This window comes from Brienomyrus brachyistius, chromosome 7 (assembly GCF_023856365.1).
Source record: "Brienomyrus brachyistius isolate T26 chromosome 7, BBRACH_0.4, whole genome shotgun sequence".
Taxonomy (NCBI): Eukaryota; Metazoa; Chordata; class Actinopteri; order Osteoglossiformes; family Mormyridae; genus Brienomyrus; species Brienomyrus brachyistius.
The window spans coordinates 10,576,142-10,648,230 of record NC_064539.1 but is presented as its reverse complement, the minus strand read 5'-3'; the positions used below and the strand labels follow the sequence as shown (position 1 = coordinate 10,648,230).

At 41.0% G+C, this 72,089-nt stretch overlaps 2 protein-coding genes across 5 annotated transcripts; one reads left to right on the top strand and one right to left on the bottom strand.

Moving 5' to 3' along the window:
* Positions 1-45,339: 45,339 nt before the first annotated feature.
* On the top strand, positions 45,340-53,816 carry ptger4b (prostaglandin E receptor 4 (subtype EP4) b). Its single transcript, XM_049019210.1, has 2 exons — positions 45,340-46,444; positions 50,806-53,816. Exons 1-2 carry the CDS (start codon positions 45,665-45,667, stop codon positions 51,157-51,159), a joined length of 1,134 nt encoding a protein of 377 aa, XP_048875167.1. The 5' UTR covers positions 45,340-45,664; the 3' UTR covers positions 51,160-53,816.
* A 2,067-nt stretch (positions 53,817-55,883) lies between these two features.
* ttc33 (tetratricopeptide repeat domain 33) lies at positions 55,884-71,506 on the bottom strand. Of its 4 annotated transcripts, XM_049019214.1 has the most exons (6): positions 71,252-71,505; positions 70,982-71,083; positions 69,930-70,151; positions 61,356-61,437; positions 58,827-58,958; positions 55,884-56,822 (listed from the first exon to the last, which is right to left on the bottom strand). In XM_049019214.1, exons 2-6 carry the CDS (start codon positions 70,984-70,986, stop codon positions 56,460-56,462), a joined length of 804 nt encoding a protein of 267 aa, XP_048875171.1. In that variant the 5' UTR covers positions 70,987-71,083; positions 71,252-71,505; the 3' UTR covers positions 55,884-56,459. The 4 variants fall into 4 exon arrangements, with proteins under 4 accessions (XP_048875171.1, XP_048875175.1, XP_048875172.1 ...); XM_049019218.1 differs by lacking the exon at positions 70,982-71,083 and having other exon boundaries at positions 71,252-71,506; XM_049019215.1 differs by lacking the exon at positions 71,252-71,505 and having other exon boundaries at positions 70,982-71,097.
* Positions 71,507-72,089: the final 583 nt, after the last annotated feature.

Below are 72,089 nucleotides of genomic sequence, written 5' to 3'. Positions count from 1 at the left end.
CCCTCATGGTCCTTTTATTTTGTGCATTTCCCAGTGTGTTCTGTTTTATGTTAATTGCTGCACCCTTTGTCACAGACCTGTCAATGGATTGTCACCTTTCTCCCCCCTGTGCCATGCTGCACCATAACAATTACAAATGGAAAATGGATGGAGGGAAAAAATTGTTTTCTCAGTTCTTCACCTGTGACCAATTATGAAGTCACTAAAAATGCAGTAGTTGTTTTCACGATTAAACTACGTCCCAATGTCTTGAAGTAATTTTACTTTATCTTTGGCTGCATTTTTTTCCCCTAATGCTAATTTTGTTTATTGCAGAGCTGCACGATAGTATTCCAGTGAAAACTGTAACTGCTGTTCTGTGTTTTCAGGTGTGATCAGGCATGCAGGCCTACTGTATATAGACAGCACACTGCAAGTTGCCATAGCTTTGCTGGGAGGTGATCGCAACGGATACAATATAAGAACCTAGAAAAAAATAACACAAACTGATGTTTATTAAACAATCCGGCAGAAATCCAGCTTTTCACCCTTTTCAACAAAATATAAATCGTCAATACTTAAATTTTTTTTTGCATGAAATAGAAAATTAATTTCAAGCCAGAAGATATCTTTGCTATATTTGACACCAGTACATTTATGTTGCTTTAGTAATGCTCTCTGACCTGAGATTGTTTCAGACAAGCTGCCAAGACGGACGTGGTAGCAAAGAAGCCAGAATGCAAATGCCTGTGTGCCCACTGAGACCACAACATAGTCTTTTTTATAATGGAATGCTGGTGATCATTCGTGGGATAACAATGCTTGGGAAAGTTTAAACATCGTCAGACAGATGCTGCATTAAGAGAAGTTTCTGCCATGTGGTTTTATACTTATTAGCAAGAAATAGACGTGGTTTCTTCTCTGTCCATTTGTCTAAATAGTACCCCAGTTTTGATTTAGAGATAATGACTAAGGTTCCCAAAGTTTATATACTAAAAAAAAATATTTAACACAATAATTACATTTATTTTGGTCTTTCTTGATAGTGTAACTGTGAAAGAATGCATCAGACATTTAAACAATAATGTTCAGGCTAACAGGTTAGCATTCTAATCTAAATGTTTTTCACTTTGACATTAGTCCTGTGTGCTTGAAGTAACCCATCCATCCATCCATCATCTCCCGCTTAATCCAGAGTCGGGTCGCGGGGGCAGCAGCCTCAGCAGGGAGACCCAGACTTCCCTCTCCCCGGCCACTTCGTCCAGCTCCTCTGGGGGGACCCGAGGCGTTCCCAGGCCAGCCGAGAGACATAGTCTCTCCAGCGTGTCCTGGGTCTTCCCCGGGGTCTCCTCCCAGTGGGACATGCCCGGAATACCTCCCCAGGGAGGCGTCCCGGAGGCATCCTGATCAGATGCCCGAGCCACCTCATCTGGCTCTTCTCGATGCGGAGGAGCAGCGGCTCTACTCTGAGTCCCTCCCGAATGACTGAGCTCCTCACCCTATCTCTAAGGGAGAGCCCAGCCACCCTGCGGAGGAAACTCATTTCGGCCGCTTGTACCCGCGATCTCGTTCTTTCGGTCACTACCCAAAGCTCATGACCATAGGTGAGGGTAGGAACGTAGATCGACTGGTAAATCGAGAGCTTCGCCTTTTGGCTCAGCTCTCTCTTCACCATGACAGACCGATGCAGCACCCGCATGACTGCTGACGCCGCACCGATCCGCCTGGCGATCTCCCGCTCCATCGTTCCCCCACTTGTGAACAAGATCCCGAGATACTTAAACTCCTCCACTTGGGGGAGGACCCCATCCCCAACCCGGAGAAAGCACTCTACCCTTTTCCGGCTGAGAACCATGGTCTCGGATTTGGAGGTGCTGATTCTCATCCCAGCCGCTTCGCACTCGGCTGCGAACTGCTCCAGTGAGAGCTGAAGGTCACGGCTCGATGAGGCCAACAGAACCACATCATCCGCAAAAAGCAGAGACCTAATCCTGAGGTCACCGAACCGGACGCCCTCAACGCCCTGGCTGCGCCTAGAAATTCTGTCCATAAAAACTATGAACAGAATTGGTGACAAAGGGCAGCCCTGATGGAGTCCAACCCTCACCGGAAACGAGTCCGACTTATTGCCGCCCATGCGGACCAAACTCTGGCACCGGTCATACAGGGACCGAACCGCCCTTAAAAGGGAGCCCGGTACCCCATACTCCCGGAGCACTCCCCACAGGACCCCCCGAGGGACACGGTCGAATGCCTTTTCCAAGTCCACAAAACACATGTAGACTGGTCGGGCAAACTCCCATGAACCCTCCAGAACCCTGCTGAGAGTATAGAGCTGGTCCACTGTTCCACGGCCAGGGCGAAAACCACACTGCTCCTCCTGAATCCGAGGTTCGACAATCCGGCGGACCCTCCTTTCCAGGACCCCCGAATAGACCTTACCAGGGAGGCTGAGGAGTGTGATCCCCCTGTAGTTGGAGCACACCCTCCGGTCCCCCTTCTTAAAGAGGGGGACCACCACCCCGGTCTGCCAATCCAGAGGCACTGCCCCCGATGTCCACGCGATGCTGCAGATGCGTGTCAGCCAGGACAGCCTCGCAGCATCCAGAGCCTTGAGGAACTCTGGGCGAATCTCGTCCACCCCCGGGGCCCGGCCACCGAGGAGCTTTTTGACCACCTCAGCGACCTCCACCCCCGAGATAGGCGAGTCCACCCCCAAGTCCCCACACTCTGCTTCCATATTGGAAGGCGTGTCGGTGGGATTGAGGAGGTCTTCGAAGTACTCCCTCCACCGACCCAAAACGTCCCGAGCTGAGGTCAGCAGCGCACCATCCCCACCATAAATAGTGTTGATGCTGCACCGCTTTCCCGCCCGGAGCCGCCGGATGGTGGACCAGAATCTCCTCGAAGCCGTCCGGAAGTCGTTCTCCATGGCCTCACCAAACTCCTCCCACACCCGAGTTTTTGCCTCAGCGACCGCCAAAGCCGCATTCCGCTTGGCCTGCCGGTAGCCGTCAGCTGCGTCTGGAGTCCCACAGGCCAGAAAGGCCCGATAAGACTCCTTCTTCAGCTTGACGGCATCCCTTACCACCAGTGTCCACCAGCGGGTTCGGGGATTACCGCCGCGACAGGCACCGACCACCTTGCGGCCGCAGCTCCGGTCAGCCGCCTCCACAATGGAGGCACGGAACATGGCCCATTCGGACTCAATGTCCCCTGCCTCCCCTGGGATATGGGAGAAGTTCTGCTGGAGGTAGGAGTTGAAACTCTCCCTGACCGGGGATTCCGCCAGACGTTCCCAGCAGACCCTCACTATACGCTTGGGCCTGCCAGGCCTGGCCGGCTTCCTCCCCCACCAGCGGAGCCAACCCACCACCAGGTACTGATCGGTTGACAGCTCCGCCCCTCTCTTCACCTGAGTGTCCAAAACATGCGGCCGCAAGTCCGACGACACGACTACAAAGTCGATCATCGAACTGCGGCCTAGGGTGTCCTGGTGCCAAGTGCACATATGGACACCCTTATGCTTGAACATGGTGTTCATTATGGACAGTCCGTGACGAGCACAGAAGTCCAATAACAAAACACCGCTCGGGTTCAGATCGGGGGGGCCGTTCCTCCCAATCACGCCCCTCCAGGTCTCACTGTCGCTGCCCACGTGAGCATTGAAGTCCCCCAGCAGAACAAGGGAGTCCCCAGGAGGAGCGCTCTCCAACACCCCCTCCAAGGACTCCAAAAAGGGTGGGTATTCCGAACTGCTGTTTGGCGCATAAGCGCAAACAACAGTCAGGACCCGTCCCCCCACCCGAAGGCGGAGGGAGGCTACCCTCTCGTCCACTGCGGTAAACCCCAATGTACAGGCGCCCAGCCTGGGGGCAATAAGTATGCCCACGCCCGCTCGGCGCCTCTCCCCGCGGGCAACTCCAGAGTGGAAAAGAGTCCAACCCCCCTCAAGGAGACTGGTTCCAGAGCCCAAGCCGTGCGTCGAGGTGAGTCCGACTATATCTAGCCGGAACTTCACAACCTCGCGCACCAGCTCAGGCTCTTTCCCCATCAGAGAGGTGACATTCCATGTCCCTAGAGCTAGCTTCTGCAGCCGAGGATCGGACCGCCAAGGTCCCCGCCTTTGGCCGCCGCCCAGATCACCTCGCACCCGACCCCTATGGCCCCTCCCATGGGTGGTGAGCCCATTGGAGGGGGGACCCACGTGCCTTGTTCGGGTTGCGCCCGACCAGGCCCCATGGGTGTAGGCCTGGCCGCCAGGCGCTCGCCATCGAGCCCCACCCCCAGGCCTGGCTCCAGGGGGGGGCCCCGGTGACCCGCGTCCGGGCAAGGGAAAACGTGGTTCCAAAATTTTTCTCATCATAAGGGGTTTTTGAGCCGTACTTCGTCTGGTTCCTCACCCAGGACCTGTTTGCCTTGGGTGACCCTACCAGGGGCATAAAGCCCCAGACAACATAGCTCCTGGGATCATTGTAACACGCAAACCCCTCCACCACGATAAGGTGTCGGCTCCAGGAGGGGGCTTGAAGTAACTTTCAGCATAAATTACTCCCGAGGAAAATTATTCGTGTGTTACTTATTGTTGAAGTGTCGAGGCATACATAGCTGCACTAGAATTAGGATGATGATTTCACAATGACACACGGTGTTTTTTTGAGGTTGCATCATGACCTTGATGCACAGGTGAAGGCAGACTTACTCGTCTGACTTGCCAATAAAAATAAGGTGTCATGTAAAGTCTTCTTTAAAACTTAAAAATGTCTTTTCCCACAAAATGCGGCACAGGGATAAAATACCAGCTTTGACAATTAAGTCCAAATTCTGGGAGCATAAAAATCAAGTTTGTTCACTAGTCTCATCCTAAAAGGAAAAAGTCGTTTCAAAACTGAAATGTGGTATGACACACAAAGAAATATTTCACTCTGCTGATTATAAAGCTGGTGAATATTAAAAGCCTCAAGGCAACTTGAACAATGTGAATATTTCCTTTGTGTTTTGATAAGGATGGACATTTCCTGAGCACGGGCCCTGCTCAGGGGGCTATCGGTGACATCACTCTGCCAGCCCTGGGATTTTACCGTCAACTGTCCAATCACAGTTGTGTCTTTATGCAGACATCCCACCCGTTTGAGTCAGATTTTTTAATGTTAATCTGTTATGGATCTACCTCCACTGATAAATAGCAAACACCAAATCATAACGATCATGATCAACACAATGGTTTAGTTAGAACTGCGATGCTTTTTTCATGCCTTTCGGGAAATTGTGTTTTGCACGTCCCTTCTTGCTATCCATGAGACATGAAACATACGGGTGAGAGTATGTGCTCAGGATGCAGGGTCAGCCAACGTCCACTGAACAAATGGGGATGAGGACCTTGCTCAATCACCCAAGAGTGACATCACTCTGCCGGCCACAGCATTTAAACCAGCGACATTCCAATGAGAAGCAGAGTCCCACACCACTACTAAAGATCAGATAAGATAAAACTTTATTCATCCAAAGGGAATATATTGTGCCAAGACATAGCTCTAACTGTTCAGGACACAGACAAAAGAACTTAAAAATACCCAAGACAGGAACACAGTGAGAGTCTAGTGCTCCCAGCGCTTGATGTGGACTGGAATTTAGAGGAGCTACTTGGTGATACAAGCTTCCTGCTGAAGGAGCTCCTGTAGGCCTCAGAAGATCTCCTGGGTGAAATAAACCTCCTACTGTAGGAGCTACTGTAGGCCTCAGAGGACCTTCTTGGTGATATAAGACTCCTGCTGAAGGAGCTCCTGTAGGCCTCAGTGGAGCTCCTTATTGATATAAACCTCCTACTGTAGGAGCTCCTGTAGGCCTCAGAGGAACTTCTTAGTGATATAAGCCTCCTGTTGAAGGAGTTCCTGTGGCTCTCATTGGAGCTCCTTGGCGGTATAAGCCTCCTGCTGTAGGAGCTCCTGTAAGCCTCAGAAGAGCTCCTTGGTGATATAAGCCTCCTGCTGTAGGAGTTCCTGTGGCTCTCATTGGAGCTCCTTGGCGGTATAAGCCTCCTGCTGTAGGAGCTGCTGTAGGCCTCAGACGAGCTCCTTGGTGATATAAACCTCCTGCTGAAGGAGTTCCTATGGCTCTCATTGGAGCTCCTTGGCGGTATAAGCCTCCTGCTGTAGGAGCTCCTGTAGGCCTCAGAAGAGCTCCTTGGTGATATAAGCCTCCTGCTGTAGGAGTTCCTATGGCTCTCATTGGAGCTCCTTGGCGGTATAAGCCTCCTGCTGAAGGAGTTCCTATGGCTCTCATTGGAGCTCCTTGGCAGTATAAGCCTCCTGCTGAAGGAGTTCCTATGGCTCTCATTGGAGCTCCTTGGCGGTATAAGCCTCCTGCTGTAGGAGCTCTTGTAGGCCTCAGTGGAGCTCCTTGATGATATTAGCTCTTGTGGCCTTCGGTGGAGTTCCTTAGCAATACAAGCCTCCTGCTATAGGATCTCCTGTAACCCTCAGTGGAGCTCCACTAGCTATTCAGGGTGCAGTGCAGTGGGTGAGAGACCTTGTCCAGGATGTCAAAAAGTTTGTATAACATCTCCTCAGACACAGGCACCAGAGAGTCCAGCCCAATTCCAAGCATTCAGCCAGCCCTGCTGATGAGCTTGTTAAGCCTGTTGGCATCTATCTTATCAATTAGAGAGTTTAGTCACATAACAAGGCCGTATTTCCTTAGGATACTCAAGAAAAACAGCTGATGGAGTCTTTCTACTGCTTCTTCATTGAGAGTGTGCTGTCATGCTGTATTACAGTGTGGTATGCCAGCTATTCAGCAGCAGACAGGAACACTCCTCAGAGAGTTATCAGGGCAGCACAGACCAATATCAGCTGTCCACTCCTCTCACTGGAGGGCATCTTTAGCTAGCACTGCATTAGAAGAGCCACCTGTATCATTAAAGATTTCTCACATCCTGGTTGACTTGTTGCCTCTGCCAGGCACTACAGGTCAATTAATACATGAACCACTGGATTGAAAAACAGTTCCATTCCTAGGGCTGTATGACAGTTGAACCCACTTTCATAGATTACTGTAGCCTGTGTCTGTGACAATACAGTGTAAATAATATCCTAAGATGCCATGTTTACTGTATGGTTCAGATCTCAAGCTGTTAGAGATAGATTCATATCTTACATACCTACATGTCCCTATTAAGCTGCTAGGTGCAGCTTCTGATGACTTCAGATACAAACTGATTTCGTTTTGCGCCATAACACTGGATGACAGTAAATGAAACTTGTTACGTTTAGTGAAGATGAATTTCTTCCCATTCATTGTGTTTAAAGGGGATTTTAGACACTACAGGTTTTATTCACTTTAGCTGTTGATTGTTTTCTTCTGTAATAGAGAGAATAAGACACTGAAAGTGAATTTTTCTGAATCCCATCGTCTGACTTCACTCTCCTAATTAAGAGTAGCTGCGCAATAGACTCGTTACAATTTCGCTTAGTATTTTTTGCATGTTTGACAAGTAACAAATGACACCCAACTACAGCTTATGTTCTGTGATCAGATATATTAACTGCATGTTAGTCCTCTGTCAACATGTCATCAATCAAGTCTTTATTTTGGCTCCGTAATTTTTTTTTCTTTGCCCTTGCCATTTTCTTGTTTGTGATTCTTTGCCAAAATATTCCAGTCTTTTCCTTGTGGTCCAGATGCATAAATCAATCAAGCTACGTGCAGTTTGCTGCTGCCATATTATTTTACTTCACTGTGATTGGACATTTTGAGCAGGGCTGGCCAATCTTATCGGTTTTTGGGATACCCTTTAGGTCAGCTGTTCAAACACAGGGGTGAGGACTCTTCAGCCAATCAGTCCTCTAATCAGTAATCTAATTAGGGAGTCACAGCAAAAACCTGCACACACACACCGGCCCTTTGCGGATTGGCCACCCCTGATTTAGAGTGTGATTCATTACATTTCTTCATAAAAAACACTTTTTTTTGCACTGATACATTAGATTTTATTAGTGCAATTGCCTACAGGGTCAATTTAACATGCAATTTGAATGCCTATTTCCCTTAATTTGAACTGTTTCCCATAATTTGATATTTTCCGCATTAAATATCTCTAGGTAGTTGAAAGAAAATCATCTAGTTTGTTCCTGGCTGCGATTCTTAAATGCAGACTAAACTACAATAGAGTTGATGAACTACATTTAAAATAGAAACAGATAGCAAAAGGCTAATAAAATAGAATAACTAACCCAAACTAACCTGAAAGGAAACAGTCACCAAAAAAACAAAAGGCATCCGAATGGTGAAAACCAAGGACCAATTATGCAGTTGCAAAGTGAATATAAATATTGAATTATAGGACACAATAACTTTAGGAACAAAAGTGAATCTTTTATGTGTGAGCACAATTCATTTATAAATAAAATGCTTTTGTTAATCGACATTTTTAATTTTGCTCTTGCATCATGCGAGATGGGGGCGGCATGGTGGTGCAGTAGTTAGCACTGTTGCCTCACACCTCTGGGACTCGGGTTCAAGTCTCCGCCTGGGTTACATGTGTGTGGAGTTTGCATGTTCTCCCCATGTCATCGTGGGGTTTTCTCCGGGTACTCCGGTTTCCCCCCACAGTCCAAAGACATGCTGAGGCTGATTGGACCTGCTAAATTGCCCGTAGGTGTGCATGTATGACTGAATGGTGTGTGATTAATATCTAAATTATTGTGAGAATCTGCTGGTTGAATTTTACAAATTGACATAATCATAGCATTTTCAGTATTTCATCAAAATTTCTGACATCATAACCGAGTAATTTGTCCAGCTGAAGAATCCAAAGTGAGCAGAAAGTGGTGTATAGGTGGCAGTGGTGCCCGTAACTCGTATGGCGTCCTGGGCGATAGTAACTCTAAACCACCCACCAGCAAAAAAGGCACATTTCTGAACTCACCATCATTTTTATTAAGACATTCATTCAGGTTTTATGTTATTAAGGAATTCACAGAACCCAGACCCAATTATGTCCGTGAATCTATGTATTCGCTTCATTATAAATTAATTGTGGCTGATTTGGTAACATTTCCTGTGTGACTGGTTTTACTAACTGCATCAGTACTGTACAAGGTTAGAGGTGTGCTATATGACAGATTCTCTTTCCCCTCCCCTTCCCCCCTCTCCAGTGGGGTGCTCCGAGGTCAGTCTACCCCCCTGCCCCCTCCCTATCTCTCCCACCTGTGAATGCGCTCAGCAAACAAACAAGCTCACAAACAAGAATGAGGACACTCACTCTGACCCACATGGTGACATGATATCATTGAATTGACGCACAAATGAGCGATACCAAATCTGATGTGCCACTGGGTTTTTTCCTTGTGAGCGCCCTCTGTGGCCCCTGGTGGGATGCCACCCTGGGCAGCTGCCCCTGTCGCCCATTCCCACTGGTGGGTGGTGTTTTATACCCCAGTATCTTCTCAGATGATTTAACATCATTCATTGTTCACTAAAGCCAATGATTTGATTATAATGTTGCAAATTATCCATGTCTGTCGCACTTCTCTGCAGCATAATAATTGCAACTTAGAAGAATCAGAATAACTAATGTTTATTCAATTCTGTTCTCAAATAATTTGGCAACAGTAAAATAAGTTCAGTATATATTTTCGTACCATGTTGTACTTAAAATGTCACACATCTGCAGAACAACGAAGACGTGTTACCACATGGGTGGATTCTTCCGCCGACTGCAGTGTTGGGCGATAAGATCTTCGCAAAAGTCCTGTTTTTTTTTCTGTTCCACTTACTATCATATTGCCTCCACTCACAGGCCCATGATGGCTGTCAGTGTAACCATTACATTTTTTTTCCATCTGGAAACATTACCGACACTGCAATGCCAAGAGCTCATTCACGCATGTTCATGCAGAAGTTTACCTTCAGATGCTGGAACGCCAGCTGGCGTCGGACCTGAATTCATATACAAATAACCTATACAGTTTATTTGTGTCCATGTAATAAGCTTGCAGTTACTGAGTGACCTGTGGGACTTATGGGATAAATATCTGGATCAATATGCTATATGGTATTGCTTCTGACAATTGCAGCATTGTATCAAGCCAAACGGTTTTGTTATGTTGTTATGTGCAGGTTCGGTATATGATTAAAAGCATGAGAAGCCCTAAATGAATTCCAAGAATTGGCTAATTAGGTCACAGCCATTGCTGACATGGGTTTATCATTGAAGACACAGTCATGCAATATCCTGCAACAATCATTAGCAGCAGAATGCGTGGTTGCAAAGGACAGGTTAGTCACTTTCCAAGTGACTGTGAAGTCTGGGTGCAAGTTCACTTGAGAAGGTATAGGCTGCACTAGTTTAATGAAAGAGAGAGTAAACAAATGCAACCCACAACAAAACCAGCCACGGTCCATCATATAATGGAAAGCCATCCCAGAAGAGCAGACCCAATTATGCAGTAGGGTTGCCAACAAATCTACTTCAGGAAGGACACTTTGGCTTTTACAAACTACTTTAAATTTGAAAGGCTCCGGCACTCGGCTAAACAGTTCAGTTCTTCTTGGCTCTGGCTGGTTTGCTTCCTTGATTGAAAGACTTATCCAGCTGTTTCACATTAACATACATGAATGATTGTAGGAGACCAGTCAGCACATAGCAGGAACTCAGCCTAAATGATGTAAAATCCAGGTCCATTTGATTGAAATGCTAGTTTACAAATCCTGGTCTAAGTGAAAGAGTCCTTCCTGATAACCAGGAGTCACACCCCTCAGCCTCCTTGAGAAGGTCTATTCTGGGGTACTGGAGAGGAGGGTCCGCCCATTGGTCGAACCTCATATCCCGGAGATACAATGCGGATTCCGTCCTGGTTGCGGGACACTGGACCAGCTCTTCACCCTCACAAGGATACTGGAGGGTTCATAGGAGTTTGCCCAACCAGTCTATATGTGTTTTATGGACTTGGAAAAAGGCATATGGCTGTGTCCCTCAGGGGGTCCTGTGGGGTACTTCAGAAGCATAGGGTACAGGGTCTGCTGCTGTGGACCATCAGGTCCCTGTACAAACTAAGCAAGAGTTTGGTTTTCTTTGCTAGCAGTAAGTGAGATTTGTTTCTGGTGGGTGTTGGTCACCGAGTCTGTACATAACTTTTATGGACAGAATTTGTAGGCATGGCGAAGGGGCAAAGGGGGTCCAATCTGGGGGCCTCAGGATTGTGTTGTTGCTTTTTTCAGATGTGGCTTTGTTGGATTGTGAGCTGCAGCATGCACTGGGGTGGTTTGCAGCTGGGTGTGAGGCGGCCGGGATGAGGATCAGCACCTCCAAGGCTATGGTTCTCGACCAGAAAAGGGTGGATTGTCCTCTCCTGGTGGGGGATGAGTTGCTGCCTCAAGCGGAAGAGTTTAAGTATCCCAGGCTCTTGTTCATGTGTGAGGAGAGAAGGGAGCGGGAGATCGACAGACGGATCGGTGAGCGTCGGCAGTAATGTGGAGGCTGTACGGTTCTGTCATGGCAAAGAGGAAGCTGAGCTGGAAGGCAAAGCTTTAGGTTTAGCAGTTGATCTACTTTACATTCCCACCCTCACCTATGGTCATGAGCTCTGAGTTGTGAAAGAAAGAATGATACTGCAGATGCAAGCAGTAGAAATGGGTTTCCTCTGCTGGGTGTCTGGGCTCAGCCTTTGAAACAAGGTGAGGAGCTCGGACATTTGGGAAGGACTCTGAGCCGCTGCTCCTCTGCATCAAAAGAAGCCAGTTCCGGTGATTTGGGCATCTGTGTAGGATGCCTCCTGGATGACTCCCTGTGTTTCGGGCATGTCCAACCAGGAGGAGGCCCTGGGGCAGACCTGGAAAAGTGGCAGATGATGATTTCTTGATATTTGATATAAAATTTCAAATTTATTTTATTAATTTAAAGTTATATTTATATTTCATACTTTAATATCCCTGCGATGGGTTGGTGCCCCATCTTTGGTTGTTCTCTGCCTTCTGCCCATAGCCTCTGGGATAGGCTCCGGACCCCCGCGACCCTGAATAGGATAAGCGGATACATAAAATGGATGGTTGGATGGATGGATGGATATTTTACTATCCTTTTAGGTATAATTCAAGATGAGGGGTAGTAAGAAAAATGATTATGTTGTGCTAGTTCTTCACTGGTCACTTTGAAAACCCTTTTATGGTACAAAAATTAAATTCTCCGGTGACTGCAATGTACATTAAAATAAGGGTGTGTATTACAGTAATGATAACTACTTTCCAAAATGTTTTTCATTTCTTTATTGACTCCAGTCTCATCATGACTGCATATTTAAAAATGCATCCATCCATAACCCAGGGTCACAGAGTATAGGGATCAGATCCCAGGAAGAATGGAACAGTGATATGCTATCAATACCCATGGGGAGATTCTCTTTACCACCCACACATACACATGCAGGTGAGAGCAAGCTTGGGGAAGGGGGGGGGGGCACACCAAAGGCTGGGGACTAAAGGCCTTGCTGAAGGGCCTATGGTTATGTGCAAAGCAGGGGCTCAACCTGCCACCCCCAAAAAAGGCTCTGTGGGGGACATGCTGGCACGGTTGATAGTCTTATGCATCCGGGGTTGGGGCTATATTTTCTGGCCCTGATTTTGACTATATGGAGTTTACCTGGTCTCAGGACTGGCACTCATAGACAGTATGTGACCTGTGCTGCACTGGCACCCTGTCCAGCTTATCCCCTCATTGGGATAGATTATCTCATCCTCACCCCATAAAAGATCATTTGTAGGGGTGGGTGTCCCTAGTGGATGCCAGCTGCTACTGCAGGGATGTTATTGAGATGTGCATGAATGAAGGAGGTGATGTGGTCCCTATTGATAACCTACTTCTGTGGCTCATGCAGTAATATCACAAGAATAAACATATTCTTATTATGTTTACTATTGATATTTTGGAGTCATCTTGTACTGCTCTACTTTGTATTTCTTGTGCTTTCAAATATATTTCAAATAATACAATAGGTTTATTGTATACCATAGGTTTACCATAGGTATTATTATTGTTTTATTGTAAGCTGCGTATATTTCTTTAATATCTTTTCTTTACTAAAGCTGCAACCGGAGTGTACTTTGTACTGGAACAGACTTAAGGAAAATATCTTGTCACCAAGTTGACCAAGTCGGGTTAAAGAGATTGATAATGATTGCCAAGGTTAGGGTAATATATAAGCTTTAGTACTGAGAAGAAAAAAAGTGTTAGAATTGCTTCTCATAAACAGCATGTAAATATCCCCACTCATTTAAAAAGCCAGGAGCAGCACAGTGCTGCCAGTGAAGACAGTCGCCCACTCATTTAAAAAGCCAGGAGCAGCACAAGGCTGCCAGTGAAGACAGTGGCTCACTCATTTAAAAAGCCAGGAGCAGCACAGTGCTGCCAGTGAAGACAGTCGCCCACTCATTTAAAAAGCCAGGAGCAGCACAAGGCTGCCAGTGAAGACAGTGGCTCACTCATTTAAAAAGCCAGGAGCAGCACAAGGCTGCCAGTGAAGACAGTCGCCCACTCATATAAAAAACCAGGAGCAGCATAAGGCTGCCAGTGAAGACAGTGGCCCACTCATTTAAAATGCCAGGAGCAGCACAAGGCTGCCAGTGAAGACAGTGGCTCACTCATATAAAAAGCCAGGAGCAGCACAAGGCTGCCAGTGAAGACAATGGCCCACTCATTTAAAAAGCCAGGAGCAGCACTAGGCTGCCAGTGAAGACAGTGGCCCACTCATTTAAAAAGCCAGGAGCAGCACAAGGCTGCCAGTGAAGACAGTGGCCCACTCATTTAAAAAGCCGGGAGCAGCACTAGGCTGCCAGTGAAGACAGTGGCCCACTAATTTAAAAAGCCAGGAGCAGCACAAGGCTGCCAGTGAAGACAGTGGCTCACTCATTTAAAAAGCCAGGAGCAGCACAAGGCTGCCAGTGAAGACAGTGGCCCACTCATATAAAAAGCCAGGAGCAGCACAAGGCTGCCAGTGAAGACAGTGGCCCACTCATTTAAAAAGCCAGGAGCAGCACTAGGCTGCCAGTGAAGACAGTGGCCCACTCATTTAAAAAGCCAGGAGCAGCACAAGGCTGCCAGTGAAGACAGTGGCCCACTCATTTAAAAAGCCGGGAGCAGCACTAGGCTGCCAGTGAAGACAGTGGCCCACTCATTTAAAAAGCCAGGAGCAGCACTAGGCTGCCAGTGAAGACAGTGGCCCACTCATTTAAAAAGCCTGGAGCAGCACTAGGCTGCCAGTGAAGACAGTGGCCCACTCATTTAAAAAGCCTGGAGCAGCACTAGGCTGCCAGTGAAGACAGTGGCCCACTCATTTAAAAAGCCAGGAGCAGCACAAGGCTGCCAGTGAAGACAGTGGCCCACTCATTTAAAAAGCCAGGAGCAGCACAAGGCTGCCAGTGAAGACAGTGGCCCACTCATTTAAAAAGCCAGGAGCAGCACTAGGCTGCCAGTGAAGACAGTGGCCCACTCATTTAAAAAGCCTGGAGCAGCACAAGGCTGCCAGTGAAGACAGTGGCCCACTCATTTAAAAAGCCTGGAGCAGCACAAGGCTGCCAGTGAAGACAGTGGCCCACTCATTTAAAAAGCCAGGAGCAGCACAAGGCTGCCAGTGAAGACAGTGGCCCACTCATTTAAAAAGCAGGAGCTCTTGAACATTTTCAGTTTCCTCAAGCAAAGAAGGATGGAATGAAGCCCAAACAATACACTCTGTTTTAAACAATCATCTATCTAAATCCTAAATGCAAGTCACAGGACCCAGTACTTGAGTAACAAATACAAAGTATCTCTATGGAAACACAATGGGATCAGTATACAAACCAAACGGTCATGTAAACTTCCATTAACTTTACTATGCATTTAGCTCCTTTTCTGACTCTTCATGTTTCTCCTGCTAATGTGTTTTGTCAAACTGAAGGGTTGAAAAGAATTACGTTATTAAAATATATCTACATGGCCTAAAACTGTATGACACTGTGTGGGACAGTTTTGAATCTTAAATTCCTCGGGTTTTCACACAACTGACAATAACTAATTTCATTTTTAAATAACCTTTGTAGTAGAACAGCTAAAATGATGAAAATATTAACCAAATTGAATTTCCTAAATTCTGATTCTGGGCCTCTTGGTGCACCCCTGTTAGAATAATAATAATAATAATAATAATAATAATAATAATGTAGTGAAGTATCTAGTATATAATAGTATATAATCTAGTATATAATAGCATTGTTCAGAAAACAATCCATCTACAGCAGTATCACAGTGACAGTAGTATATGCCTGTACGCTTATATGCTTATAGGACCATGGGTAGCCATTTGTTCATTTTCAGGTACTGTAGTTGCACTAGATTAAAACATTCTGTATAGAGAAAATGTCAGATTGCCATTTTACATTAAAATCCGAAAGGCTGCCCCAACCTGGGTTGTTCCCTGCGTGGCACCCATAACCTCCAGGATAGGATCCAGACCCCCTGCGACCCAGAATAGGACAGAAGATGGATGGATGGATGGATCCAAATGCCTTACAAACAGTTGAAGATGCATGAAGTGCTAAGGATGCATGACATTTTGCTGACCTTAAACAGGGTTTTGCTTTAAGGCCCATACATTATGAGGTCACTGGGGAGAGGGTCTCCAAGACCACTCTAAAGCGAAAAGCATACGTGCATTGTGGGTTTCTGCGTTTTGGGTGCTTTAAAATAGCATTTGGGAACCTGAAGCTTGTGAAGCCGTTTTCTTGCCTGAGAGAGGGTCTGAGCACTGCAAGTATCTTTAGCTATCTTCTCAATGTTTTTGTGTGCGTGTGTGGACCTTCTCTTAAGCTGGCAGTTTCTGTTGGAAGTAGGTCGCCTTTGTACTACGCACCTATTATTTTGTACACCAAGATGTAAAATAATGTGCAGTGTGTTGACATGCAGTATATTTGTTACATATCAGCAGTAACATCACAGGTTAATGGGAATATGTTGCTGTAGCGATATTTAAAAATAGACAAAGAAAAACTGTAAAATGAAATGTTATCAATTGTGGTACGGTATTTCTCACCCCCTGGTGAATAAATCCTTTTTAGCTGTGAGAGCTGCCTTCCTGCACCATACATCAAGCAGCATTCTAATGACAGAGGCACCTAACGACAGAGTGATATTGAACGACTGTGAGTCCGATGTGGTCAGACATGAGGAATGTGGAACCCATCTGTCCTCGATGCCTATAGCAGTAAAATGCACGACATAGCAGAAATACTGTATTAATTAGGCATGGGTTATCCCACTGTGCCCAGTCAGCACTAAGTCTGTGCCACCCTAAATAATAATAATAATAATAATAATAATAATAATAATAATAATAATAATTAAACCTGTTTTCAGATACTTATTTATTCTGACATTTCAAAGAGGGGGAATAGCTCCGTAAAAACAAGCCAGTATACTGTAATCTGAATGTTAATGATTACCAGAAAACCAGATCAACAACAGAAATGACCAGTAGCTCTTGAATTCTGCTGAAAAGATAAATGCCGGTTCCTGCTGGAGCTGAAATCTCTCCCATGACCTCGAAAGGCCACATACGCTAAAAAGGGAAGAACAGCAGGTCTCCGTGAAACAGTAAATCTTCTGTACGGTGCACAATCAGACTGAGTGGCTACTGACATCCCATTGGCCCAATTATGGCAGAGCACAGCTGAATGAGAAAATGAACAGGTGTGCTAAGGAGTAGTCAGGCGTATCTAACCAGACGACCTCCTGCCATGTTAGGACACACTACAGTACACAGAGTCACCTAAGCAGCATGTCCAGCATATCTGTATTCCACGAGTGGATTTTAACTTCCTTAATATAGTTCTTATGAATTATTTCTGATTATAGACATGTGACACAGGGGCAGGCAACAGACTGGGCTGGGTTGTTGATGAGGGTGACAATAATATGGGAATGCGGGGGGTGGGACACAAAACCAAATTGTTGAAGCTGCCAAAATGGAAGCAGAACGCAACACATGCAGCTCTAAGATCACTAAGAGCCTGATGGCTGCGACTAACTGTATTACAGTTAAAATCCGTGAAAACAAAAGTGGTCGAGGAAAACAATTATGATGAGCGAAAACAGAACCTTTTCACTATTCACTGGTGGCCTATTATTAGTCGGTCAGGTCACGCTGGCCTGTGCAGGAACATCTTATCCAGTATATTTCCTGTGCAGTTAAGCTATCCTGGACGGTTTTCAAACAAATGTCATGAGCAGTGGAGCACAGTGGGATGGGTGCTCAGATGGCAGAGAAGGGCATGACTAATGGCAGAACAGAATGAAAAGGCATTTGCTTTTATCGAAGTACAAGAACTTTACAGTCAGTACTTGGTAGTGATCAGATACCACCTAAAAAGTGTATGCATTCTATGTGGCTGCAGTATTGCAAAGATAAAATGCGCTAAAATGATTTAGCTTGATATTGCGCTGAACTCTCCCCCATTTTCTGTCATTTCTGTTACTTTAACGCAGAGTTCCCCAAAATGTTTGGCCCACGCGATCCACCCCCTCAACCCAGCCTGCTAATTTCTATCATCAGCAACCCAACCCCCCCCCGCCCGCCCGCCACCTCCCGCACACAGGAAACTTTATCAACAGCACCAGCCTCCCCTGTGCAGCACATTTTATTATCAGTATTAACTTTCTGTTCCCGGTGGAATTCAGCCCTCAGAAAAAACACTTACTGGGAACTGCAGCTTTTCCCGAAACCAGTTACTTTAAACGAGTCAGTTTCGTGTCAGTTTCAAAAAACAGTGGCTGCATATTTCACAAAGTAGTCAATTACCCAAAAATTACACCAGAAAATTCTAAACGCATGCATTCTAAATGCATTCTGTCTTTATTTTACCATTTTTAAGTGTATAAGCAAAACCCTACTGTACAGTTTACATGTAGAGGCAAGTAAGTTAGTAGCAAGTAAGTTTATCAACCTATAATTCGATAGTCAAAACTAAGAAAAGGCTCTTTTTCTTTTTAGGCTCCTTTGGGTGTTTTAATACTTAAAATATTTGCCAGTCAAAAACATCTATTAATACACTGCAAAAGACTCTACATAGAAATCTATCATATGCTATGAAAACTGTATTAAGTCTAGATTTGCATTTCGGTTCCCTGACATTGACCATGAATTGGTTTTCAAATTCACTTTGAAACACAGGCTCTTTTGTGAGGTACAAAAGCAGTATTTTCACTTCACTTCAGTTTATTTCTATGCCTAAACCAAAATAAAGCACTTTTTTAGGCTTTTATATTTGACTTTAAAACACTTTAACAACATCTCTCAAGTGAACTGCAGATCCATCTTCTATCCAATTATCAAGGACAGATTCCCAGAGGGACTGGGTCATGGGCAAGGTGCCACACACACACACACACACACACACACACACAGGTTTGTAATTATATCTTTGTGGGGACTCTTTATTCATTTCTACTGGGAAAACTCTAATCCCAAGCATGACGACCAAACCCCTACCCAGCCCTAACCTTACCCATCAGTAACCAAACAAAATACGAGACTTTTGGCATTTTTACTTTTTTGATTGCATTCACAGATCTTTGTAGGGACCTACAAAATGGTCCCCACAATGTCATATGAACCTAATCCACGATTTCCAGCCCCAGCCCGGAAGGTGTGATGTTGCAGCCCCAATATTATACATTTTGAAATGCAAGGATTAACAATGAAATACAGACCAGGAATCGTCAACCTGTCTCTACCCAGATAAATGTGTCTGGTAAGATCGTCTGTGCCCAGGCAAAAATATTTTGGTTGGAAAAAAACAACTGTGTAGGCTACGTTTTTAAACATTATGTCTGTGGTAAAAATTGCATTTTGATCATGACGTCCATCAGAATCACCATGATATTGACCATTTGTACAGACCGGTTTAAAGATTCATGTTATCACACATGGGTAAACAAAACAAGTTTTTTTTTAATAAAAAGATGACTGACACAGGTTTCCTCCGGGCACTCCGGTTTCCCCCCACAGTCCAAAAACATGCTGAGGCTAACTGGAGTTGCTAAACTGCCCGTAGGAGTGCATGTGTGAGTGAATGGTGTGTGAGTGTGTCCTGCGATGGGCTGGCCCCCCATCCTGGGTTGTTCCCTACTTCGTGCCCATTGCTTCTGGGATAGGCTCCGGACCCCCTGCAACCCAGTAGGATAAGCGGTTTGGAAAATGGATGGATGGATGGATGACTGACACACCGGAAATACACTGGCTAAGCAAACCTGCTGAAACAGGAAGTGCCACATTTTAATCTGCACAGTAACACTTCAAGCAAACTTTAACCAGTTTTTACTTGTGAAATGTCCAAATGTCCATAGCAGACTAACCACACATTAACAGCTGAACAAATAAGGAAATTCACCAAACATTCTCATCCAAATAAGTTCTTCAATGGAGAGGAAGAAAATGAGGAAGTGTGCAAAAAGTCAACACAAAATCTACCTTTTAAATAATTAACACTTAAATTATGTCATCCTGTTAAAGCAATGTAATATACAACTCAGAGTTTGTATATGACCATTTGAGTTTTTGGTAACGCTTTACATTAACACCTTCATAATGCTTTCATACTGCATTCATAAAACGTTCAGTGAACCTTCATAATGTTTTCATTAAGTATTCATAAAACATTCTTAAACATCATGTATACCTTAACAGCTGTAATATACATTATTAACAAACATTATATAATAATAATAAACATTATAATTGTATAATCATGTAATGTTTGTTATTAATGTATATTAAAGCTGTTAAGGGATGTTAAGATGTTAAGGTGTACTTGCATGCTGCTTATGAATGTTCTATGAATGCTCAATGAATGCATTATGAAGGTAGACTTAATGTAAAGCGTTACCAAGTTTTTTTTTTTTATAGCAGTGGTACGGAAGTATTGTCACATCTCATTTGTTTTCAAAGTCTTCCGTTGAAAGGAAATAAAAAGAAAAAAACTTGGACAAAATCCCAATTTTTTCTCCCACAAAAACTTCAAATGCACATGACCAGTTCCTGTTTCTTGTGAATCTTTTCATTATGAATGATTACGGTTCCCAGCAAGAAAGCAAACGCTAAAAGTGGGCGGCATCTGTCATCTGTCACGTCCCGGGTTTAAATCCTAAAACCTCTGGGTGTGAAGATTCTCTTCATCCTCCTGATTTTTGTCCCCTTAGTTGCAGTGAGTGCACGCATGTATGTATCCTGTGAAACACTGGCATCCTGCACAGTGTGTTTCCTCTGCCATGCTCTGTGATTCCTGGAAAGCACTCCAGGCTTCCCGCGACCCATGACTGGGCAAGGGGTTGAAAGATGGATGGATGCAATGAAAGTAAATATTTAATGTTGCCTCAGTATGACTTGTTTTTTACGTAAACACGTTGAGGGCGATGCCAGGAAAAACAGCATTTTCACTTCGCTTCTTGCAAAGTCCAGAGGAATATTTTCCTACTGTCCTGCATGCTTGGCTTTGGTTAACACTTGGATGCCTGTTAAACTTGGATGTTCACCTTGAGAAATGACTCATGTTTAGTTAAAAGGTCTTCTGATAAACCATAACCCAGGGTAAACTGCTGTCAGAGTGTTGGAAGGTCAGGGTGAAAGCTGCAGAATTTATTTCACCCATTTCACATGTCTAGTGCAACCCATTAAAATCTTTCAAATTAGAAATAAATGTTACAGTTCTGCAAAAGGATTTTTCCATGCCTAAAATATTAAATACAACAGGCCTGAAAAGTTGGAATCGCAGAACATATATTTTCTTTGACAAATGGAATAATACTGCCACTGTAGAACTGTAGGCATAGTTTTTGATAGAAATAACTTTAAGCTGACAACGAAGCCATGATGTATCTTGTGCAAACTGTTGCGCTTCGATGCATTAGAAAATGGACTAAAACCACAAACGCTGCAAAATGTGGCGGCTAAGCGTTTTGCACGTGCTAAACAAACACTGAGGTCTCCACCTAAGATAAGCAGAATTAGTTTCACATTTTGCTGCTGTTCCGTGAACTGCACAAATGCTACAGTTGTATTTATGAATATGGATATCTAATATTAATGACAATTTTATAGACAAAATCATTGCATTTATTTTGAGTTAAAACATTACTCTTTAATCTTTAATATCATATATAATGCAGTGAGACTTTGAGGCAGGCCCACAGCTACGTAGGAGGTAAAAATACGAGTTCCCTCCTCGAAACCTGTACCACAGTCAGTGAATTCAGTGGAAGGAAAGTACCTCTATAAACACCAGTTAGTCATGCATGGCTAAAAAGTGCATGTGATGTATCTGCTGGGACCAGGGGCACAGTCGGGGCATAGATACCCTGGCAGATTCAAGGGGGTCCTTGAATACGTAAAATTACATGTAAAATTAAACGGGGGAACCAAGGTGACATTTTGTCAGGGGGAGCCAGAATATCTAGCTATGCCTCTGGTTGGGTCTACTTAAACGACCAACTGCTAGTCTTTCCTCTTAAGTTATTTCGATTACAAGCTGGGTACCACTGATTAAAGGTTTCTGGGGTGGGAATATCCTGATTATAGTTCAGTGGCTGAAAATACAGATAACATGTTCAACGAAATCTTTACATGCTGTTCAAAATGTAATTTCAGAGCCCATCCAGCCTTAATTTGAAAAATAGGTTTCATTTTTTTAAACATAGCTTGCGAAGACTAACATAATCTTTTACATAATTTTATATCTTAGTTGTTGCTGTAGTTTTGACCATATTCATGGATTTCGGCTTGTTTTTATGTGCTATTATTATAGGGTTAGTGAAAATGGCATAATAGCCACATATCCACTGTGTTGTTGGTTCATTTTGGCTCATTTGTTGACTTCATAATGCCCATGCTTTGTGCATGTCTGTGCCTTGCAGTGTTCCAGGGTGTCCCTGCCTTGTGGTTAATTATGTGACATCTTCCCTCCGAATGGGAGAGGAAAAGCACATATCACCTTCAATGTTTTCTGACAGTCAGTGACATCATCTTTCAGGTCCCTGATATTATTAAGAAAAAATAACAGGTGTAGAGGTGAGTGCTGTTCTGCCTATTACACCCTATCCTCTTAGCAACCATTGGACAGAAGCCACACCTAGTAGGGAAAGCAGAAGCTGCCTGTGTACCACTAAGGAAGCACAACTGAGGTATTCACAGAACATTCATTGTCCATTCGCAGTGTTTGTGTTACACATCCATCCATATTTCAGCTGCTTATCCAGTACTGGGTCTCAGAGAGCCTATTTGAAGAAGTACAGGCCCCAAGTTAGGGCGGCACCCTGGATGGTATGCTAGCCAGTAGCGTTAGAGGTAGGGACGCTGAGGGTGCTTCAGCATCCCCTCTGGTTGTTTGTAGTGATGTGGCATCATAATAGAGTTATGTTAATTATATCTCACAATGTCTCAGAAGTGACTTTATGATCATTACCCAACCACCACTAGAAAAGTCTGCTGGAGTTCTGCCTTTCAGCATCCTGATTTCAAAACGCCTTCCGGCAACCTATGATGCTAGTCCATTATTGCGCAATATTTTTCTTGTGATCTTTACTGAATTTAGAAAAAACTTCCATTTTTTTTTCTGTGTGATAACTGCTTAAGGTAGGAAGGAACCTTTATTGTTTTATTTTTATATCCTAGAAACTGAGAGTTTCTGCTTCTCTCCTGGTCTAGATAAAGCAGCGTTAAGTTAGGTCGTCTGCCGCCCCCCCCTTCACAGGGGGCAGCCCACAGCACTAAAAAGACACTACGGGTTCCCCATATGCCTTTTGGTTTCAGAGCAGATGGTGAAACTTAGAACGTTTCTCTTTTCTGGCTTCCTATGTGGTAATTAGTCAGAGTATGAGGAAAACATTCTGACCTGAGTGTCCTTCAGTATGTTCACGGTTTTACTAGGTTATAGCCATTAACCAGGTAGCCCATATGCAGTCAGAGTGGATAACTTTAAAATCAATGCTCTAATTAGTAACTCATATAAAAGAATGCTGCTGATTGAACGGATTCTTTGAGTTTGTTTTCTAATTTTTGCTGTTTTTCATGGACAGTAATAGGGTGAATTACGTGAAAATGTTGCACTAACAGATCTGGATCATAGTGCAAAGAGATTCAGCGAAGTTAATGTAGTTAGCGACACTTGATTGGTGGGGAAAGACTGCAAATTTGGTCCAGACTTCAGCATGGCAGCAGAATTTGCAATAAATTACAACCCTGTTTCCAAAAACGCTGGGATGCTGTGTAAAATGTAAATAAAAACAGAATGCAATGATTTGCAAATCATATAAATGCATCTTTAATTGAAAATAGAACAAAGGCAACATATCAAATGTTGAAACTGAGAGGTTTTGTTGTTTTATCACAAATATCTGCTTAATTTGAATTTGATATGACAAATACACTTCAAAAAAGTTGGGATGGAGGTAACAAAACACTTGAAAACTTGTGTAATGCTGAAACAAAACACCTGGCTGAATGTCACACAGCTAATTAAGTTAATTGGCAACAGGTCAGTACGACGATTTGGTATAAAAAGAGCTTCCTAGAGAGACAGAGTCTGGCATTCTGTGTGAGTATTGTTTCTTCCTAAGACCATATTGTCTTGTAGTTCCTGTAGTGCTTTTCTCTTTGACTGAAAATCGCACAAATACAACAGTGATTCCATGTTGTACTGGACTTGGGTACTAACATATCAGTTGCATTAGAACAAATTTGCAGTGTGATATCACACATTGTGGTGGGACTCCCTTGCACTTCAAATGGCATCTGGATAAATTCTAATTGCTCTCACTGACATGTTCAGTCTGCTGCATACTTAAAATGACACTGCAACCTTCTTCGTTCTATGACATAACCCTGGAGGGCATAGAACATTTTTGACGTAGCAGGCCCATGTTCAGAACTCAATCGTATTGTGTTGTGTGTGAGTCATTTTAATAAAGGAGATGACAGCTCTTTTACAAAATTATTATCTTTATTAACAGCTCAAATTGGTTTAATACTAGCAGCTGTACAGACTGAAAAGCCAACAGTTGAAACGACACTCACAGTTGCACGCTAACGAAACACATTCCACAGCAAACTTTACACGGTCATGACATTTGCCATTAACAGAAATACACAAATACAAATATTAATTTACAATATTTAAAGTATGGCTGGGGTGGTTGGCTTTGCCTTGTGAGAATCAAGGTTGTGTACGCTAAATCCAGAAAGCGCTCCCCTCTTACGGCAAAATTCATGTGTTGGTAAAATTTGAAGCGGACAGATTTTAGCTTAGCATGATTAGAATTCCAAGCCACCTGGATGAGCAGTTTGTAAGATGCTGACCATGTTATAAAGTTCCCTTAAACCCTCCATGGAGATCACGCTGGAAGAAAAATAGACTGCTATACACCGCTATAATAATGACAGCATCAAATTCCTACGGCGGATATGGCTGTCATTTCTCCTTCAGAGCTTCCAGTGGCAGGGAAACATTAGGTTAAAACAGTAATATGTGTTATGTACATACGAGGTCCTTGCTCTCCATGGAGGACATTTTTGCATATGTACATACAGGTGAGGGGGCAGGTTTTGGGGTCAGAGGGCCGGTCAGCCAGTGTCCCTGGAGCAGATGAGGTAAAGCATCTTGCCAAAAATATGAAAGACCTAATTTACAATATTTGATGTGTGACAGGGGTGGTGGGCTGGGCTTTGTCGTTTCCTGATATGTATTTTGGTTTCATATCAGAAAGTGAAACTTAGAACATTTCTGTTTTCTGACTTCTTATGTAGTTATCATTTGAACCCAGAATTTTCCACAGACCCCTACGCCACTGACTTTCACACTTCCTGATGTGCATCTCGCCTGCTGTGCCTGTACATGAATTTCACGTGTCAGACAGAACAGCAACGCAACATCCAATGTGCCCTCTCCTTCAGCCTAAAAGGAGAAGGGGCAGATAAGGTGTGGTTCATGTTTAATCTCATTCATTAACCTTTAATGTCTCGAAGAGATCCAAGTCATTGAGGCTTTCCTGGCATTACAGGAAGCAAGATGCACAAATGGGGTAAATATCCTGGTGTAAACATGGTGATTTTTGGTCAAGACTCAGTTTTACCTTTTTAGTCTAAGTGAACTTTGAAAGTCAATGGATTTTCCCCGACAGAAACACGCAAAGACACACACACACACACATAGACACACAGACACACATACACACACACAGACACACATAGACACAGAGAGAGAGAGAAAACAAGAGAACCTGTTTTTCTTCACTTTATTGCCAGAAGCAAGTACTTGTATTTGTTGAAACTTGTTAAAACTAAAAATGAAATCCAAAGATGAATCATAATGATGGTGGTGTATGTTTCTACACACTGCTATATAATTGTGTTATTGTATTATTTCTAGACAGGGAGTCTCCCTTTTAGCATCCTTTCTATGTAATATTTCATCTATTATTATATCAGGGAATAATATATTATCTTAAATGTAAAAGAGTTTACTTAACATTGGTGTCACGATCGGGGTGTAGCAGACTGGCGATCGTGCGGGTAAGGAGCAGGCAGGCAAGCGGGATACGGGGAAAACGGGGTTTTATTCAAGATATCCGGGGCAGGGAACACTGGACGGCAACAGACATCAGGAAACATCACGTAACATCAATGACGGACAAAGGACTCGGGTAAGACACGGACTGAAATACACAGGACTGATTGAAAATAATCAGACACAGCTGGGTACAATCCGGGAAACACACGTGGGTAGGCAGGGGGCGTGGCACACAGGAGGAGCCGACGAGCAGGGCATGACAATTGGTCAACATCAATAAAATTTACATCGGACACAGGTACGAGTTCTCCTGTCTCAGACAGCATAATTTTAACACAGTATGTCTTTTAATGATGTTTACACAAAATGCTTTCTCATTGCCCTTTCATTCCTGTGTCTTTTTAATGTTGCACCTTGCACTGGGATTAATGCCTGCTGACAAAAGTGTAATGTTTTCATGTTCTATACATACATCCATCATCTAACCACTAGTCCTGGTTCTGGCAGTGAGGGAACCTGAATCCTATCCCAGCCAGTATAGAACACAAATATTTCCAGACGGATTTACTAAAAAGAGGTCAGAAGCAGAATCAGTTTATTCACCCAATGTACAAGTACGCAGGAATTTGACCTGGTGATGCAGCACAGTAAAATTTGAGATTGAGGATTAAAAAGGTTAAAATAGGTCATCAAAATGAAAAAAAAACTATAGAAAAACAGCAACAATAAATAAAACAGAAAAGCTAGGTTAATTGTATGAATATGAATCATATTCACAGGCTATTGTAATGTTCATGCAGGATTATTGAGAAGGTTTACAGCCTTCGAAAAATAGGTATTAAGGTGCCTAATGGTCCTGGTGCTGATTGGATCCTGCAGCCAGAAGGAAGGTATGTTCTCATCAGGCTTCATTCTGCTCTTCACAGTTGCCAGATGATCCCTGGGATGTGGTCAGCAGTGAATGAGTGCCTTACTAGCTGAGACACTGTTCTAACTGCAACCTGCCATTCCTCCATTGACCATTCTGATCCGCTGCTTTGCTTCCAATGTCCACATCTGCATATCATTCCTGAAAATATGCTGCAGTTTACTTATAATGACATTTTGTTTAAAATTTCCCTTTCTTACTGTTTGCCCCTGATTCTTCTCCTGATATGACAGACATTTTCCACTACTTAGAATCCAGCTAAACAAATATTTATAGTCTTTGATCTTTCCTTTGTTTATTGCCCACTTCAGATCTGATACCGCACTCCTTCATTCTTCCTCCATTACATAACTAGGTAGACATTGCATGTGTAAAAAACTGAAAGCGATTTAGATGAACTGATTATACTATGCCCTAAGCTATCTACCATCTATACTAGTTTAACAGATCATAATACATTAAATTCCACTTATAACGGACTTAAAGGGACCTGGCAAAACAGTCCATAATATCCAGAGTTGCTGTATGCCCAGAACACAACTACAGGACACCATTTACTCATGCCACACCCCAGCAGACACACTTGTGGTATAGATTATTATATTGTACATGTAGTAATCCAACTTTACCTGACCAGATGCATGACTATTAATAATCCCGACTACGTATCTGCGCTGGATATCACCGGCACGCCACGCGCCTTGTAGGCGGAGCTGCATGCCCGTTACAGCCAAACTAAATTACAACTAAAAGCGACCCTGGGGACCAAATTGTTTGACCATTATAAGCGAAATTCCGTTATATGCGAGTCCGCTATATCAGACTTTCCCTTAATTCTGCTTCGTGGAATACCCCCTAGGTCTCTGGACTAAGCCTCTGATGTCTTAAGATCCCCCTGATTATAGTTAATATTAGTAATCACAGAATACACCATAGTTACAGTCCTCCAAGTCTATGGATCTCTTTTCTAATCTCTGTAGAAGCACAAGGGTCCTGTAGATCCCAAAGAATGTCCATCCATCCATCCATCCATCTATCCATCCATCCTATATTTAAATATATAGCTTGTGCTGTGCTGGGTTAGAAGGTCCAGATCCTATCCTTGAGGCCATGGGTGCAAGGCATGGAATAACCTGGGACGAGGCGCCAAAGAATATCACATTGAAAAATCAATCAATACAGAACTTCATACGTTGTTTCAGTGTAGATCATAGTTTTTATTTCACTGTGGGCTGCATCATGCACAGAAAACTTCCCCCTTATGATTCAGTATGTAGGGTTTACGTAAGTATGTCTATCATATAATGTATTTCAGATGTTGCGACTTATTCTTGGAAATCATGGGAGAACATGAAATCAAGCATTTGGGAATTCTTTTGGTGCCACTGAATTTAAATATTTGTCATGGTGGTGACAAATGTGGCTGTAGCTGCAAGATGCAGGAAGGACAGAGGCAGGTATTGGGGAAAAACCAAGGGGCTTCATTAAAGTGAAACACACTGAGAGAGGCAAAAGAAAAGGGGGTCAATACTAGGCGGGGAGAACGGGGAGGACACACAGGATGCAGGGCAAATGGGGGGGCACAAGCAGTCAGTAACATTACACACGTAACAATACAATGACCGGACTGGGGAGCTCAGGACGAGGAGGCACTATATACACCACAGATGAGGGAGCAGATGAGATGCACCTGGGATCATCCACATGAGGGCTGAAGCAAGAGGCAAGGTTAAACTGGGAAGAGGTGTGGCTCGTTAGCACCACAACACAGGGAACATAGGGGATATAGCCATGCGGGGCATGACAGAAGCTGACTATGTGCAAAAATGTGCTTGATGTTCCATTTCATTTTTTGTGTGATGAGAGCAGGAAGGATGTCAGGAAACAGTGGCGGGCAGAGGATCAGGTGTGTGTGAGTGGATGAGGGCCAGGAATCCTGTGGGAGTCACCAAAGGGGTCGTGGGTAGAAGCGGTAGGGAAATCCCACACAGCGGTCTAATACTAACAGGATGAACACTGGCCATATAAAAGAGTGTCTCAGAGTTTTCGACTTCCAGATGAGTAAAAAGCATTATTGTATCTAATAATTTTGTGTAAAATGTTAATATAACATTCTGCTTTAGAATATACTGTAATTTATGTATTCATAATTACAGATGAGAGACATTTTAATGCAAAGTATGAAAATGTGATGATTTCTAATACCCCTCAATGTAGATACTTTCTATCCTTACTAATGCATTTGAGAAATCTTTTTGCACCAAATTATTTATTGTACAGATTAAATGAAATTCATGCACATAATAATTATTTAGTTTTGTTTCTCTTCATAACATTGTGCAATAAATTCCTGTGCAAAGTTAATCAGAACCATTTAAAATTTCATCTGTTAACGTTACCGTCAATATTGACACATACTGTCTTTAGGGGTAGGTGTCCTCCAGCTACGCTGGTTCGACAACTTGCTGGAGATCCTGCTTTCCTACCCATTAGCAATATCGCTCCAACCTATCCAAGTTTCTTGGGTTGTGACTGTGCAGTGCTTGACAATTATGACACAGATTTTTTTGCCTCTTAGAGGTGGGATGATTCCAATTGGTTCATTCCATGTTGCACCCAAAACACGCGTCTGAATAATTAAGAGACTTAGGACAACCTTTTCCCGACTTGTGCTGGCACAAATTCTAGTTTTTCTGCCATCAGAATAGCGGCATGGATTTGGACACGCCAACAACATAAATGAATGTTAGTTGCACCTTACGCTTTATGCTTTGCGTTAGATTGAACTGTGAAATGGTAAATCTGACTTATATAAAGTTTGACTTACATGATGCTTTGTGGAACGGAACTGTCTGTATTTTGATCCAGAAATTTGAACCATCACTGCAAGGGTGCCTATGGAAATGATAAGACCATTTACCCTCTGTATCCTTTGATAGGATATATTTTTAAATTCTTGTTTACTCAGGTGCATCACAGAGTAGGAGTTGAATAGTTATGCAGTGAACAGTAATCCAGTGTCTTACTATTCCTCCACCATGTAATCATGCTCCTTTGGGTAAAATTCCTGCCTTTATAAACACAGTTAATCTCTATATGAACAACACACGGATGGTTCAGTTTAATAACCGCAGCCCACTGTGATGTGAATAAAGATTCAGAAAGTGATCTTAAGCTTATGCTTCTCACTACCCCCAGAGAGCTGACATGAGTAGCAAATTACATGGGAAATGTGTGTGGGAGAAGGGAGAAGGGCTTTTCTGGTCCTGGAAACAAAAGAGTTTTCATACTGTTGTCATGTCAACTTAAAACCCTGACGTTGTACCTAAAATTAAAAACTGTTTTACACTATTTGTTCCTTTTCTGAGCAAAGAAGGTCACACTGTCCCTTTTTAGCTTATTCTTATACTTAAAACTATTGTATGCAAAATTTATCATCATACATCTAAATTATTCATATATTCTTTAAAATCATGCATAGATTAATCTACAGAAACCTTAATACTAGAACTTATTTTTTTGTGAGAAAACATACTGATTTTCTGATACTGGTAACAGACAATGTATTTTGTATTGTCTGATCTTTTTGTGTTTATTTCAGGTACCTAATAAATTCCTTTAACTGGAGAGTGTCACGACCGATGGGATGGAATAAATGGGAGCAGCCGTGATAGAAGATTAATGGGGATTTTAGTAAACAAAAGAAAATGAACACACAAAACTTGAGGCATCCAAACTGGGGTAACAGGGAAGGGAAAGACATAAGCTACGCAAGGTAATGATTTCAATGACAGACCTGGGTAGTACAGAACTGGGAAGCACATAAATACAAGATCAACAAGGGAGCAAACAGGAGGCGGCTGGGAGTGATTGATGAGGGCAGGAATAAGAGATGAAACTAACGAGCACTGGGCGTGGCTTGTTTAGGCCACACCAGGGAGGAAAACAGGAGGATGTGGCAGACATGATGGACAGGGCATGACAGTGAGTGGTACCCCATGGCCTCATACCCCCCATGGATGCAAACTTGCTTCCTCTCAGGGCTCTGCATATGAGTAGATTGCTGTTTCTCTCCTTGCTTGCAAGAGTTTGCTACAGTTGCTCTGATTTCCTCCTATAGTTCAAGTAAATGTATTTTAAGTAAATCTGACTTACTCTGTGCACCTTGCCTTGTATTCTATGTCAATTGCCTTTGGATTCAGGCCTACTGTGACCCTGCAATATACAACATGTTTTGGAAGGGGCATTTACATCCTTCCATAAGCTCTTAAAGAGCAGCAGGTTGCATAAATATCAATGATGTGCCTAGTTGATTGCACAGTTGCATAAAAACAAGCATATGTACAACAAGATAAAGAGGCCTCACCTCAGAAATAAGATATAAAATATAGAAATGAGAGGTGTCTATAATTTTAGTTCCACAGACCTCAAGTTCAGTGCATGCCAATGTTTTTTAAAGATTAATATGAGCAATCAATGGAATTTGAAAAAAAAGTAAAGTATGCAAATCCAGGCTTGCCTGACAACACCCTTGGATTTTAAAGTTAGAGAACAAGTTGGTCTTTATAATTACTTGAAGACTTCCAGGTAGAATGAAACACACACACAAAGTAAACAAAAAAAAGACATTTTAAAGACTGAGGTTATATTGCATACTAAAACAGGCTATATGTATACAGCACGTAAACACGGCTTTTTAAGGATGGGGTCACTCCTACAGCACTGTGGCCGGTATGGGTGAAGTTTGCGTGTTCTGTCTGTCCACAGGCATTTCGGTCCCCCATCCATGTGGTTCAGTTGAATTGTCCAAGTTTCCTTTCATATCTGTGCCCTGTGACTTCCTGGCACTCTGTCCAGTCTGCCCCAGCCTCCAGGATCACTAAAGGATCACTAAAGACCCCAGATTGGGTTAATGACTTTGCGAAGATCCATCCATCTACCATACTTTTTTTTCCAATTCTGGGTCACCTATCCCAGGGGTCAAAGGTCAAAAGTCAGGGGTACACCCCCAATGGAATGGCTGCACATAGCAGGACACACACACACACACACTTACACTGAGACAGTGTAAGTCTCAGTATACTTAACTGCAAATCTTTGTGAGAGAAAACCTGTTGCATGGGGAGAACATTCACACTCCATGCACACAAAGCAGGGGCAGAAATTTGACCCCCAAGCCTGAATGTATGAAACTACAGTTCTATAAAAATCTCTAAAAATGAAACTCATCCACCCATCACTCTGACTCCCAACCAGAAGCAGATAAATAGCCACCCCAGTTGTCACTACTCATCAAAAACCGAAACATGGAAATTTAATTCTGTAAACCAGAGCTGCCGATCCCATTGATCAGCCGATCATGTTTAATGGACAATGCTCTATTTCATTGTTGACCAGTGAAATATACCGAGGTCCCCTCCCCCCACCCAGTTGGCCAGATGCGGTACAGCGTGGCCACCCCCAAAAATGTAACTGGCCCCTGACGGCCACCCCAAACGAAATTCTCTGTAGCTGCCACTGCCTTCAACTGCTGATACTGTACAGGGACCCAGGCAGCACAAGGCTGCAGTTCACCATGACAGCCTGTCACCAATAAATGAAAGCATTTGTTATTTCTGAGAAGGGAATAAGGACCAGCTTTCCTTAGTATGGATGGCAGAAATTAAAGAAGAAGTAGTGCACTGCTTTCTTGACACATAAACTTTTGTTTTGCACTCAGAACAATTGGCTATCTTCCATTGTCAGGACACAAGGAAGTACTTTGTGAAGCATTATTGTATATTTGGATTGGGTCTCTTAGGAATAATGTTTCTGTATACAGTGGAGGATCTAATGCAAGGAACAGCAGGGTGACCAAGTGGAGCAGACAAATAAGAACTTGAAAATGCTGATTTTAAGATCCAGTGGAATTAAAGAGAATACTACTTTCCCATGCTAGGACCTGACATAAGCTAATAATTCTTATCTTTTACTAGTATAACTATAAGTTAAATAAACAAGAATATTTCTTTTCTTATTTACCTTGGAAAATGTTCTCCAAGAAGATCAACAAAAATTATAAATGATTGCCTAAAATTTTTTTTCTGGCAAGAGGTCTTATTAAATGACATTTGACTGTCTTTTTAAAAATAGATTCACTTCGTTAGCTAATGGAATACCAGCAGATAAAATCTTGTCTTTCCCAGAAGAAATATATCTAACAAAATCCTTAATAAAAATCATGTTAGTCAGCACATTACCCAAAGTATTAAGTATTTTTTCATCTAATTAGTCACCATCAGTATTTTATCTTCCTTCCCAAGTATATCTGCATTCTTTGAAACTATACTTTATATGGGGGTTAAGAAATATTTGATAGCAAATGTGCTTTTTTATTATTTAACAAAATTGATACCATTTATCAGGATATCAAACAGGGAACTGAAATGCAAATGCTGATTTTGTGAAAACCAGCAGTAGCAGTCATAACTGGTTTTGTTTTGCATATTTTCAGTAAAAATGTCAGCAAATCGATTTTGCACTATGTTTTGAACTAAGTTAAAAAAAACACAGCTAAAACATTTCCTAAGGATGTTCCACTGTCCAGGTAAAAAAAAACACGATGCCTTGAAAGATGTTTCCTGTCAGACTACAAATTAAATAAAAGAATCTTTAAAAATGTATCCCGGTTGAAATAAAGGGAAGTTGCTGAAAAGGTGTGAAGACAAATACTCTTTGTATGACTGTAATTCTGTTTATGTTCTATAAGGACTGTGGACAATAGTTTCTCACTCTCTATCTGTTATAGTTATTATATTGTTTTGAAACAGGAATAAATGCAAAAAGGATTCACTAGGCTAGGATTTATCAATACCTGAATAAAGCCCCTAGTTTTTAGTCTTCACTTTTGTGTGATCACTTTGCTCTGTTTGTATACCTACGGACAATGAAGAAAATGTTGATTGCATCATTGCTTGTACAAAACAGACTATAATTACTTTGCACAGATGTAAAGGTTAGGAAAGCTACAAAATGCAATTATTTATGATAGAATATTGCTAATTTGGGTGCAGTTACATCATATTAGACCAATTTAAACATTCCCTAAGCAAAGTGCCATTGTAAATGACTCAGTTAAAGTTTTGCAAACATTACGTAAACATCTTACTCGAATAAATAAAAGGAACATGAATGGCAAAAACTGAATGGAACTAGCAATATCAGTTGCATAAATACTCCACAAAACAAATGATGGTCAGCAAATAGGAATGAACATAAATGTGTTTGGAACCCTATGCTTGTATAACACTTGCACTAATGTGTACATTATACATTTTTCTTTTTGGGAGTTTGCTTGTGGAAAACAATTTGCTCAGGAAAGGCATCCCAGCTCCGTCATTTCAGGAAATTTAACTTTGGTCAAATGCACATACCTAAACAACACTGTCTACAGTATAGACTCACTTAATGACCTACCGGTTTAATGACCACACAGACTGACAACCAGCTCCTCGACCAGTCAGTACTGTACACTGTATGAGAACTTTGATCATGGAAACGGCAGTGCAGCATCTCAGCGGCAAGAATCTCATCTCAAATCATCGTTACTCAGTCTCAGTCTTGGTTCCCACAGTTGGTCAGTATTCAGTAGCGTTCTCCAAGACTATAAATTTTGTCTTTATTGTGATTTACTCTATTTCATTCATTACAGTGTACAGTACACTATAGACATTACATTACATGTATAAACATTTACAAATATACTAAAAATGTTATAAATGGTGCAAAGGTGACATTCAATATCTAAAGATGTTTGACTCAGACCCACTCCCAATACAGTATACCTGAAATAACAGTAAGGGGTGGCTCCTCACTTATCGACCAATTCGCTTATCGACCTAGCTATAGGAATGGAACTCGGTCATTAAGTGAGGAGCGTCTGTAATTCCTTTAACGATTTACAGAAAGGTGATTCAGTCACTGTGTCATATTAATTTTGAAGATATACCTAGTTATTTACATACAGTGTACATACAGTATAAGCACCGTCTGATACTGTATCTGATTATTTTGTTACTTTCTTGTCACACCAGCACTAAGCCCAGCATCCATCCCACCACACCCAGTTGGTTTCTCCTTTGTGTCCCCTGAAAACTACACGTAGATGTAACCCAATCAGTTGTTATGGTTTAAAAATACCTGTTTCCAGTTCACTTCCTTGTGAAGTACTGAGTTCCCAACCATGCAGAGTGTTTGATTCACGATCTATTTAGTATGTTCAATTCTTGTTTGCTGATTTTTTGGCTCTATAGTTTACTGATAATTCAATGAGCTATATTCCAAATAATATCCAGATATGATCAGCCACAAGCAAATCACCACACTCGTCGAGTAATTGTGAGGTGACATTATGCTTGACATTTCACTGTGCTCATACCTGAGTGTTCCACAGTAGTTGCCGCATGCTTTTTTGTACATTTTGTTGATGGTTTTTTTGACATGAACATATTCCTGGGTCATTAGTTGCTGTTTTGAAATTAATGTTGCAGCGACCTAGTAAGATGCTGTTATTCAGGAAGTGGTTTATTCTAGATTCTCAGACAGATGTATTGATTTTTTTTCTTACGTCTATCTCCTGATTCACCTACATCAATTTTGTCTCTGAAAGTTTGAAAGTTCCTCAGTCTTCATGCCTGAGTCTTTGTTTTACATTTGCTTTTTTTCCTTTAGAGTCAAAGACATTCATTATGAAATCATTACATACTTCAAACTACACTATATGAACAAAACTATTGGGACACCTGTAGTAATTACAGAAATTCTCCACATAAGCCACACCTATTCCTGACATATGTAGGTGTATAATTAAGCACATAGCAATGCAATCCCCAGCATCAAACAATAGCAGCAGAATCTGTGGCCATACAGAAGATGTTAGTCAACCTAGCACTGTCACGGGACACCATTGCAACAAGTCAGTTCTCCATACTTCTGTCCTGCAAGAGCAGCCCTAGTCAACTGCAAGCGAAGTGTTTCTGAAGTGGAAACATCTGGGAGTAAGTCCAGCTGTGAAGTGGCAGCCACACAGGCTCACAGAAAGGAACCTGATCACTCAGCATCAATACCCAACCTGAATGGCAGCAAAGCCCACCAGCAATGTTCCAACATCTAATGAAAATCCCTGCCCGAAGAGTATGGGCTATTGTAGCAACTAAGGCTTAGCCAACTTTCAGAGTGAGATTTTTGATAGGCTGGTGTCCCAGTACTTTTGTTCATATTGTGTATGTGATTTTGAATCTTATTTAATTAACTTCCATCCATCCATCCATCCATCCATTTTCCAAACCACTTATCCTACTGGGTCGCGGGGGGTCCGGAGCCTATCCTGGAAGCAATGGGCACGAGGCAGGGAACAACCCAGGATGGGGTCCAGCCCATCGCATTTAGTTAACTTAGTGAGCAAATTAAGTTTGCAAAGAGACTTAAGTATTGTACCGATTCCAAGAGTGACTTTAACCATACTGTCAATAGCCACAGGCATCTTCGTGATGCTGCTTCAAGGCTTTCAACACTTATTATACTTCGTATGCTTAATGTAGTCAATCATAAATCACTCAACTGTATAATAACCAAGTAATAATCAAATGTGCAAAAGGAACTTTAAAAAGAATTTACAGGTCAATCTGCTAAAACATAAATTCCATGTAAACTCTCTGTTGTGCGTTACTGAAGAATGTTATGTCACTTCCTTGGTAGAAATTACTTACTGCAGTCTTTCTGTGGAGCATGTGCAGGCTAAAAGTATGTTTATATTCTATACTGCCAAAAGTATTGGGACACCCCTCCAGATCATTGAATTCAGGTGTTCCAATCACTTCCATAGCCACAGGTGTATAAAAATCAAGCACCTAGGCATGCAGACTGCTTCTACAAACATTTGCGAAAGAATGGGTCACTCTCAGGAGCTCAGTGAGTTCATGCTTGGTACCATGATAGGATGCCATCTGTGCAATAAGTCCATTCATGAAATTTCCTCGCTACTAAATATTCCATGGTCAACTGTTAGTCATATTATAACAAAGTGGAAGCAATCGGGGACAATAGCAACTCAGCCACAAAGTGGTAGGCCATGTAAAATCATATAGCGGGGACAACAACAACAAAAATGTATTTTTGTATAGCGCATTATCACAACATTACATCGTCTCAAAGCGCTTTACAGCATCCTCACCCAGAGCCCCCAGTGAGCAAGCCAAAGGCGACAGTGGCAAGGAAAAACTCCCAAGAAGGGAGAAACCTTGGGAGGGACCAGACTCAAAGGGGGAGCCCATCCTCCAGGGGCCGGCAGGGAGAGTCAAATAGGAGAGATGGTTAAGTGCCACAAATGGTGAAGTACCAAGTCACACTGTCCCAATCATAAGACTTGAGTAATAACTGGAGAGCAGGGAGGATGACAAGCCAGTGCCGAGTCTTCTTCCAATCGCCAAGCAACTTGTTAGGGTTATCTTCTTCTAAAGATACGCTGGAAACCAACCAGTCTCTGAACACAGAACAACACAGACAGCTGTGATGACTTTTTACTTGCTGCAAGGGAAGTCCGGTCCTGACTTCGGGGTGTCAGCCTCTCAGTCGAACTCAGCCAACTTCGAAAGAGGAACTCTCCTCGCAGTATCTTTTATTGAGGTACACAAACAGGATATGCAAATAACACTCAACATTGTTTATCACCATGTATGGGGTGGAAATATTCAAGCGACAGTTCTTAAGAAGGGTAATTGCTAAATTAAGATCAAGCTGCTGCAGGGTGTTATTTCTAAGAAATGGCATCTAGCAAAATGACAATAAAAAAGTACATATTTCTCTAACATAACTAGAGGTAAGGCAGCGGGTCATACATGGAAGATGACACAGGCAGAACGGCGAGCTGGATGCAGGGACGTCACTGGTGGTGGCGACGTCACATGTAGTAGGGTATGCTGGACATCTTGATAGACTGAGGTCTCCAGGCATCACCCCCCAGGAGGAGTAGGGGAAATAAAATATACAATTAGTCAAAGTAGAGGAGGCTATAGGCAGTGCTAACAGCTAGGTGAGTGCAATATGAAGTGCAAAGTGCAAGCTCCGGCAGATATGGCTATGGCAGCATAAGTAGGAGGGAGAGGCAAGTGGGAATGCAGGCATGGGGAGTCCCTGAAATGTCAGCACTCCAGTTCCACAAGAGATTGCGAAGCTAGAGTGACGGCACTGACAATCCAGTTTATCCAAAGCCAATGGCACCGATCCCCACCCAGCTCTACACCTCACACTATAGGTCTAACTGGGAGTGAGGAGTTAGCTAGAGCTAGAACTAGTGTCCCTATAAGCTGAACTAAACAGGTGTGTTTTTAGTCTAGACTTGAATATTGAGAGTGAGCCTGAAACCCACACATCTGGTGGAAGACCATTCCACAGCTGAGGAGCTCTGTAGGAGAAAGCTCTGCAGCCTGCTGTAGCTCTTTCTACCTTAGGCACTAACAGATATCCCATGGCTTGAGAGCAAAGCAAGCATGGAGGGTTGTATGAGATCAGCATATCACTAAGGCCATTCAGTGCTTTATAGGTTAATAGCAATATTTTATAGTCAATTCGAAACTTAACTGGCAGCCAATGAAGAGAGGATAAGACCGTGGTAATACGATCAAATTTTTAGTGTTTATTAGAACTCTGGCTGCAGCATTCTGTACCAACTGAAGTTTATGCAAGGAACCAGATGGGCAACCTGATAGGAGGGCATTACAGTAGTCCAGTCTGGAACTTACAAAGGCATGTATTAGTTTTTCTGCATCATGAAGTAAGAGCATCTTATGAAGCTTGACTATGTTCCGTAGATGATAAAACGCAGTTCTAGTAATACTTCTTATGTGAGCATCAAAACATAGATCTGAATCAACAAGAACGCCAAGATTTCTAACCACCATGTTAGGTTGTGTATGAAGGCTACCAATGTTGAGGTGGTGAAACCTATTTCTTGCAGCCTTGGGACCAATTACCAGAACTTCTGTTTTTTCTGTATTTAACATAAGGAATTTTTTTGCCATCCAGCACCGGATATCTAATAGACAGTCTTCTAACCGAGATAGCAGTGATGTATCATCAGGGTTAACAGATATGTACAACTGTGTATCATCTGCATAACAATGAAACCCAATGCCATGATTTCTAATAATGTTACCAAGAGGTAGCATGTATAAGGTAAACAGTAGCGGGCCCAGGACTGATCCCTGTGGGACACCATATTCAACTTTTGTGGCCTTGGATGATTCATTGTTCAAATGGGCATACTGATTGCTATCAGTTAAATATGAGCGGAACCAATAAAGTGCTGTCCCTGTAATGCCAACTACACCTTCTAATCGGTCCAAGAGGATATTATGGTCCACAGTATTGAACGCTGCAGTTAAATCTAGCAATACCAACAGAGATACACAGCCACGGTCAGAAGCCACAAGTAAATCATTCATTACTTTGACTAGAGCAGTTTCTGTGCTATGGTTTGGTGTAAAGCCAGACTGATATAATTCACTGGCATTATTTTTTTGTAGGAAAGAGAACAACTGACGAATTACAACCTTTTCCATGATCTTTGAAATGAAAGGAAGATTTGAGATAGGTCTATAGTTTCCTAAAACAATGGGTTCAAGATTTGGTTTCTTTAGGACGGGTCAAATAACAGCCATTTTAAAAGGTTTTGGAAGCCTAAGAGAAGAGTTTAACACATTTAACACGGTAGTGCTAATCTGTGGTGCAATTTCCTTGAAGAATTTTGTAGGAATTGGGTCTACAAGGCTAGTAGAGGATTTACAGGAGAAAATTAAGTTCAAAAGTACTGAGTGTGTAATAGGAATGAATCATTCAAAGGTCTCATTATTGGTAGGCATAAGACTAGCAGGAGGCTGGCAGCTGTAAGTAGGTAAGGGTGTGCACTGGATGGTCTGTCTAATCTTAGTTATTTTACCATTAAAAAATGTAAGAAAGTCATCACTCTTAAGAACTTGCAGGACTTGCGAGTTTAATGAGGAATTCTGTGTTATCCTAGCCACGGATTAAAATAGGAATTTAGGATTGGTTTTGTTCTATTAATCTGGAGAGATACACAGACCTAGCAGTCACTAGTGCTTGTCTGTATTTAGAGAGGCTCTCTTTCCAGGCAGATTTGAAAACTTCTAGTTTAGTTGAGCGCCATTTTCGCTCTAGCTTGCGTGATGCCTGTTTGAGTTCACGTGTATTATCAGAGTACCAGGGGGCAGGTTTGTTATTGCTATGCTTTATCCTCTTAAGTGGAGCCACAAGATCTAGAGTGCTGCGAAGGGATTTTTCCATGTTTTAAGTTACCTGTTCAAGTTCATTTACACACAATGCTTCAGATGTAAGGCTGAAGGACTGTGGAAGTTGTTTCATAAATGTTGTTGTAGTTGGAATGGAACATCTGATTCTATACTTTGGAGTGGTAGTCAACGGGAAGTTATACTGGATTTCAAATGTTAACAAGTAATGATCTGAGAGCAGAGGACTCTGAGGCATAATAGATACATGTTCCACCAGGATGCCATGACCAATGATCAAATCAAGGGTATGGTTACAGGCATGAGTAGGTCCGACTACATTCTGACATACACCTACAGAGTCAAGAATAGCTGCAAATGCTATTTTTAAAGGATCACTATCCTTCTCCATATGAATGTTAAAATCACCCACAATAACAGCTTTGTCAGTACTGACCACCAGGTTTGTTAAAAAATCAGCAAATTCCTTAAGAAAATCACTGTACGGCCCAGGCGGTCTATACACAATAACAATGGTGATTTGGGGTGAAGAACTAGAAAGAGATGAGCCAGCAAGACTAAGAACAAGAGTTTCAAATGTGCTGAAACTCACAACGCATGCTGAGGAGGCGCACAGTGTGCAGAAGTTGCCAACTGTCTGCAGAGTCAATAGCTACAGACCTCCAGACTTTGTGTGACCTTCAGATTAGCTCATGAACAGTGCATAGAGAACTTCATGGAATGGGTTTCCATGGCCGAACAGCTGTATCCATGCCTTATATAACCAAATGTGAAGTGTCGGATGCAGTGATGTAAAGCACACTACCAATGGACTCTAGGGCAGTGGAGATGTGTTCTCTGGAGTGACAAATCACATTTCTCTGTCTGGCAATCAGATGGAAAAGTCTGGGTTTGGCAGTTACCTGGAGTACGGTACTTGCCTGACTGCATTGTCCTTGTAAAGTTTCTTGGAGGGGCGATTATAGTGTGGGGTTGTTTTTCAGGGGTTGGGTTTGACCCCTTAATTCCAGTGTAAGGAACTCTTAATGCTGCAGCATTTGAAGCCATTTTGTACAATTTCATGCTTCCAACTTTGTGTGAACAGTTTGGGGACGGCCCCTTCCTGTTCCAACATGACTGTGCACCAGTGCACAAAGCAAGGTCCATAAGGACATGGATGAGCAAGTCTGGTGTGGAGGAATTTGACTGACCTGCACAGAGCCCAGACCTCAACCCGATAGAACACCTTTGGGATGAATTAGAGCAGAGACTGCGAGCCTGGCCTTCTCATCCAACATTAGTGCCAGACCTCACAAATGCATTCCTGGAGGAATGGCCAAAAATTCCCATAAACACACTCCTAAACCTTGTGGACAGCCTTCCCAGAAGAGTTGAAGCTGTTATAGCCAACTCCATATAAAGCCTATTTATTAAGAATAGGATGTCATTAAAGTTCATGTGTATGTAAAAGCAGGTGTCCCAATACTTTTGGCAATATAGTGTAGATGCGAGAGTGGATTCAGACGCTAAAGTTTAAAAAAGTCAAAAATTATTTTTTCAGTTTATTGTTACTGGCCAATATGTAATACAATACAATATAATACAATAAAGCTGTCTTCAATTAATAATTTTAGCCATATTCATATTTTTATTGATGTCAAAGGGAGAATTTTGAAGCCAGTGATATTGTATAGCTGCCATTTAGTCCAGTTTGTCCCCAGTCTCATACGCCCAGACTTAGCACTGGCCTGATAAGTAGGAGTGGAAAATGGATGTCTGTCAGAGCAAATCAGTTCACCTGGCTGCATAGAGGTCTTGGGGTACCAGTACACTTGTCTGTTTTTTGTTTAAATGCATTACAAAGATTAAACATCTTTCACCTACAGATGTTCAGGATTGTAAATAGTGGTGTTGGTATTTGAAAGCGATTCCGAATACTTTTTACCTTCTCAGCCACCAGCTGTCACATATCAACCACCGTGTGGATAACTTGATTGCTGGAGAGTAACGGTGTAGCAAGAGGCAGGATGTTAATATTATTCTTAGATTTGCCTCATTACAAACATAATGATGACGAAGTTGTTTTAAAACTTTCAAACAAGCGGTTGTGTTTTACAGCTTAATGGAGGAATAATGGAGGAGCTGAGTCATTCCGTTTATTACATCCGGTTTGGTTACCTTCCTTGTGGGGTAGTAAATTAATTATCATGATGATCATGAATTATTTCCACTCTAATTAGTAAAATGTGCACATCCGTGTGACAGGAATTGTGTGTTGAGGCATCCATCATGGTTTAATAGTTTAAATTACGAAATACAGTACAGTACAAAAATACAGCCGTTAGTATGGAGTGAGATCAGTGTCAAATATACGAGAGCGCAGATGCATAGCTAAACCGTGCAAAACAGACACTACGAGCGCGCACTGCGCCTTTAAAATGCGGATAAGCGCGCTCGCTTCTCGCAGCATAGTGCTCAATTCACAGTTTCTTGCGCGCTTCACGATTTTCTGCTCGTTTTGTAATTAAAACAGGAAATTACGTCAGAGATTCAAGACTTGGCAGCTGATTTCCGAGACTGTCGATTGAAAGGGCGCAAAACGCAATGGCTCTCCGTTAAGGCAACTACTAGCCAGTTAGCTCACGTTATCTTCAGTAAAATAAACACATTTCTAGTTTTACAGAACCTTTCATGAAGTTATCTTGTGAGTGTCTTAGTTCATGGCATATAGTTTTTAGTTGTTCGTGCGGTCTTGAGGAGAATGTTTCTCGGTCTTATGGCAAGGCAAGACAAGTTTATTATATACAGGGGTTATTTAATGTGCTTTATAAAAACAAGATTTTAAAGTTAAACCAAGACAAAAAAGCAAAATGTAAATGAAAATAACTTTTAAAAATTACTTAGAAAATCTAAAAAATCTGGTTAAAAGTGCAGTATGTCATGCTCCGCTCCCCCCGTGTGCCACGCCCCCTCCTTAACCTCCTGTGGAATTCCGATGTCATTTGCTGTTTCCAGTTGTTTTCTTTAGTCCAATGTATTTAAGACAAAGTATCCTCAAGTCACAAGTTTCCTTAGTCCTGTCATTGACGCCCGTCTTGCGTTTCTTCGATGTTCCTGTTTTGTCTCCCTTCCAATAAACTCTCCTTCACCCTATCTCACAGCGTCTGTGGTACTTCTCCGCCGAAAGGAGTGACACACAGTAAATGTACAGCTAAAAATCTGACACAGGTAGAGGTTTTATATTATATCAAAATGTTTTTATTGGTTTGTTTCGTCTAGTTTTTTTAGGCTGTTATCTGAAATAAATAAACATTTGATGTCGTGTCCAGTGTTCTTTTTTTCCCCAAACAAGCTTTTATTAAGCACAGTTTGGTACCTCATGGCATATGTAAAGTGTATTATGTATTACAGTTCTGATATATAAAATTATTAATGACAGAGAATTGTACTATTTTTTAAATTCAATTTTACTCTTCATTCACATGCACGCACATAAATACGGTACATCTATGTATATGTGTGTGTGTGTGTATATATATATATATATATATATATATATATATAATATTACCATATAAATAAATGCCTTACAATACCCCTCCCACATGCTTTAAACACATGTAAACTTATTGAACCGCGATATAGCGGTGGATCACTGCATGTAATACATATATGTATGTATGTAACAGTGCTTATATAGAATAAGGGAACACGCGCAGTGTGTGCGTGTGCGTGCGTTAGCGAGTTATGATGGTTGCACAATTAATTTTTCCTTGGAATCACAGCTGAAAAAATAAAGTAGCAGGGTCTTAACCTCGGTGCTCCCACTACGCTACCACGTCCACGATGCTAATAATTACAAGAATAACAGGCGAGAATTTAGCTTGATTAACTTAATCTGGTATTTAAATCTAACATTTTAATAAACCAACAAAGGCCAGATTAAGAATATTTCATATCGTTCATAACTCGCAAGACTGTAATTCGAAAACGTACCATTTTTACAGTTTATTAACACTAACTTAGCAAGTAAACGATTCCCCGGTTCCACTTCCCGTTGTGGCTGAGAGTGCACATGACGTCAGTGGCTGAGCGTGTATTGGGCTGAGAGTGCACATGACTGAGAGTGCACGTTCCGCAGCCAGACCTTTTTGCGCGCTTTCAATCGACAGTCTCGAAAATCAGCTACCAAGCCTTGAATCTCTTACGTAATTTTCTGTTTTAATTACAAAACGAGCAGAAAATTGTGAAACGAGTGCGAGGGCAAGAAGCGAGCGCTCTTACCTGCGTTTCAAAGACGCTGTGCGCGCTCGTAATGTCTGTTTTGCTCGGTTTAGCTATGCATCTGCGCTCTCGTATATTTGACACTGATCTCACTCTATAACTTAGTACCTGATAAGGGGGGTGCAGTGAAGTGGTAGTGCATCGCATTGTGGCAAGCTCTTTTCCATTTGCATGTGGGGTATGTGTGTCTGTGTGTGTGGGTGGCTGTGTGCTGTAAGTATGCTGGGAAGTCACTGGTTTAAATTCTGGTGTCAACACCATCACTTGGATCCATGGAGCAAAGCCATTAACCCAATTGCTCCTACTTTCTCAAAGCGTTTATGTCGCTTTAGATAAGAGTACCTGCCAAATAATCATGCTTTACACGTGCAGCGGTAGACAACAGTTGTGCTACATGAGCCCTGCGTGTGAAAGTTCTTGCACACACAATTATTGTTTTTTCCAATAATTTAAATAATGGATGAAATACGTCATTCTAAATTCAACAAAACCCTTAATATTTAGAAGATATCTATCACCCTTATTTATAATAAAACAGTTGACATGCAACAGTTTATTACAGCAGTGTAATAATATAACAAAGTGTCAAAGATACGGAAAAAACTAGTTACATCTACATATAATTTTCCGAATTTCCCTGCTTGTTCAAGAAACGTACGTGTGTCTTTGAACAAGCTCACATAAACACACACTTCTGTTTGCTAAACAGATTAACAACAGACCAAGCAGCTGTGGTGACAAAATTTTCCATCATTCAGACGGCATATAAACTTTTAATGGACACTGTACATTATCAGCGAGAGGATTCTTTTAAATGTCTTTGCTTGCAGTAATATAACTGACCTTGTAGCTGGATTTATTAAAAGCTATTTTCATTTGCTTGTCATCTTACACTGACAGACGATTCACAAAACTTCTACTGAATGGTATTAGAAAATGTACAGTGCACGAGCAGGTATTTGCTTTTCCCATTCTATAACGCGCAGGGAAACGAGACAGGTTGTCTTCCTATGACCCATTATTTCCCACTGATTGTCTTTACAAAGGATCTTGGGCAAACTGTCTTTTTGGTTACGAAATGTCTACTTAGCAACAATAAATAAATGAGAAAACTCTAAATAGTACATATTACTTATCGCTGTGCAGTTAATGAAACTTTCCTACAAAAGGCGTTGTAAAGAGAAACCCCCGTTGCGCGCCGCTGTGCCGATTCTCAAGCACGCAGGGACGATGACAGCTCTGCTAACCTCGTAGGCGGAGTCCCATAAGCGCTAAGGAGCGGAAACGTCAGGTTTGACTCAGAAGTGTGGTAATCGAGGCGCAGCGCGCTTTGGGTTCGCATCGCGACATAGGACGGGAAACCTACCGAAATGCCAGTACTGATATGAAACTTCAGACTGCGGGCTTTTCTCCTCAATGATTTACGGAACGCACTTTGGGGACAAGTTCATGAAAAAAGATGGCATTCAAAGAGTTTTCTTAACCAAGAATATGAAGAAATTGTGTCGGCCACATGCGACTGTGATGGTATGACAATAACAACGTAACTCTGAAAATAATTTAATAGGCCTACGGGAAAGTTACGAATCTGGAAAAATATCCCATAAAGATGAACGGAACCGATATATCCTTATCAACACAAAGCGCGACAATACCCGTTATAATGTTCATTTTCGGGGTCGTAGGTAATATCACCGCGATCGTCGTCCTTTGCAAATCCAGAAAGGAGCAGAAGGAGACCACATTTTACACGCTGGTGTGTGGGCTTGCCGTCACCGACCTCTTGGGGACCCTACTCGTAAGCCCGGTTACGATCACGACCTATGTGAAAGGGTCGATGCCGGGTGGAGAAGCGCTGTGCCAATACTCTGGATTCATCCTCCTCTTCTTTTCATTGGCGGGTCTCAGTATTATATGCGCCATGTCAATTGAAAGATATATGGCTATTAACCATGCGTACTTTTACAACCATTATATTGACCAGAAACTTGCAGGGTTGACTCTTTTTGCCATTTATGCTTCAAACGTAGTATTTTGCGCACTGCCCAGTATGGGACTTGGTCGTGTGGAACTGCACTATCCGCACACATGGTGTTTTATCAATTGGAAAAGCAACGTGAGTACGGACGCAGCGTTCTCCTACATGTACGCCGGCTTCAGCTCATTTCTCATCCTTTCCACGGTGATTTGCAACATAATGGTGTGCGGGGCATTGATCGTGATGCACAGGAGGTTTGTGCGCAGGACGTCGCTTGGAACGGATCAGAGGAGGATAAATGAACTCAGAAGAAGACGCAGTTTTCGGAGTTGGGCCGCTGCTGAAATACAAATGGTCATTTTACTTACAACCACTTCCGTGGTGATACTTCTTTGTTCGATACCTCTCGTGGTAAGTTAAACTTTTGTTGTGCATTTTTTATATGAATAGTGGTGTTTTGACTTTGGTCGTAAATACTGCGCTCGTATTGAACCATAGTATTTAACACTGGGAGCCAAAGTATTCGTGGGAAACAAAATGTGTCTGATGGGTGTGTTTCATGTCAGGGGTGACTCGATGGGTGGGAGTTAAGCCTGGAATATCCATGACTGTGTGTGTGCCCGCAGTTTGCGTGTTCCTAACATGAGCGCGTAAGTTTCCACTGCGTATACTGCTGTCATACTCAGAAGACACGCCATTTAGGTGTCATTTCATTAACAATCATTTCTTTGTGCTCCGTACGACGAGCTGGCGTCCAGTCCAGGGTGTCACCTGCTTCGTTCCATGTGCTCCTTGGATCTAGGCTCGCCGTTATCTATCTGTCTGTATGTCTGTCTGTCTTCCTTAGTTTCTTCGATTGAGTCAGTATTACGTTTTTTAACGCACGTAGACGTTATTAATGCAAGTCACACTTTGTCATTTCATACCTACAGAAAGCAACCTTGGATTCTGCTTTTGATCCGATTCCACCCAGTACCAAGTTTCGATCCCGTTCGGTGCCGGCCCAACCCTAACGGGGGAGGGGGGGGGGGGGGGGGTTATACTATAGTGAGGAAATTTCGATCGATTTGATCCATCTTTCTATTTCCTTAGCCACTAGTCTCTGGGCCCCTGGAAGTGTTCTCCTTTCTCCCTATCTGTGCCCTCCACCCTTATTTTTATGGGCGGCCCTGTCTGGATGTGCTTCAAGTCCTGCTCCTTATAATAATATAAATATTAAAATGACCAGGTAAAATCGATATTTAAAGTTAGAATCGATTCTCAGTTAAGTTCAGTTATTCCAGTTTAGTATCCATACTTTATATTTTAACCGAATATCCTCAGGTTTTATTTAAAAATATTGATTCACACAAATCTTTGAAATCCTTTACTTTGGATCGAACGTTTTCGAAGCAGCTAAAGTAATACCTACAACAATAATAAAAAGGTATAGAAATGATCGAAAGACGTTATAGAAATCAGCTGTACATGAGCGCGATACATAGTCCTAGACTAGGCCACCATGCCTTTCGGGTGTATGGGTAATTTCTAAATCAGAAAAAAAATAGATTGTTTTCACGAAATACAATGAATGAAAACGAAAACACAGCTGCTGTAACTTAAGAATTAGTCAATCATTTAGCAAGGAAAACCGACGAGATTCGGTTTATCCTGAATTAACATCAATTTCTATACTTACTGTATAATGATGCCGTTTATTTACAAACTAAATTTGAAAAAAAAAAGTGTTAGACCTGTAACAGCGCACATTCTTCTAACGAATTCATTAGCAATAGCAAGTTGTCTTCTAGATAATGATTCTTTCTCCACCTCTCATGATATTATCCGTAATCAGAAATATTTCTGAAACAGAAGAGAAACTAAACTGGCATGACGGAATTTGGCCTTTGCAAATCCACGTGCAATTGATGTAAATGTCTAAATGTGTAATCTTTGTCAATTCCTCTGCAAGTTAAGTAAATGTTTACAGGAGTCATCCATCCATCCATCCATCCATTTTCCAAACCGCTTATCCTATTGGGTCGCGGGGGGTCCGGAGCCTATCCCGGAATCAATGGGCACGAGACAGGGAACAACCCAGGATGGGGGGCCAGCCCATCGCAGGGCACACTCACACACCATTCACTCACACATGCACACCTATGGGCAATGCAGCAACTCCAATTAGCCTCAGCATGTTTTTGGACTGTGGGGGGAAACCGGAGTACCCGGAGGAAACCCCACGACGACACGGGGAGAACATGCAAACTCCGCACACATGTGACCCAGGCGGAGACTCGAACCCGGGTCCCAGAGGTGTGAGGCGACAGTGCTAACCACTGCACCACCATGCCGCCCCACGTTTACAGGAGTCAGTGTTATAAATTGTAAATCAAAATGTAGTCCCATGAAGGTTGGTCTTCTAACACTGGCTGGAGTTTGCCAGCAATATTATTCGATGCAATATACCAAAGACGTCACTGGAATTTGATGTCTAAATATCAAAAGAGGCCCCGCCACTAGACAGGTGGATATTCAACAGTTTAATTAATAATTAGTCACATCTCTGTGTCTTTTAATGAGACACAAATGATTTGCTTAGTTTTTCCCAGAGCACGTTTTTGAAGTAAGCTAGATCCAGATAATTATTTGATTATGCAACGTAGGAAAACAGGAAGTAGATAAAAAAAACAACATGTGTAGCTTAACAGTCAAAAATGAAAAAAATATGTAATTGGTGCATGTTAATAAAATCAGATCCTGGAGTATGACTGAATGCCATCCAGTCTACAAATTGAAAGACCAGAAAGGCAAATTATATAAATGTTAATCCTATTTTTGTTTTTTAGCATGCATGACATATACATGTTGTTTTTTTCCCTCAATAACAAAATTTCGCCTGAAATGCTAATGACTCATTTGTGCATGTGATTACATCAAGGGAACTTTGCTGATTTCCCCACGACAATCATGTTATCAACTTACCATAAATATTATTAATCTGCTTCAGTACCAGTCAGGAACACCTCTCACACTACAGTTTTATAATTATATCATAAATGTATATATAATTATAATATATTGTATAATATAATGTATATACTGCAAATATTTTATTAGTACACTTAATTATTTAACCAGAAACTAAGAGTTAGTTATGTACTGATCCTGTCAGCGTTCGCTGGTAAAGCGGGTTAGCGCACGGGCAGGCAAGCGAGCAGGAAGCAGGCAAGGAACCGCAAGTCGGGGAAAACTGGGGATTTATTAAAGGACCGGGACGGGCAGGACAGCACAGAACAACAGTTCAAAGACTCACTAACATCAATGACGGACAAGAAACCAACCCAAGACATGGACTGAAATAGACGAGACTGGGCGAAAATAAGTGAACACAGCCGGGCAAGATCAGGGACGCGCACGTGGATAATCAGGGGGCGTGGCACATAAGAGGATCGGACGAGCCGGGCATCACAGATCCTATGTTCGTTCATCATTAATTGATCAAATTGGGTCGTGTGCTAAATGCGGTTACTATATTCATGATTTGTACCTGAGTATTAACTGAGTTACTTGTACCCCTCAAATGTTACCAAATATTTCTATTTCCTGCTAAATTAAATCAGTTTCCTCAGTCCCACCTCCTTCTTACAAGTCTGCAGATTTTAAGACTGTTTATTATGATGCTCTGCTAAAATTCGTCTGTTAAGACTTTTATTCATTCATTTTTATGTAACTCTCTTGGGAGCTGTCAGATCCATTTGCGCGAAACAGAATAAGGTGAATCTGCCGATATAATATTAAAATTCCTTATTTATCAATAAATCGTATTTATATTACTGTTTCCAGAGTTTGGTAATTCAGGTCCAGAGAGTAAAAGTCCAGACCGGGACTTTGTTTCAACCAATCAGTTGAGTACTCTGTGACTGAGAGTCTTTTTGTCCAAACCGGTTGGTTGAAATAAAATCTTGGTCTCGATTTGGTACTTTCTGAACCTGAATTACCCAACTCTGTTTCTAAGGAATATAATTTCATTAAATCAACACTTTCTTATTTGCTTTCTATACATTTTCCACATATCTTCTTTTGATAATCTCAGTTGATGATCTGTTTTCCAGCAAACAAATCAGCAGGATTCATCATTTATTTACTTTTTTTCCGTACTTGCCCTTATTTTTTGTTTTGTTCAGTTTTGTGTAGCCTGCAGTTCCAGCAGAGAATAATAATTACACAAAAGCCTTTGTCAGACAGAAGAGTCTTACATTAAATATAGCTTGTATTTAAAAGGGCTGGTGATGGGTGAGAAACATTTCTCTATTTCTCTCTGCCAGTGTATTTACATTACATTTTTTTAGGAGGTATTGCTCAGGAAATCTGATTTTCATTATCTCTTCTGAAGGGGATTAACTAATTTAGCCATTTAACCACGTACCTTTTCAGTATTATTGACTTGCCTCAGACAGATTGTGGAATCTCACATACAAGATCATATTCAGCTAGTTTTTTCTTTCTGTCCTGCATTACCTTATTCCCAATGGAGGCTATAACATTTATAATTATATACATATATTCACCTTGCACTTTACTGAATTTCATTCATTTTATCTGGAACTTTTAGGTTTGGAAGAAAAGGGAAAAAATGAGATATTACTTGTAGCAGCCTGTAATGGATGGGCGTACCATCAAGGTTATACTTTACATTAGGGTCCGTGTTTCATGGAATAGCCTCCAGGCCTCCTTTGCATAGTTTATAATTGAAATATTAATGACATCGTTTTTGGCTTTTTTACTTTCAGGTGCGGGTATTTGTCAATCAACTTTATGCATTGTCTGAGACGAAGCACGATGACAAATATGATCTTGCGGCCATACGAATTGCCTCTGTCAACCCAATTCTGGATCCCTGGATTTATATCCTATTTCGCAAGACTGTGCTACTTAAGCTAATTGAGAAGATCAAGTGCCTGTTCTGTAGGATTGGGAGTCGGCACCAGCAAGGGACTGCAGACTTCCACTGCATGGCTGGAGTACGGTCCTCTTCTGTGATCTCCCATGATTCCCCGTCCCTCATGTCACGGGAACTGAGGGAAGCTACAAGCACCTCCCAGACATTCCTCTGCCTGCCGGAAAACACCAATGGATGTCATTGAAGCTGGCAGATGGGACAGCCGAGGTCCGCAGAACGTTCCTCTTTGGTGGACGGTGGAGGGTCCGACTCACCAAACAAACATAATTCTGCCTTAAAGGCTTCAGATGACCACTGTCATGAGGTCATGAAGTCATGAGGTCCTGGAAGCTGCTGCCAATGATGACATTGGACGTCCTTGGTATTTGGAGATTACTAATCAAACAGGCTTGACAAAAAATTTGTTAGGACTTATTTAGCCAATACAAGTGGAGCTTTGAACTGAATTTTGATTACAGTGGATTTTCAAAATTGAGGCTTTAAAATGAAACAGGCTAAAACTATTTTTGTATTATACAATAGACCTATTAACATTTAATTATATGTCTCTAATCAAGCCAAACAGTTAAACCACAATACTCTAGTGCAGTGTTTCCCAAGCTGGTCCTTCGGGGCCCACAGTCGGTCCATGTTTTTGCTCCGTCTGAACTTCCTGACAGACAGTCCGCTGCCTGTGGGTCCTCGAGGACCGTATTGGAAAACACTGCTCAGGTGCCTTCATGTTAAATTATTCCCTAGTCACATTTTTTCTTATGTTGACAAATGAATGAACTATGAATAGAAAAGTAAGAAGTATATTTGTGAGCAATCTATATAATATATGCACTTAATTTTAACCACTGTTAAGGATCCTATAAGAACTGAAGCATGGAAATTTCACTACTCACTGGCCTAAGCAACTTGGTATTGTGCTTATATGATGCTATAATGTGAATCTACTCTGAAATATCATTGTTTATTGTATAAAATACTTTTCTTCTCTGTGAGAAGATTTAAATATCAGATGTTGATTTGTATTGTGTTGATTGTAGATACATATAAGATGTATTAGAATATAAATTGCTGGGAAAAGCAGCCATTGAAGTTCTCTTGTTATTATTGTAGATATTCCCAAAGAATATGAGATATTTTACATGCTTTAACAAGTTTAATTGCAACTCTGGTAGCAGAATTCATCTATATTACTGCAGTTTACTGCTTCATGGAAGTGCATTTATATATTATTGGCTATATAGCTGTACACAAAGATTATAAATCTGCCTTTTTCATTTACAAGTGATTGTTTTGTCAGAAGTTTTTTTTATTAAAGGAATATTAGTGTTTTGATAAAAATTCTGACTTTTTGTAAGCTTTATGCTACAGTGCACAGTAGATCTTGGGTTTGCACCTCTCTGCAAAACAAAGTGTTGAAAGTAACCAATTCAGAAAAGTGTGCGACTCAGTGGGTTAAATCTCTGTACCTGTCATCAGAAGGTTGGTAATTCAAGCCTGGGCTAAGCATATCTGCAGGTCCTTAAGCAAAGCCCTTAACTGCCAGCTCCCTGGGTACTGCAACAGGTGGCTGCCCTTCATAGCCAGCTTGCTTTCACCTACAGGGAGCAGGTTGGGGGAGGTATAAAGAGAACCTCCTCATAGGGAGCAATAAAGTATCAGCTATTATCAAAAGCTGCACCCATTGCAATTTGGTATAAAAGTATTTTTCCATCCACGCTATGCATTTATCTCAGTTTTGACTCTGGTACATTTGTCTTTGTACAAAACAAAGAATCATCATAACTCCATGTGCAATTTAAGGAGCAAAGGAAGAACATACATACTCTGCACACGGCAGGAACCCCCAACCCCCACAGCATGCAGCAGTAACTTAGAAAAATGCTTTAAAAAGAAATAATTTGTATATGACATATTAACAGAAAATAAAAGGTTTTAGTGTAACACATATACTGATAAAATATGTGGATTGGATGCATACATATGAGAACCAGAAATGTTTAATTCTGAATGAGAAGGTTCTCTTTTTGTACAAAGGAGCAAATGTATCCAAAACATTATTAGTTTTGGGAACAATTAATAAGTAGCTGGTAGTCATCCTTAATGGAGAAATTAAAATTCATGAAATTGGAAATAAGTTGCCAGTAAAAGAAATATAAATGAAAAAAAAAAGAAAATGGTTCACTGGCCCTGATCGTTCTGATATATCTTGCTCTGCGGAAAATTAGTTTTTATTGTGTTTTTCATGTTCTTAATTTACATGATTGTTGCATAGGTTTTCATGTGAGAAGCTTTTCCATATATTACTGGAGAACAGCACACACATGGTAAGATAATATAAGATGTTACCATATTTATTCTGGGGGAAATTCTTTTGCATGCAGTGGTGAGTTACAGAAAGTACACAGATACAAATATATACTGCAAAACGAAAGGCAGTGATGCATACAGTGTGAAAACAAAGTGCACAGATAGCAGACTTTTGTTCAGGAAATACATTTAAATAACTTGTGGTGTATTTGTATTTAATCTGCTATGGTAACAATTTAATCAACTGAATAAAGATTTAAATGTATTTCCATGTAAATGTAACAAAACACATTTCCACTCTGGAAATAATCAGTAGTGTATTGGTGTTGCAAGTGTGAGAATTTAAGGATTCCAGTATAACAGTAGTTCATTCAATTACACTGCAAATGTTTAATTGTTATAAAGCAAAATGGTACTGTGGTTTGGCGAGCGGCATTTTGTCCTCACATGCCTGTTCTGGGTCCAGGTCTGTCTGAGTTCGCACACTATCCTAGTTTAGGTGTCTCCTCAAATACTGAAATAAAACATGCGGTAGAGATATCTATTTCGCTATGTCTGTTCCTTCTAATGAATTTTTCTTCCCTTCAGGGTGTATCACAGCCTTGTGCCCTATATTATCTGGGATAGGTGTCAGACCCCCCCTCCATGAACCAGATAAATGTTTAGAAGAATAGATGGATGGATGGAGAAAAATACGGTTGTATTTCTGTATTCGTCTGCAAGGTGTACAAAAGCAGCAGCGTCTGCTCAATAACCTCATTTGTGAAACGAAGCTTTTCATACTGGAACACAGCGACACCCTGGTGAAACGTAGGAAAACAAAGACTAAAGCACAGCTCAGTCACTGTACTGGCTATGGTGAGAATAGACCCTAGCCGGTAAGTCGAGTCAGGACTGACAGTAAGGCCAGTCCCTGGAAGAGTTCAAATGACGCAGAGTGGGAGGGCCTCCAAAAACTCCAGTGATTGGGGGCGGGGGGTTTTAATTTCACCAGCAAAAGCATTACAGGGCACCTATTACCAGTAACACTGTGGAAACCTAGGGAGCTGATGCACTTTGAAGGATTGACACCATCCTGTCATTCATTCTTTGCCCGTATATTCTCACAGACCTTCTACTTCAAATGTAAAGTATATGCTAATTTAAAAGTGGGGGTAAATAATCAAATAAATGGACAAAAGTGAAATGAATGTGCCATTTGATATTTCTACAGAGGGCATGGTATTAAAAATACTGGGTAATTTTAATAAATTATACAGATGTGTATAACAAATGGGGTGGCATGGTGGTGCAGTGGTTAGCACTGTAAGGGGCGGCATGGTGGTGCAGTGGTTAGCACTGTTGCCTCGAACCTCTGGGACCCGGGTTCGAATCTCCGCCTGGGTCACATGTGTGTGGAGTTTACATGTTCTCCCCATGTCATCGTGGGGGGTACTCCGGTTTCCCCCCACAGTCCAAAGACATGCTGAGGCTAATTGGAGTTGCTAAATTGCCCGTAGGAGTGCATGTGTTAGTGCATGGTGTGTGAGTGTGCCCTGTGATGGGCTGGCCCCCCCCCATCCTGGGTCATGTCCGTTGCTTCCGGGATAGGCTCCGGACCCCCCGCGACCCAGTAGGATAAGCGGTTTGGAAAATGGATGGATGGATGGATGTATAACAAATGAAATAATATAGCAAATAGTAAAACTAAACCACATACAGTTTATCGACAAAAATCATACAGATGTTTGGGAGGATAATGACACTATTCCCATTACAAACTGTAACATGTGCTTTTTCTTTGAAGTACAATTCACTGGACATCTGTGGATGGTTAATCCATTCAAACTATAAGAAAATGAGGTAAATCAATGAGTCACCCCCCCAAAATAAATGTTTTATTACAGGTGCACTGCAACATATTTAATTAGGGGCCCAAGCAGCGATAGCTCCTGGATCGCTATTGCTTTTGTACTGATTATTTTTATACATTTCTGGCAAATATTTTCCAAGGAAAATTCACCAAGGACTGGCTGCAGGGAAGAAGTCGTTTCCCCGAAATGAAAATGAAGTGCAAATAGTCTGGAAGCAACCACTTTAAAATACTAAGACTTGCTTCATTCTCTTGCTGTGACTCATGGCAGCATATTAAATTGCATTTACTGAAGTAGCCCACCGAACGTGGGAACACTGGTTAAAGTCAGACATCAGGTTTATGGGATGAATGCATGCATTACCACCACTCCACCCTCAATACAGATCTTGCCTTGTATGAGAAACAGAAAAAAAGCAGTTGCTTCACTGGTTGTGCTGAGCAGCAGACTGATGCAACAAGTCCAAAGCACAAAGAGCAGAAGCACATCCTACTGGCTCAAACAGTAACTTGTTTTACTCTGCCTGGCACCATGTAACCTAAGAGATTCATTTGTTTTTGTTGTTGCTAGATGTTAAAACAAAACCATTTGTCTTCTTAATAAAGCATTAACCTTACGGTTAGCCTGAGTTCTAGCCCAGGTGGAATCTGACCCAAATTCTATCCAAGCCTGAAGCCTCACACTAGACCTCCAAATTTTAACTGCAGTCGGAAAGTATTATTTCAGAATTCCAGCTGGCAGTAAAGGGCACAAATATGCAGAAGTCATGTCATTTTAATAAATTGGTTTTACAGACACACCATTTTTGTTTCAAGTCCAAGGTATGACACTGCTTTGGCTAATACTACATTTTAGTATTATTGATAACAGCAGCCATGCAGGTATGTACAGGTTGGCTTAAGGATGTTAAATGTGCATCTATATATAACAAGTTTCCAATAAAATGACCAGAGTATCTGCAAGAACAAACCCTATGCACAGACTAAACAGGGACTAAACTAGCAGATCACACACACAAAAAACCTACACATTCTTCCTCCTTTCACCCCTAACGACTTTATTCAAAAGTCTGGACACAACACATAAACCAATCATTTTACAAACTGATCCATATTTTGTTCAAATAGTCAAAAATACTCCTCCGACATTATAGTCATCCAAGTCACACAGAAAACAACAAAATGACAAGTGAAGATATAAATATGGTTTTGGGGATTTTTTTCAAAATAGCTCTGGAAGCATCTCACAATAACAAATGACCAAATTAAAAAAACACCACAGTAATACCATGCAAAACCAAGAATGGAACTTGTGCCAACAGCCAGTTGTGTCACAGCGCCCGTGCTTTGACAAACTGCACCTGAGAGGGCAGTGGCATGTCTGCACTGTCCAGTTGGGTTTCCACTGTCCCACTGGCACCTACAATGACTGCGGCTTTCTGCAGACTGTCGTATCTCTTCTGTCTCTCGGCGATGGCAGCACACGCAGCCACTACTTCATCGCTCTCAAAATCATAGTCAGGGACGAGCTCGGGAACTTCAAGCAGTTGCTGCATGGTGTCCTGCTGCTGCCTGACCTTCTCCTCCATCTCTCGTCTCTGCTTCTGCAACTGCTGAGCCCACGCCAGGTCCTCAGTCCATAGAGGGAGCTCAGCTGGACACATGTGAATTGCAACCTGGAAACTTCTCACTGCCTGCAGACAAAAATCCAGGCGCATTAAAAATGTAACTATAATGCGTTTCTCACCGCGTAAGAAAGAGGAGCTACTCATGTATCTACTTTACGTATCTGTATCTAGTTTCTTAAGAATGTACAAGAGGCTTTGCAATGATAGAACTTGGACAGTTTTGATATCTGATCTTTATGGAGGGCCAGTAACTGCTATTGCAGGCCAAATGATTATCCATATTTTTTAACTATTCCAAAAATACTGACATTGTACCCTGATGCCATGGATTTGATTTCTCAACAAAGAGCATGAAAATTTTAAAAATTCAAAAAACTGAAATGGAACACACAAACATGAAAGACATACACTGTAGGAAAATAGGTATATGTCCACTTTAGAAGTCTCCCAATAAATTTTATTAAGGCTCTATTGGAATCTAAGTAACCGAATGAACATTCACTGAGAGGACACAAGTCGGGTGACTGCATTTTCATGTTTACATAAAGCTGTTTGGATACTACTGTAACAAGTATAGACAAAGAACCTTCACAGATCTACACATGCTTAAGGAAATTGGCTCAGTAGCTAGCACAGCCGCCTCGTACGTCCAGGGTTCGTGTTCGGCAGCTGGCTCTGTACTTGTGGAGTTTTGCATGCTTTGCCTGTGTTTCTGTAGGATTCCTCCCACAGTTCAAAAACCAAAACTACATTTGTGTGAACTGTGCTTTAAGGTGTGGTCTTCTGCATGTGTGCCCTACAGTGGACTGGCATCCAATCTGGGGCATCACAAATAAAGCCACCAAGATTAAAGCTTGGGCCAAAGAAAATACTAGCGAATATTCACTTAATATGAGCAGACCTCTGGGACCTGACTGTATCATTACCAAGAATCCAAATCCACAGTTCCAGGAACTAGTCCTTTCGGTAAGACAGAATTCCATTTCCATTGGACACCTTGCCAGCAACCACTCAGGAGAGACTGTGCACAGCATAGTGAGCCTTAGAACAGGGAAGTACACTGATCGTGTAGGTTTGCTAGTAAAACTTGCTGAGGGCAGAAATATGGAAATGCTACAAACTTTTAGCTTTAGTTAGTACAATGTCTTCTAATAAACTGACTATGGTTCTGTTTACCGATGATTCAGAAATAGTCTTGCTTTATGCAACGGAAAAAGTTAATAGAGAAACTGTTTAGCAAAACAATGCCTCACATTTGGTTTGACTTCCTGTTGTTGTTTACATGCACTGGTTAACTTTGGCCGGCCACTTGCAAACATTTCTTAAACATCAGAAGAGTTGATTTTAACACAAAAACTTCATTCATGAAGTCTTAGTCATCAAAAACTGCTCAGCTGTAAAATCACCTTAAAGAAACAACCAGTATTTTTCGTCCAGTAAATACAGTACAGATGTGCTATCCCACTCTTAAGACACACAGGTTTTACTATTATCAAGCTGGTTAAAACATAGACAACTGCATACTTGGAAACATCAATGAGCTTCAAAGGCTAATTCGTACATTTTATCATTTATAACCAACTAATCATAACTATGCTAGTAAGAATCACATTTTAAACCAATAATAAACATGTGTTACTTTCAGTGCAATATTGCATTTTCAGTTCTAATTGAGAGATTAATCAGTCAACTCTGCTTAACAAAACTATTTGATCTCTGGCATTCTACAATGTCAGAATGTACAAGACCAGCCCAAGATGAAAACTGCAAGATTTGAATGTGCATGTTCAGGCCTGTGTGGTGTACAAATTATTTTTGGCGTTAGGGTATGGGTGTGTTAAATTTGTGTTAATACTCCAGCATGATTTTGAAATCGTGAAGCATTATAGGATAACGAAAGGATAAAAAAAGATACAAGATTTACCGGTTTCATAAGGTGATATGCTACTAAAGTTTAATACATTCAAAATGCATTTAAAACACACTTAAAGCAGTAACAGAAAAATCCATGTAAATGATTTAATGAAAACAGGTCCTATGAAATTAATATTTTTTATGCGAACACCTTACCAGGTCAACCTCTCCTAGATTAAGTTGAGCCCGGCCAAGGGTCTGCCATGCCTCCCACCAAAGGGGGCGGAGTTTCACTGACATCTCAGCTGCACTCACCGCGGGGAACACCTCCTGCAGGTGAGATAAAACCTGGACGAAGACACCACTGCGTCATTTACATCCACAAATACAATGGACAATTATAGTAGCATTACAGCTTGTTGCAGTTTATACTCCCAGTATTTATATTAGGAATGTGCAGCACTAATCACTGAGGCTGAGATACAAATCTCCATGCATTGCCAATGATCCGATACACTAAAGATAAACATCAAGCAAGTACTATTGCGATACGATATTATTTACTCCATTGCAATGCAATCTAACATGATTTGATTCAAACATCATATGATGCGATGCAAAAGAATAAGATGCTAGGCAATTCAATATGGCACAGATACAGATCAGACAGGGGGAATAAATCTAAACAAACTTAAATGGTAAAAAATTATTGCTCACATTTATAAATAATAAAGACATAGGGCCTTTTACAAAAATAAATAAAAAAAATTGGGGCAATCTCATAGTGAACTTTCAGGCCAAAGCACTGAGGCAAATCGGTGAATCGCACAATCCCTAATGTATACATGCATGCGCCCTCCACACCACCATTCTAAAAAAGAATCATACTGAAAAGTTATAGATGCACCAGTCCTATGTTCAGTGTCCATACAATCTCAATATCTGAAAAGAGAGTATCAGCTGATAAGTACTCATGCGATACCAAAGCTTTTGTTTTTAAACTTGCAAATATAAATGAAAAACAATGTATGCCAAAAAAGCTTTAGACTACTAGAAACATACGTAACATACTGTTCCATCTCACTTGTACATGTTGTTTGAAGCATTTTTGAGGCATTTTGCTGTTCAATTTGAATATCTTCCAAGTTAGAATACAAAAGTGACGAATGCTTAAAATGCTCCACGATTTTTCCTCCACTAGCAACAATGTCATTTACACTTTGTTGTGACAGAAGCCCTTTGTGTATCAGAAACTGCAGCAACAGCCCAAGCTAGCGACTTGCAAATCATCCATTGATTTTTTTTCAAAACTACTTGCATTATCCAGCACAATTGAGTGGACTTTTAGTGAGATTTTACACTAACTGCTACTTCTACTTTCTATGTTTTTAAAAAGATTGCAAATAGCTCTGCTACTAGTTGTTTTGAGCAGAAAATACTTAGATTGCAGACATGTTTGTTAGTTTGCTTTGCAAGCATGCAAGTCACATTTTCTGTTGCTACTGCTGATGTTCTTGGCAAGTGTATGCACATGATGTCACAGCAGATGGAAGCCACTGTGCTCACGCCCACTGAGTGGCAAGCAGACTGAGTGGCACCAGTAACATTTAGCGTGAATGCCACAAAAACACATTAAAAGTAAAATCGGAAGGATCTGTCATGCGATCCACAGTAAAAAAATCAATTGTACAAATTGAACAAGAAATAGGAGCTATCTTTTTACAGACTGCTGAAACCTAAATAAGTAAATATCAGATGTGGATTGGTCACATACAGCAGATACCTGATCCGTCTACTTAGGTATGGACCAGTCCCAATACCGATCCCAAATATCTGATCGCTGCACCTCTAGGAAAAAATACAGAAGACTTATTGATTGCATTAGAGGCACCTGTATTTCATCATCAAAAAGACATGCTAAAAGCTTTCAACTAAGTCAGAGATTTTCATATGTATTAATTAAAATCTCAGTATCAAGTTATCACAATGAGCAGAAAAGGTTTGAGTCATTCAAACAGCGGAATACAACTATCCTATAGTAGTCCCTTCAAATAAATTCCTTTGCTAACAATACAGTTGACTAGCAATATGAAAATGATGAAGTGCAAAATTGTGGAAAGATTAAATAATTAAAAAAATATATTTAAAAAATGTATGAACACTTTATGATTAAAGTTTAACAGTTCAGTTTTGTAATTCTCTTTATGCACCTACAAATCATGCTGTAGAACATGAATATAAAAAGCACAACCGCTTAAAACGTGCCTGACGTGCCTCTGGACTGCGTGCGATTATCGCTCACAGCTTACACAGAGTATCACTCTACAAAGGTCTCGAAATTACCACAGCTTGTGTGCACTGATGCCCCTGAGCAGCACTGACATTTACCAGCATTCATGCCACATCCACCCTCGTTAAATTTCAACAACATGCATCAGCTGCACTGTGAAAATGATTAAACAGAACACAATGCTCCTGTTCTTATGTAGTATCTCTGCAATAGTCACTCTGAACGATGGAAAACCGATCTACTCCTTACACAGATGTATTGTTTACATATAAATGCCGCTTCTTTAAAAGCAGAACTATGAAAGAGCATATGCTGGTCTATTTAGCCACAATTTCCCTTGCCATAACGTAGATGAGTCACTATCCAATACACAAGTATGAGGTCACATTACCAAAAATAAGAAAGCAACACGCACAAAGACAGAAAGACACAAACCAGCTGAGATCTTCATGTACCTGCGACTTCATTTCATACAGGGTTGCATCTTCTGGGGTCAACTGAATCGCTTCCTCCCATCTTTTAATCGCCTCCCAGTGCCTGCATGTTCAACAGCAAAGCCGTCACCTCCAGTGCGCCGGTCACATTACACAAATCACAATACACAACACATTCAATATGTTTTTGCACTTACACAAGTGGCTAAAATTGTGGAAATGCTTCCAATTTTTAGAGATTGCAGAAATGTATTCAGCTGTCGCTCCAGTCCAATGTGTGATATTTGTAACATTCTATGATTGTTTATGTGTAAAACGTAAAGCTGTTATGCTAGGTGTTTCCATAATTTTGACTAATGTATGCTCTCCCCCATTTTCAAATAAATGCTTTCATAGGAGGAGGGTTCAAAGTGGGTCTGGAGCATAACCTCAGCAAGAACAGAAGAAAGGATGGTGGCCTCAAACATGCAACATGAAGCACTTGCCCACAATCCTAGCCCAAAGCAGTAGGCGTGACTATAATGAAGATGATAATATGATGAAAGGTCTGGGAGGCAGTGTGTACGCTGGCTTATTTCCTCAAAATTACTCAAATTCAATGGCTGCAGATGAGTACACGACATACTTCAATGAGTATTTAACATCCTGCAGAAACACTAACAATGCATACATGTTGGCAGTAGACAAAATAGGCATCATAGAAACCAGAATTTCTGCTCATTCATCGTATTCAATTATTCTATGTATTGAAGAATTGATCAGTCTTTACACTGTTGGAAACATCACTTAAATGTGATTTTAAAAATCTGGCAAAATATAACATTCATTGACATTCATTATCAAGAACAGATTTCAGATTATTCGGATCATCTCAGCCTAATATGTGCTACTCGGAGAACAGCAGCATGTGTAATCTAGGAAAAGAGAAGCAACGCAGGATCTTTCTCAACACCAAGTTTCTGTCTTGCATTCAAAACTACTATCTTCAGTAAATAAGCATGAGAAAGGAAACGGGTGCAGTGTGAAAACCCGTGACCGAGGGGACTGCTAATCAGGCCAGAACTTCAGAAATGACGCATCTGCTGTCGGGCTCGAGTAAGAGTTTACAATCCAAACCATCCAGAGAAGGAAAAAAGAAAGTTAATCAATAAGAGTTCCAGGAAAAAAAACAGGTACGCTTATAAAAAACAGGCTAATGTTTATAGCCACATAGAATATATAGTCCAGATAGAATAGTTAAGTGGCTTGATTTATGGTAAGTTACAACAATACTGTAATGTACACTCACTTAAGAGAGGTTCTTGACGTCAAGCCATTTAATTTTTCTCTAGCGATGGTTCTCTAGCAATGGGCAAACATTTATAACATGCAGTGAAGCCCTTACTCACATATTATATCCTGTTCCTGTCAGCTGGGAATGCAGTAATTTAAGGAATATAATAGAGCAAATAAATGTTGGGTCCCTATTAATTAACCGATCAATCACAGCAGGGAATATCAACCTATGCTGTAAATCCATTTAACAAGATATATCCGTTACTCATACAAAAGAACAAACAGTACGCAAACAGCAATTCTAAATGTACAATAATACTTGAGTCCTGTGGTATGCTTTGGTTGTTTAACGTTTTCAGATTCTGAGGCTACCGTCCGTGAAAATGCTTTCAGGGTGACTGGAAGTACAGTAGAGGTACATCAAAACCCCTTTTAAAAAACAGCATGACGATGCTGTGCATACTGTAAGCTACAGTGAGTGTCCCTAGTTTTAAGGACTAAAAATGGCATCTGTAACTAATACTTTCTACACCCTGAAAGATCCATTTCACTGATCAGACCTATACTGTCCTGGAGAGTCATACTGTCAAGGTACCTTAGGCCAGCAATCCTTAACAAAGACATGAATGTGAAAATTTAACCACTGCATTTCAACAAAAGCTTTTGTCCTTTCTCAGTTCCTCCTAGAATTGTGGGTGTCTATTTGTGTCTAGTCTACATGCCTAAATGTGTCATTTCAGTTACACTGAAATGTAAGGGTCTGCACCAGAAAAAAGCAGCCTGTTGATTAGGCAGGTCAGTGTAAACTTAAATGGCAAGAGAAATTTAACATGCTTTTTGCATCCACAAAAATATTAATAATACATTAGTAATATAAATACACCTATGTGGTGTTTCCTACTTTACTACAAGTGTATCTAAGAACATAAAGCTATTAAATTCAATTCACATTGTATTTTTAGCCACTAATGACAAAAAAATATTGTAAACCAAGAAACCATTTGCTGTCATACAGTAGATGGCTGAATTAAAGATGCTCTTAAACATGCAAGCAATTGTTATTTACTGACACATGACTATCTGTACAATAAAAGATAAGTCCATCAACATTTTTTCTAAAAAGAAACAGATATGAAAATGCAGTAAACAAGGAAATGATGGTGATGTGTGCCCTACTGAGGAAGAAAGAATGCTATATTTCTAAGGCTGAGTACTGTATTGGCACAGATGCCCTGATTCAGTTCAATCCAATTTGATTCTAATTCGATAATGATTCAATAGGAATGAGATATGAAACACTATATAGTGACTTTCCATATTTGGTGAGATGTTTAAAAAGCTCTAAATGGATCACAATATTTAAAAATGCTAAGTCGCTCAAAACAAATTGTGAAACTCTCAAAAGAAAAGGCCAAAGGCTTGTATATCAAAATAATTATAATCTGAGAAATATATGGGTATATGAGTTTAGTTATATAGTTTATAGCCTAACATCTTAACCCTTGTGTACATAGGATGTTCAGGAAACAGTATTACATACCTATATAACATTTTAGCCTCAAATAGCCATTAAGGTGCAAACTTTTACTGAATACCTATTCGCTGTAGTAATATATTCAATACCACCTAAACCAAGACTAAGCCATTATCAAGACCAGAGTGTATTGAGACTGAAACAAGACCAAGACCAAGGCAGGGCTAAACAAAGTCAAGATCAGGAACAGACTAATGTTTGAGTCTACATGACACAAAACACTATAAAATATGGAGCATAAGAACCACCTTAGGTCTAGGCAGTATGGCCTCAAATTTGTGTCACAGTATAATTTGAATCATGGAAATTTCTTCTAAAAATTTCTATATAAATGCTTCTGTACAAATGTAACATTTCCCCAGATAAGACACATTGGTAAAATCTGAACTTGGATGTAAAATCACAGTACTGTGTTAATTATCTATTGGGTATACACAAAGTTTGAGAATCTAATGCCGAGTGCTTATTGCTATCATTTTTCCACCTATGTATGCTATGATTGGTAAAGTGAAATTTGAGAATGCAATTTTAGTCGACATTTTAACCTCAAACCAACACATCATTGGGTTTACATGTAGGAGGTGTTCCAATTATACGATAAGCGTGTTCGCATTCAGCTTGATGGAGCTTGACATCAAACGTACATATACGAAGTTTGGTAAATAAATATTGCGAAAATATCAAGTAATTCTCTTCTTGATAAATAGAATGCTGCATTTTGTTATTTCTAGTAGAACCCCAGCCAATTTTTAAGTGTTTTATTCCTTCATTTATAGACTTATAATAAATAAATTTAATTTAAAATATATAAAATATTTTCCAACAGAATGATGGTACTGCATGGATCATTGCAGAAGCAAATAGGTAATTTGTTTTCCATCTAATGTGAATAATATCAATGTTTTATCGATTATGAGGTGCGTTATGTCTATCCAACGTGATGCGTCTGAGATTAACTGGTGCGAAAATAAACACATTTTCCATTTGTTGGGTTCTAAGTGTTCACAGACAGATCAATATTAAGCCATTGTAATAAATATTGAGGTGTTTTGATGTGGTCTTGGCTGGACATGAAATAAAGTTCGAATCTTCTATGTCCGAGTGAAAACAAAGTCACTTCTGAGATGAGATCAAGACCACAAAAGAGTGGTAGGGACCGATTTCAAGACCAAGACCGGTCTCGAGTAGTACAACACTACTTCCTGGAATACTAAAAAAACTAAGAACACTCAACAGCTAAGTAATCTGCATTGCAATACAGTCCAGTACAACCCTGTGTTTAAGCATTGTTGAATGAACCTAGGAGATGAATCTAGTGAACCGGAAAAAATGCATAAAAGCCTAAAAGGTCAATTCATAAATTTTACAGATCGATATCAAATCAGGCAAATTTAAAAAAAATATATTGAAAAACTATGTTTTTGCACACCCCTAGTTATATTATGAATAGCGTGCGTAAAATGTCAAGGGCTGCTAGCTACTGGTACATCTGACAATTTGCTTAGCTCCCTCACTATGCTGTAAAGACATTTATAATTTTCTCACCTTAACTATTTATTCCAGAATTAAGTTAATACTGGTAACCTTTCAAGTTTTCAAAGAATATACCTGAAAAAAAGTCTAAATGTGAACATAGAACTGTGACTGGCATCCATGATAAAATAGACTAACGGTCTACACGCAAATATACTGACACTTCAGCTTGCAACAAAACATGAGCATTTGTTACTTTATCTCAAAATATAGAAGGTAACTGTGTATCAAAGGAAGTCACGTTTACTGGAAGAAACATGCGTCAAACAAGTAATTAGCTGGAAGCTGTAGTGTAAGTCAGAAAGTCAGAAATATCATGCACTTTTGTATTTACTCAGACGCTCTCATACCACAAGACATCACAAAACCGCAGTATCATGTACTTTCATCACTGAAAACTAGATCAGAGTCGAGAGTTGCTTTTGGCAAGGGAGGAAGGTGTGCACTAACAGTTTGAAGAGTTGCTTGGCAATAAAGTCCTCCGTTTTGTTATTAATATAGGAAAATCTGAGCTTTCTTGGCAGCTACATTGCTTCCCATACAAAATGACTGGCAGGATAACTGGAAACTGAAGATGACTGCAATTAAGGCTCTCCACCCTTGGATCAACGATATATAACAGCATGGCTAAATGTATTTCGTTCGGTTTTTCTGTATGCGGACCTGCAGAGAATGCAGAAGAGAATAATGGTGTAAACCTATCTTCAGGCTACTGATCAGCCATGTAAGTCTAACATGTATAACATAAGCCCAGGGAAATGATCGGTAACATTTTCCAGAACTCTGAACAGCTAACAAATATCATCCTACTGGCTTTAAGATTTAAATGATGAAGGCCTACTTCAATGATATGCTTATGTACTAGAACAAACATCACGCATGAAAATGCTCAGTAGGGTGTCCCTGAGCTACAGAAGACAACTCTTTCACCCCGGGGTGACGTGCTTACAAGGCACAAACTGAATTACATTCAAGTCCAGACACAGCATCGAACTCATAATCATGCTCTACTCACCAGGCCTGAAAAACGTCATTTCCTCATTGGAATTCATTTAATACCAGAAAATGTTATTATGTGTGATCATCAAGGTAACAGGCATCCACAAAGCAAACTGTGAACCTTATGATTAAATTAGCTAAAATGAGAAATACCCGTCAAAACCAAAAATAAACAGATGATTCAGTTCTATAAAACGAGACGGAGGCATGCTGATACAGAAAGGACACGTACACAGGTTTGTTTCTGGGCAATTACTGCAGGACACAATTTATAGGGTTGGTCAAAATGGGGACCCTCAGAGAAACTATCAACTGCAGTATATGTTGTATACAGTACAATTTTCAAACTTCACTTATACAAGAATTTTTTAATGTAGCTATTCAGTTTGAAAACACCTAGTCATACATCGTGACTTTAAAATACAAAAAAATACAATGATCTTTGCTGTGAGTAGTTCTATCTTTATCAAAACATCCCCTTAAATCTTTATTTCAGCATTTTGATGTATATTAACGCCTAGAGCCTAGATTAATGAAAGCAGAAAAATAATTTTTAGAAAACATTAAATTTTTTCTTGAATGACACTCATCAAAACCAGGAACACCCCAACCTAGTAATAAATGTACAAATGCACTTTACAAGGCAGGACACCTGAAAGTAAAAGCTAAATTAGAAATGAGAAATAAACCTCACAAATAAACCATCCTATATTCTCATTATATTATATTATATTATATTATATATATATTTTCTGGTGGAACTGCACACTACTGAAACACTAAAAACCTCAAAAGACTTCATTGAAAAATCATTTGAACAAAAATGCTTATAAAGAAGATGGCTTAAAATATACAATTAAAAATCAGTTTTCAAAAACACCACTGTGAATTCTTGAAGACACCACTATCATTGGCTCCCTCTACTGGAAGAACACCTTAAGAACTTGGAATCAGAAAAAACTACTGGTGACTTGTCTGCAAACTAAAGGCAGCATTTTAAAAGTATTTCATGTGCTATGGAAAAAAAAACCTTAACAGTGCTACTTTTCATTTTAAAAAAAGAGAGCAGATGTAAAACTTGTAAATAAGTTTAGAACATTATAACAGCTTTATGATGCCATGAACACTCATTAAAAACCAGCCTTGCAAAGTACTGACATAAAATGCATCGCTGGGACCATGGTTAAAGTCCTACATGTGTGGCGTGCCTCCCCATGTCACTGTAGTTTCACCCCCACAGTCCAAAAATATGCTAATGTTCACTGGAGTTACCAATCGGCCCTGTGTGTGTAAATGGTGCGAGTGCCCTGCGATGGGCTGGTGCCCCATCTTGGGTTATTCCCTGCCATGTTCCCATAGCTTCTGGGACAGGCTCCTGAACCCTGTGACCCTGCATAGGGTATAGAAAATAGATGGGGGAGCTAAATTAAGTATTGTTACAAAATCAAATGTTGTTAGGCTAGTTACAATAGTACAGCTAATTTAAGTTCTATAATGCTAGTTTAGCCGATACAACCTGGTTAATTTTTTGTTTAGGTGTTAAGCTTTTTTTTTTCCTTTTAAATAGCATTTTTACTTAAAAATTAACCAACGTTGTGATTAATCATGATCAATCGCACCTATTATTAAACATTTTACACATCAAACCCCCAGATTATTGTAGACTTCACAGAAAGCATATGTAATATTTGTTTAACAGTGTAACAATCTTCTATTGAACAGATTATTCATTTTCAACAAAAATATGACTTGCAATACAAGCTGGAATTAAATGATTTTAAAATGCTAGATGCTGCAGTCTGTAGATTTATTGTAGCCCTTTATTCCAAAAGTACATGGGTATGATTCCCGCCTCTGGTTCAATTCCCAAGTAATTATACTCCCAATACAATATAACAAACATCATGTGGTGGTGGGTGGCTCACTGTGATCGTATAGTGGTTAGTACTTTGAGTTGGGGCTGCAATAACCCCGGTTTGAATCTGGGTCACAGCAAACCTTGCCCAAAAAGTAATTACTTGGTGCCACCTAAATACAGTGCCCCTAATACAAACATTTCACATCTAAAATGTCTACTGCATTTATTTCATGAAATAGCTGAATAACCATTCCATGATAGGACAAAATTCTATGGAGGGTATTTTGTGAGAATATTCAATAAATAAATAAATAAGTTAAATGACATTTAAAATTGACCACTTACATGTTACCAGCCACTATGAAAATTATTTAAGTCATCCATCAAACACAGTGGGTGGGCTCTAAATAAAACCTAACATCTAACTGGTTTCTTTGCAAACTAAGTTAGAAGAGATAGAATTCAAATCGACTGGACGAGATCAAATTTAGAACCATCAGTGAATATGAATATGCATACTTGACCATACGTATTTTTGTGTACCCGTTTTAAGTCATCTTCCACTGCCAAAGACCAGTTCCAAAACTAAGAACAGAAGTACAGAGTACAGTAATAAATCCCCAGATGTTGATCTTGCTCCGCAATATTAAGGGCACATTGGTTGAATCCTAGTCGAACTAGACCAATGCCATGATTCACTGCGCCACAAGTTCATTCTTGAAAGGCAAGCTAGCAAGACTGGTCTTGTCAAGACCACAAGTACAATCTTTGTGTTCTTAGTATTGAGATTCACCGCATGTCTGTCCCACTCTGGGGCCATATTAACTTCTAACCATAGCAACTAGGGGTAGGAACTGATTTAGGAAAAAAGACATTACAGATGAAAAGTTTGTATGTCATTGTTCTGTTGTTCCTAAAGTGTATTACACAAGCTTCCCAACTTAAGTATCTCAAACAGAAATATTTGAAAAATATTTGCTGATACTCATATAACGTACACATTATTCGCACTGATTTTAGATTAAACATCTCCATCTACTCATCAGAGTTGGGCGGGGGAGCACAGGGCTGAAGGTGGTGGCATAGCATGGCGCACGCATGCACACACAGACATACCTCTGAACCATGGAAGAACCAAGGGAAAAACACTTCTGACGCAAGAACAACATGCAAAATATAGATGCATAGAGATTCAAAGCCCAGACCCAGGAAGAATATATAAACATCTTTCAAATTACATAAACACAAATCACTTAACACACTACTAAACTAACAAAACGGTATTTAAGCAAGGTTTACGAAGCAGTTCCTTTCTTACACAATACTCTGCTCCAAAAAAATTGGTTACAGGACCATCTATTATAAAGTATCTTAAATCAAGCATATTTTCACTTACCTGCCTTCATCTGCCAGCAGGGACCCTTCCTCCTTCAGCCTCTGGCTCTTTGTAGCACAGTCTTCTAGCAGCACCTCCCGGCGGCGTTTGATCGCATGGAGCCAGTCCACCTCATCCCCATCCGTATTGTCAGCAGATGCCTCAGATTCTGCCTCAAAATGCTGCACTACTGCCTTAGAGACCTTCTCACCCACCTTCCGTTTCCAGCCAAATGAGGCCATTCTGTCAAACGGAAGATTCACCACATTCTCAGGAGTTTTCGGTGACCAATTTTAATATGTATCACTAAATACCAGACTGTGCTCAACAATATGACCCAAGTTTAAACTCCAACACATTCTACTTAAAACGGACGTCAATTAACTTAAGCACATTTCTCAAATAAATTCTCGCTAAATGCGTATATATTTAATTGAACGGTGCCTAAAGAGACAGACCCAAAAGAAATTCACAGTTTTAAATCGCATGTAGTTATTTAAACTGTATCGTCAAACCTTCTCTATTAGAATTTTTGAAGTTATTCATTGTTGAAAGTTTTCACTCGCTAAAACAATCTAAATTAATTCACTTAAAGTTACATCACGCATTTAGCTTAAGTTGTTACTTAAATGTAGAATTTCCATATCAGGAAGTCTCCAACTCATTTAAAAATAGGATTGCTATCGTGGATAGGGGTGCCAGTGGCATATGGAGTAACCTGTAGAGGAAGGAGAATGCAGTTCTCCGGCGAGCTTCACATGTACGGGAACGACATGCAAGATTAAAATTCCAGAGCTGATGCAAATAAATGTAGCTTTCTGTACAACGCCTGGATCATCATGTATTAAACGAAAGGGCGAAAATGGAAATTGTAAACATAACATATGCAGACTACACCGGGCTAACGCCGCGTACTATACGGGCAGCTTTGCTTCTATGCCTGGTACAGGTAAATAAAAAAATCACTTTGGCTTTTAAAACACAGCTCCCTTAAAGGGTGCTAACTTTATTGGGATGTGAAGTACGCCAAGAAACCACCTTTGCATGCCGCGACATCACACTAGCATACTCACAACATGGAGGCGCTCTCCAACCCGGAAACACTAGCTACAGCTTCCTGGCGTCACCTATATATTCTTCGGTCATTTCGGCCGCCGTAAGGTAAGGGGACGATCCTGAAATATCGATGTTTTATTTTGAGAAACGATTCTAAGGTTAAAATATTGTTTTTTTTTTACTGGAAATTTAAACGTTTCTATTATTTAAGGGAGCACCACATGAAAAATTTTATAGCCAACATCTCGCTCCATCCCCCCTGGACACTCTGTTCGGCAAATGTTTACCATTAGGTATGACTCTCAAGTCCGCATTGACGGTGAAACACACGTATTTCAACTTGTTCATACACCACACATTGTATTTCTCACGCTGAGACGTAAGGAATAACGCCCACTAAGGTGTTCTGTTATATAGAATTGCTGCACGATACGGAGTGGAGTTTACCACCAAGTTCATAACTGTCCCGAGATATTCAGAGTAGATAGTCAACTAGCAGCCAATCATAAAATAGCATTTGTTGTTTCTGGGTAAACTCAAAATAAGTTACACGTGATTCCGCTGCAAGCGCATTCAAATGGGGTGCAGAAAAGGTGGAAATGAGCAAGATCCGATGAACGCGGTAATCACGGATCTCAAGTCTCGTGAGATACTCGTTTTGCCCCTGATGCAGTCTCACTCCAAATTTTTGATGAAACTTGAGAGCCTTGTCGTCAAGGTTAGACCGGCCCTGGATATCGGGATCAGTGTCTGCTATGCCAACCTTGGTATCGGATCGAAAATAATATCAATGGTATATCCCATCCCTGCCGTGTGCAGTTTCAGAAGTGCTTTTGGGTGTCATGACAGTGATTTTCTGTGACTTATACCAGGGTTGCCAACTTTGGCCAGTTAGCTGGACTGATGTTTTCAATTGGAGACAATTCTGCACACACATGCGCACGCATTTACATGTAACAGTATTATTACCTTGTAAATCGTCTGTAGGGTTTGCAAACTACCCCAAATATTTAGGTGAAGCTAGTTTTAGATTGGGGGCGGCAAAGTGGTGCAGTGGTTAGAACTGTTGCCTCTGGGACCCGGGTTCGAGTCTCCGCCTGGGTTACATGTGTGCGGAGTTTGCAT

Coding starts and splice junctions, on each gene's coding strand:
- ptger4b (XM_049019210.1), top strand. CDS start 45,665: ATGAACGGAACCGATATATCCTTATCAACACAAAGCGCGACAATACCC. Junction 46,445..50,805: donor TTTGTTCGATACCTCTCGTG/GTAAGTTAAACT, acceptor TTTTACTTTCAG/GTGCGGGTATTTGTCAATCA.
- ttc33 (XM_049019214.1), bottom strand. Junction 61,438..69,929: donor CTGCTGGCAGATGAAGGCAG/GTAAGTGAAAAT, acceptor TTGAACATGCAG/GCACTGGGAGGCGATTAAAA. Junction 56,823..58,826: donor ATCTAGGAGAGGTTGACCTG/GTAAGGTGTTCG, acceptor TTTTGTCTGCAG/GCAGTGAGAAGTTTCCAGGT.